At 39.4% G+C, this 72,089-nt stretch overlaps 1 protein-coding gene and 2 long non-coding RNA genes across 3 annotated transcripts; 2 read left to right on the top strand and 1 right to left on the bottom strand.

The window, feature by feature from the left end:
• Window positions 1-12,826: 12,826 nt before the first annotated feature.
• On the top strand, window positions 12,827-16,106 carry LOC131223548 (uncharacterized). The gene is made up of 2 exons (XR_009160526.1): window positions 12,827-13,152; window positions 15,722-16,106. It is a non-coding gene; the product is annotated as an uncharacterized LOC131223548 (long non-coding RNA).
• Window positions 16,107-17,491: 1,385 nt separating this feature from the next.
• Window positions 17,492-19,907, bottom strand: LOC131222266 (uncharacterized). The gene is made up of 3 exons (XR_009159963.1): window positions 19,653-19,907; window positions 19,242-19,284; window positions 17,492-17,612 (listed from the first exon to the last, which is right to left on the bottom strand). It is a non-coding gene; the product is annotated as an uncharacterized LOC131222266 (long non-coding RNA).
• A 46,559-nt stretch (window positions 19,908-66,466) lies between these two features.
• LOC131223547 (agmatine coumaroyltransferase-2-like) lies at window positions 66,467-68,249 on the top strand. Its single transcript, XM_058218989.1, has 2 exons — window positions 66,467-66,737; window positions 67,105-68,249. The coding sequence occupies exons 1-2, from the start codon at window positions 66,520-66,522 to the stop codon at window positions 68,216-68,218; spliced, it is 1,332 nt and encodes a 443-aa protein (XP_058074972.1). The 5' UTR covers window positions 66,467-66,519; the 3' UTR covers window positions 68,219-68,249.
• Window positions 68,250-72,089: the final 3,840 nt, after the last annotated feature.

Below are 72,089 nucleotides of genomic sequence, written 5' to 3'. Positions count from 1 at the left end.
AAATGGTACTACAAGGTCACCTCATGGGAACGTCCCATGAGGTTAATCTGTGTGCCCCACCATGATGTATGTAGAACATCAACACCATGCATTTGATGTGTTCCCTTTAAGTCCAAAAATCAGTCATATACGAAACTCAAGTGGGCCATAGCATCTAGAACTATGTGAAGACATCCCTAAAATATATAAAAGTATTTAGTGGGGCCCACATGAGTTTTGGATGTGTATGAAACTTGGTCTGACTCCTCATTCAAGTGGGACACACATAATGAATGGGCTGGATCTATGAACCACATCTAGGTGGGCCCAATAAATGATTATGAATGTTTTAATGGGAGGGTAACCCTCTCAACTATAGTATGTGGTGTGGCCCACCCAAGTCATGGATTGACTTTATTTTTTTAAGCTCATGGCCCACCATGAAATGATGCATTTGACTAACGGGGCAGATCCAAAGTTCAAGTGGACCCACCATAGAAAAGAGTGGGATAGTGACAGCCACTATTGAAACCTTTTTAGGGCCCGCCGCGATGTTTATTTGAGATCCAACCTATTTATAAGTTAATATAGACATAGAATAAGGGAAAACATATATATTAGCTTGGTCGAAAACTTCTATAGCCCAAAGTAAGGTTTTAATGGTAGGCATTCAATTCCCACTATTTTTTGTGATGGGGTCCACTCGAACTTTGAATCTGCCTCATACTTTGGCTCAATCACAAGAAGTTTTTAATGTTGGATATTCAATCAACACCATTTCATATGGTGTGGTCCAAATACTTGGATGAATAGGAAAAACAAATTTCATATTGATCCAAAACTTTTGTGACCCCCGAAAGGGTTTCAACGCACATTACTTCCTACCCTGCCATATCCAGTTAGCAATGACATAGTGAATGTATTTAGTTTATCCACACCGTCAATCCATTTTTCCAGATCATTTTAGTGGTTGAGCCCAAAATTAAAGCATATCCAAAGCTCAAGTGGACCATACCACAGGAAACAGTGGGAATAATGATTTCCACCGTTGAAATCTTCCTATGGCCTACAGTGATTTTTATTTGTCATCCAACCTGTTTAATAGATCACAAATACATGGATGAAGGGAAAATAAAATATCAACTTGATCCAAAACTTCATTGGCCTCCCAAAATTTTTCAATGGTAGACGTTCAGTTTATACTATTTCCTATGATGTGGTCCACTTTAGATTTTTATAGGCTTCATTTTTTAGCTTATGTAATAAAATTATATGTTAAAATGGATGGATGGAGTGGATAAAATGAATAAATCATGGAGGGCCCCACAGGATTTACTCAGTACACTTGGGAACGGATTGGCTACTTCCCTGACACGTGCTCTGTGACCCCCACCATGATGTATGTGTTTCATCCATGCCGTCCATATATTTTTAGAGATAAATTTACAATATGAGACCAAAAACGAGATATATCCAAATCTCAAGTGGACCACATTACAGGAAATAGTGTTGAATGAGCGTCGACCATTAAAAACATTTTGGTAGCCATAAAAGTTTTGGATCAAGCTGATTTTTTTTTTCCATTCATTTGGTCCTGTATGACCAAATCAACAGATTGGATGTCAAATAAACAGTACAGTGGGCCTTAGGAGGATTTTAATGGTGGATATCCAATCACTATTGTTCTCATGTGGTGTGGACCACCTGAGATTTATATCCCTCTAATTTTTGCATAAATCTCTAAAATGATCTTTAAAAATGGATGAACGGAATGGATGAAACACATACATCATGGTAGGGCCCACAAAGCACCGTCCATGGACCGCCCAAAATTGGGCGCGTGCTTAAACAGAGCTGCACCCAATCTCCCCCCATTCTCTCACTCGCCGCGTGCCCTCCATCTGCCCTCTCTCTCTCTCTCTCTCTCTCTCTCTCTCTCTCTCTCTCGCCTCGGACATGGCTGTCAGAGCTTGAGTGGAGGATTTCCACAGGTGACAGCCATGGATGATGGCGAGGAGTTCCACATTTGTCACGAGATCGAGCGAAGTTCACTCCAGGTATGATAATGGAATCCCCAATCTGATTCCAAATTGAAATCCCTAATCTGGCAATTAGATTTGGGGTTTGAATTCAAAATCCATAATTGACTTATTCGAATCCAAAAAAAAAAAAAAAATCCCTAATTTCAACTGGATTATGGGGTATATGACTGGAATCCCCAATATGGGACTTGGAATTCGAAATCCGTAATTTCTGATTTGGGGATTCAAATCAGAAAACCCTAATTGCTGGATTTGGGATTCGAAATCCCTAATTTCTGATTTGGGGATTCAAATCAGAAAACCCTAATTGCTGGATTTGGGATTCGAAATCCCTAATCAGCCTGTATGGGATTCTTTTTATTTCTATTATTATTTTATTATTTTATTTTTTACACACGCACACATAACCCCACACACTCACGCCACACGCACACAATCCACATTCACGTCTAATTTGGCCCTTGCCGACTCAGGCCCATCTAAGCTTAAGCCCACGTTCATGTCTATGGCATCCCATCTGCACATCTCCATGTTTGAGAATGTGGCTTGGATTTCATGCTTATGTGTATCATTCTCAATCATGTGATTGTCTAGATGGACTGCCATATGCATGCCTGTAAACTTATAAAACAATTCTGATCTTTATGAGAAGTCATTTCCTTTCATAATTCTTTGTCATGAATAGCAGATCAATAAACTCATTTGTTGCTGAGGAGTATGATAACATGCAATGCCTGATGAGGCTGCTAGACATGGGATGTGTTTAGTGTGGCCGTAGTAGTAGTTGTGGAGGTTGCTGGTCATAAGATGAGATGGATGTTGCTGTGGAGGGCCACTACATACCATGGCGTTGTTTCTATTTTTCTCGGTACAACTATGATGATTTATGGGTTGCTTATTTTTGGATTGCTTTTAGTCCCTGTCTAAGCTTAGATTCCTTGTAATTGTTTCTTTTTGTTAAACACAACTTGACAGATTGAAATTCTCAAGAATCCAATTACTATAGATGTAGATTCTTCAAAATTCAAGTGTCAAAACCACCTATAAATTCCTGTGAAGACATTTCTAACCTCACTTCCATCTTTTTCTACCTTTTTTCTACCTTTTTAAGATTGCTTCTTAAAGGTGCCATAGAAGAAGAAGAAGAAGAAGAAGAAGAAGATGCAAGTATGTATGTGTACGGACCCAGTACTGATTCGATAAATACCCCCATCAGTTGTGCTTTTAGTCATATAATAATTCTAATAAAATGAAGAAATTATGGCAAAACTAGTGGAACTAGTGTAGGATTACATTTATATTGCATTTTGTGAATTGTCATCGAAGGGTCCTGAGGTTTGAGAAAATTTCAAGAAAGAATGATCTTTGGGCTAAGCATTGTCTTTAGCTTGAACAAGGAAAAAAAAACAGTCATCCCTTTCATGAGAAAAGAAAATGTATGAAAGTCCACAAAAGAAAAAAAAAAAAAACTATATTCAATACCTTTAAAAGCCATGACCAATGAATTGTGATTCTTGAATCTTGATAATTTGAGTTTAAAAAATCAAGCTTTTCTAATTATTAGCTTCCTTTTTTAGAATTGATGAAACTAGAGGAAAAGTCACTTGTAATTTTGTTTAGATCTTCAAACATTTTACAATTCAAACTCGATATTCAGCTATGATGATGATGTAATTTTATTTATTTTTTTCCCATTTCTAACACCTTCAATTTTGGACTACTCACTATTTACTTTTGACCATCTACTTGATAGCCATCAATCAGATAGTAAGGATTGCTTGATTAGTGTGATTTTTGAGATGCTCCACTCATAATGAGTTATAAGACCCATAATTTCAATGATCTGGTTAAATCTACTAGATGTCTTTTCATTAGATTTTAATCGCCTGTGTATAGTTGAGCATTTAATAATAATTATTTTGCTTTTGTTTAGTTGAGCAGTTTGAAATTTTCCATTGCCAACATTTTGCATGATAACTCTAATCTATAAATGTGTGAAATTGAATTTGTAGCTTTAAGTTTATCTTTCAACCAAAACTACTGCTTGAAAGGGAAAGGGAAAAAAGAAAAAACAGAAATTTGATGTGCCTATAATGCAGCCCCTCTACCTACCAACACACATGTTAAGTTGGCACCATGTGGTAAACATCTGGGCTTATGCATCATGTGGACTTTGTCATGTAGATTTTTCTGGACCCTAGCCCAAAAATGAGGCCATCCACTCATTAGGTGAGCTACAATGTGTGAAACAAATGGATGGTTTCCATCTACTTGTCTCATACTATATGCCCTACTCATGAGTTTTTACTGTATTAACTTTTGTGCTAAGGAATCTATATGGTGGGTATTGGACCTCTCACATGTTGCAGAATGTTGTTTAAATTGCTTGTCCTAACAGGTGCACAGGTTGGGATGGATTGGACTTCTATCTTGAGAAAAGCCATGATTTCAGGTAGTTATTATTATAATGGAAAGTTAAAAAATTAAAAGAGAGAGAGAGAGAGAGAGAGAGAGAGAGAGAGAGAGAGAATGAATTCATGGAAAGAAATGTTCTTTATCATTAGGGTTGCTTTCGCCGGGTTTGATGCAGAAATCATCACCAACTTCACAGAAAAACAAATAGCATCAGTGGCCACAGATTGCAACCTGGATTTAAACAAGGTTCGAGGTGCCATCAACAATACTAATAGAATCCTCCAGGTCAGATTGTTGATTGGACCTGATTTTATTTAAATGACCTTGATAATCCATTTTATTTAAATGAGCAGACCCGGATGTGCGTCGGAGCTATCCGGATGTTGAGCGAGGGTCCCTGAAAGGTGGGAACTGCTGTTATGACCATGATGAAGCTGTCCATTTCCTATAGACAGCATTGGAGGAGCCTGGCCATTTGGACAAGCCGTGTTTATGTATTTGCTCGATATTAATGGAGCAGACCCGGATGTGTGTCGGAGCTATCCGGATGAGCGAGGGTCCTTAGAAGGTGGGAACCGCTGTTATAACCATGATGAAGCTGTCCATTTCCTATGGACAGGATTGGAGGGGCCTAGTCATTTGGACAGGCCGTATTTATATCTCTATTTGCTCGAAATTAATGGAGCAGACTCGAATGTGCGTCGAAGCTATCCGGATGAGCGAGGGTCCCTGAAAGGTGGGAACTACTGTTATAACCTATAACCTAACCTTAACCAAAACCTAAAACCTAAACCTTAACCTATAACCTAAAACCTAAACCTAAACCTAAAACCTAAATGTATTCTTAAATCCCTAAACCTAAACCTACACCTAATCCTAATCTCAACTCCCTAACCTAAACCTAAACCTAAACTTGAAAACCCAAACCTAAACCCGATCTCAAACCCGAACCCGATTTCTTAAACCCAAACCTTAACCTATTCTCAATTCCCTAAACCTATATCTTATAACCTAAACCTAAACCTTAACCTAAACCTATAACCTTAACCTAAATTAAAACCTATGACTTAAAACCTTAACCTATAACCTATAACCTAAACTTATAACCTATAACCTAACCTTAACCTAAACCTTAACCTATAACCTAAAACCTAAATGTATTCTCAAATCCCTAAACCTAAACCTACACCTAATCCTAATCTCAACTCCCTAACCTAAACACTACAAAAAAAAGGGGTAAAGAATACAGATCGCGTTAATTTTCTACTACGGATATAAACCTTAGCTATAGTTGCTACGGTTTTAATCCGTAGCTAAAGCGTTGAGACACCATTAATAATTAATGGTGTTGTAAGGGGCTCAATGAGGCCTAAAAAAAAACTATATGTTATATCTAAGCCGTCTATATATTTTTAAATATTACGTTAGAGGATAAAAGAAAAATTAGGTAGATCGAAGGCTCAAGTGGGCCACACGGTAGGAAACATGGATATTAAAATACAGTTGCTTCTTATGGTGTGGTCCACTTGGGCCTTTAATATACCTGAAATTTTGTGTCATAAACTGAAATTATTTATTAAAATTATTTATTGGAATGGATTAATCAAATACATCATGGTGGGCCCCACGGTGCCCTCGTCCGAACCGTCGTTTCTGTCTGGCCCAAATTTGGGCGCGGGCTCAAAACAGAGTCATGCCCAAAAGAGGGTATTTCACTCTCTCTCTCTCTCTCTCTCTCTCTCTCTCTCTCTCTCTCTCTCTCCGTTCCCTAATCCCCTCTCCCTCTCGATCTCTGATCCATCTCTCTCGATCTCCCTCCCCTCCTCTCCCTCCCTCTCTCGATCTCCCTGATTTCCCTCCCTCTCTATCGACGTCTCTCTCCCAGCTCATTCTCTTCGAAGCAGTCTTTTCGTCAATCTCTCTCCAACAGTTGAAGAGAATAGAAGAAATCATATGAGGAAGTCGAAGGTACTTTCTCTTTCTCTCTCATTTCCTCTTTTGATGGCTAGAAATTGGGCAGTAGCCATGGCAATGGTAGCCATATCTGCCACTGTCCATGGTCGCCTACATGTTTAAAGAAATGCTTACGAATCTGGATTGTGTTACTCTTGTAGAATGTGGATTAATTCCACAGTTGGAACCACTAGGTAGATCGTGGATGATATTCGTGGACGGATGAGGAGATCCCTTTGAATACAATATTCCCTTTGAATATAATATTTATGAAATTTATGTTGTTGAAATTTATACGCTTTCTATTTTTCCTGTAAGTGTTTTCATTTTCTTATTAGAATTGACTCTTACTGAATCAATGCCTGAGCAGTTAATGGGGATGGATTACAAATTCATTGGCAATATGTCTACATTGCCTCGAATCTAGCTAAGTGCCATTGTTGTGAAGAGAAAACTTTGATACTCATAAAGAATGTGATATTGTGATGTGGTCAAGAGGTAACCTGAATTGAACTGTGCAAATCAGGGCCCACTTTACATGGGTCGTGAACAAAAATTTGATGGAACTGATATGTTACCTAGCCAGTTGGTTACTTCTAAATAGAAGGTTGAAATCCAAATAGTCAACTTTCCAAATTTGGCAAACAAATGTGTATCAATACAAGGATGTAGTCTCTCCTTTTAAGGTCGTATTCAACTTTGTCATGGCACTGTATTTTTATAATTTTTTCAATTTTTTGTGTTGTATAACGGTTCTATATGATGATAGGTGTGGCCTGTTCCTTTTTGAGGAGCCCACCCAAATGATTATACAACATGCTTTTTTTTTGAAAAAAAAAAACAAAAAGAAAAAAAAAAAGGTGAGACTCATCTGAAAATCAGGGTGGGAGATGTTCTTCTAGTGGCCTGGTATCATCTGAAGGTTAGGCTACAAGTTTCAGTTGTGTTCCTACAAAGTGTTAGGCAACTAGTCGTTGCCACTTTCAGCAAACCAGCATGCCCATAACCATGATGTGAATGTTCTTTTATTCAGACTGTCGTTCTGTTTTGTTCCCTTGTGTAGCAGTATAGATGGTTGCAGATAGGGGTAGGCTGTTGTGGATTGATGCGCTGCTCTGATCTACTGATGTTCATAGGGATGACTATGTTATGGTAATTGAATTATATATATGTGTGTGTGTGTGTGCCTTTGCTAAATTTTATATATAGATCTATCAACCAACTCTCATCAAGAGAAGATACAATTTGACTTGATGGTGGCCGTAGTTTGAGTTGCCTAGAACTTGATCAAGTACTCATGTAAGTTACCAAGGTTTAAAGGGCTTAGATTGTGTTAGTTTTCATGATTCTTGCAGATACCCAATCAATCTCTCTTTCCTTTTTTTCTTTATTTTTTTTATTTGAGCCTAGACCAGATTATTGTTGTACTTCTTCAGGTGCTTATATTTTTCAACCACCACTTCTCTAAATTCTCACCTTATGAAATTAATGTGTTTGACTCGGTAGGAAAGACAGGAACTGAAGATTCAATAAGTTCGATATATTCCTTTGTTTAGTTTTTTGTGGAATTTTGGAGAACTTGGTCTTTTCCTAATTCTTTGTTTCTGAGTTGTCTTGCTTGGGAAGATTTGCTAACCAAAATAACTTTTTAATAGATATGAGGATTTCTCCCTGACATTATTTAAAATGTATAGACCATCATCGTTATTCTCATGCATGTCATAAGAGCACTTCTCTTTCAACATTGTCCATGATAATGACATTGTGCTCTGTGTACAGGAACTTGGTGGCTAATCATTTCGTATTCAATAGTTCTAACAATAAAAGGGTGTTAGATGAGATACAATATTGGTTCACATTCAATCGAATTCAAATGTTTTTTGTTAGATGAGAGATTCATGTGAAGACCATTGCATCAATGGTTTCTCACTTGTACAAACTGAAAAGTGGAATGTTAAGGTTCAACATTTTAGCCTAAGCACCATATGATTCCTCATGCACTTATGATTAAGCTTGTATGCATATGTTATTTAGTTGTTCATAATTTATTTTGTAGGTGCACAATGATAGTTTGATATGTGGATGCAGTTGGTCCTTTGCTTTAAGGTGCATTTGGATTGGTCAATGAGAGACATATTCATGATTTTTGGGATTTCTACTCTTGGTAGAATTTTCAACAATCATGTACTCGGGTGCTTTAAGGTGCATGTGTGTGATTGTGTGATGGTATTGAGCTCCTTTCCTTCTATGCAAACTATCTTATATATGCTAATGGACTTTGTTCAATGAATATATGTGATGTATTTTACAAGGAATTGTTGATGTTGTGATGTAGTATTTATGGCAATTTAAGGAACACAATGTCATGGAGTTCCTGGTTCTTGCTGGAGATCATTTATATCGTATGGATTATGAGAGGTTCATTCAAGCACATAAAGAAACTGACACAAATATCACTGTGGTTGCATTGCCAATGGATGAAAAACATGCAACTGCATTTGTTCTGATGAAAGAAATGTTAATTCAACTGGTGCAGGACTGGTTTTTCTTCTGAAGGGTCTGCTTACATATATTTTTTGCAGATTTGGGAGAACTATGTTGAAGGACAGGAAGTTGCAAATGGCTCATCTGTTGTTGAAAGTAAACAAAAGGAAGTGCTTTAGCTGCTTTGTCACATTTGCTTTGTCTATCATCTTTCTTGTTTGTTTTCTTAAATCATATAATTTACGTATCTTCTTGGCCTTTGCTTTCAGGTGGTGGTAGCTGAAGTACTTGGAGAAGGCAAGTTCTACATCCAAACAGTCGGCAACCAAAAAGTGGCTGCTATTCAAAAGCAGCTAGCTTTTGAATAGGGACGGGGCAGCTAGTTAAGAGATGGGGCAACTCTTCTCAGCAGTCCAGATTCATCATTTCGACATCCGACCTCCCTCTCTTCACCAAAGGGGAGCTGGTCCTAGATAAGACAGGATTAGGGATGGTTCGAATCTCTTAACTTTTCCTGATTTTTTTCTCTATTATATGATAGGAGGGCCTTTGGGTTGGGCCTCCCGAATGTGTTTTCTTGTTCAGCAGGGGGTCTTTGCTTTTATTTTGGCATGAGCCTCTGCTAAGTGTTTTTGTAAGCTCTTTTCTCCATGTCAATGAAAATTTGAGATTCTTTTTGGAAAAAAAAAAAAAGCAGCTAGCTTTGTTGAACTTTCAAGAAGCACCTGTTGTGGGTGCTTTTAATCCTAAGTAAGCATTTATCTGCTATCTGACCCAGTAACTTGGCATTTTGAACATGTCACATATGTATGAGATCCAAACTGTTCATCCATTGTACCCTACTATGCATTTTCATTTTGTTTGAATCTAAGTTCTTCATGAATGATTTTCAAACTGATATGTACGGCGTCTGATAGAGCTTTGAATTAGGTTCGGATCAAAATCTGGTTTCTTTTTTTGTCTTTTTTTCTTCCTTGCCTTTTACCCTTTGTCTCAGGTTAAGAAGTTTTTAGAGATTTTAGAGGATAATGCTTGTTGATGGTTCAACTGATGAGAGTTCACCTCAAAGAGGAACATGCTGTTTTATTTTTCACTTAAAAAATTAAAATAAAATAAAATAATTAACCAACTAGCTTTTATAATCAACAGATATGCTATATTTTCTACTCTGAACTACTGTAACTAGGTAATCAACAGATAAGCTATACAATCTGCATTCATGTTTTTATCAATCCTTCCTGGATTTGTTTCTATTGTTGATGTTTCAATGAAGGTGTTTATTTTTAAGTGAAATCCTCCTTGCTTTGATCTCTTGGTTATCCCAAAAACATTCTAATGGAAAATAAGTAAATTAGTTAAATAAATCAAGCATTAGAGAACTTGTCTTTAGTTATTAGTTTTTTCCCCTTTACATTTTGTGGTTACCCACAAGTGAAAAAAGGCCTTGTTTGGAAGTGATGGAAAAAAAATCCTCATTGAATGGGTTGCTTGTTTTCTGTCAAACCGGCATGAGATATAGATTCTGCTCAAATCAAGCTGCCATTTAGTTTTATGTGGTCTTTTTACAGCAATCAGTTCTGCCCAACTGCTAGTTTAGAACTCCCAAATGTGGTCCAAAGTGGATTTTGGGAAACGATGTCTAGATTTTGTTCAACAACAAGGCTTGAAGAATGTGTGAGTGCTCTTCTTTTAAGCATGGTTAATCTGGATCTTTTTACTAGATGTAACATATAGACTTCTCTATTACTTCTCTGTGTTTCCTTTCTAGTCCGATACACTGTACTTTCATAAAAGATGCATGTTGAGACTGAACTCAAATCCAGCCTAATGATAAAAAAAGATTGTTGGATTGGTACGCATTTTCTGGCATTGGGATTCTTAAGGCAATCGTTGATTTGCTTTGACTGAGGTGACCTTCTAGAAAATCTCTTTCTGAGCTTTGACTAAGGTGACCTTCTCTAACTCCACTCAAAATCCACCAACATCTTTAACATGTACTTCTCGTTAGTGTATATACACGTTCATTTCTTTGATACTGATGCAAGTTACGCAAGGGCTGTCGATCTTCTATTCATCTAAAGACTAAATATCTCTAGTGGATTGGAATCCTTGCCATAATAAATGACACTAACATAATTGTAATTTCAGCATTAATTCTGTCATTTGTTATAGAAGAATCATTTGAACTCTAGTCAAAGCTCATATGTATTAAAAAAATTAAGTAACATGGTATATTATCATTATTTAGTTTATTTAAGTAAATTAAGCTTAAAAATAGGATCCTTTGGCAGTTTGGAAGTTATTTTACCATGTTGTCCTTGTTGATAGATATCAACTTACGTGCGAGCCACATATCTGGTTGTCGAACCAAATTGATTGTTGGACAAGGGATCTCACAGTGGAAGAAATCTCTACTGAAGAAAATCTTCTTCTTCTTCTTTCCTTTCTTTCTTTGTTGATTGTAACCTTGTCACTGTTCTACTGTGGAGTAGGGTGTTATTAATGCAGCTTTTGTGGAGGCCATCAGGCCCTATGTGTGCAGGAGTCCTCTTTGCTGGTAGAAAATGATGAAAAGAACTCGGTTGGTAATTTCAAGAGCCCCATGGATGCTAACAAAAAGCGTAAAAGATGAAGTATTGCCAGATTGGCAAAGGTAACTTCTTTCGTTGATCTCAATTCAACTTCACCTCCTAGCAATTGTAGATTATGACTTTCAAGAAAGATTCTAGAGAACTTCTACTAGATTTCTATATGAGTTCAGGGAAAAAGAAGCCTGACTAGATAATCATTTTTTGGTATGTTCTTGTTATTATTTTTGGAAAAGTTTTTTTCTGGAGGCCCATTTCTGGATTATATTTCCATAGGTCTGCATTTAGTTGGTGTTGTAGAATGATACCATCTGACACTCAGCATTTGGTAAACTATGTGTGTGTGTGTGTACATATATAATTGTTTGCTAGACCAACCATTGCTCTCTCTCTCTACATGCACTCTTAAATGCAGCTATAGGATATTTGAGTTGTGTCCCGGCTCGAATCCTCCCATGTGTATTAGTTTTGATGTTGTTTGCATCCTGCTAAATGGAGGGTGAAAAAGGTTTTTTTTAAAAAAAACATCAAAGTTGTGCATCAGTTTGGATCTACCGTGTAGATGACCTGGACCCTAGATTGGACTATTAAAAATCAAGTGCTTGATGCATTTATGGTAATAATTACTGTTTTAAACCACCTGCTCATTTTAATCAGGTGTGGTGTTATCAGGGGTTGATCCGCCTATTGCTATGGATCTGATTATCTATATAATAAGTCCAACTTTATATATAGCTGAGATGTCCTAATGCAGGTCATGTAGATCACATGTGAAGCTCATGTTTGAATGTTGAGGCTGAATGGTTGTATGCATGTCTAGCTACCATACTCATCTGCATCAGAGCTCTTTCTAGGTTTAATGGCGTCGAGGATTGGGTTTCTAGGTCTGTTGAATTTGAGTTGTAACAAATATTGCCTTAACCTTCAAAGGGGAAAATAGAGAATTTTTTAGTCTTAAGATCTTACCTTCTGTTTTGCTTTACCATTCTTCCTCATTTTAACTAAAAGAAACTATTTGAAGTATTGCTCTGATTGACATGTTTATACATTTGATCTCTAGTTTGGCTACACAGTTACATCTTATTTTATTAATTGGATTTTATTGGGGATAGGAGAACACATTTCAATCAGATGTGGTTCATTTTTTGTTCTTTAATAGCAGCATGTCTATTGTTTTATGAAAAACAAGATCTGCATAAATGGTCCCAAATGTCACTGACTTCACAAACCATATTTTAAAAAAAGGATCTTATCCAATCTGTATCTTTGCTATCTAGATATCTCTCATGTTATGAGAGCTGAGGCTGTATGTGTCGGTTTGTGTAGGGGCCAATACTACAAAGCATGCCTTTATGCTGGAATTAACATTAGTTGGATCAATGGTGAAGTTATGTATGGCCAGGTAGTAATCTCTTGCTTGTATTCTCTCTTTTAGTTTAGCTTAAATTCTGATGCAGTCCATGTGAGCCCCACTTATCTTGAGGACCAAGATTGGGAGGAAGTGCCAAGCACTGTCATCTCTCTTCTGGTTTAGCTTAAAATCTTTATTTGTAAATTTGTGCCCATATGCATTGTCGGAGAAACTAAAAAACTTACTCATTCTCAGATTGCATTGTGGAATATGCATCCATTATTCAAAGAAAGGGCGACATTCCAAGCACTCACACTTTCTCTCCTTACTAGCTAAATTGGTGAGTCTTCTTTCCTTTATACTATATGATTCATTGATGAAGTAGATCTGGATGTGCGTTGGAGCTATCCGGATGTTGAGCGGGGGTCCCTGAAAGGTGGGAACCGCTGTTATGACCATAATAAAGCTGTCCATTTCTTATGGACAACAATATGGGTGGCCTGACCATTTGGATAGGCCCATGTTTATATATTATTTCAAAATTGATGAAGAAGATCCGGATATGCGTCGGAGCTATCCGGATGTTGAGAGGGGGTCCTTGAAAGGTGGGAACCACTGTTATGACCATGATGAAGTTGTCCATTTCTTGTGGACAACATTGAAGGGGCCTGGCCATTTGGACAAGCCGTGTTTATATCTATCGTTGCAGGGACCACACCCTTAACCTAAACCACACCCTAAACCTATAACCTAAACCTAAACCTTAACCTATAACCTAAACTTTAACCTATAACCTATAACCTATAACCTAAACCTAAACCTATAACCTATAACCTAACTTAAACCTAAACCCTAACCTGTAACCTAAACCTATAACCTATAACCTAAACCTAAACCTATAACCTAAACCCAATCCTAAACCTGATCCCGAACTCGAACCCGATTTCCTAAACTTATAGCCTATTCTCAATTCCCTAAAGCTATAACCTATAACCTAAACCTAAACCTATAACCTAAACCCTATCCTAAACCTGATCTCGAACTCAATCCCAATTTCCTAAACTTATAACCTATTCTCAATTCCCTAAAGCTATAACCTATCACCTATAACCTAAAACCTAAACCTAAACCCAACCTAAACCTAAAACCTAAACCAAAACCAAAACCAAAACCTATAACCTTAACCTAAACCAAAACCTATAACCTAAACCTAAAACCTAAACCTAAACCAAAACCAAAACCTATAACCTTAACCTAAACCAAAACCTATAACCTAAACCTTAACCTATAACCTATAACCTATAACCTAAACTTATAACCTATAACCTAACTTTAACATAAACCTAAAACCTAAACATAAACCTATAACCTAAACCTATAAACTAAAACCTAAACCAAAACCTAAAATCTAAATGTATTCTCAAATCCCTAAACCTAAACCTGCACCTAATCCTAATCTCAACTCCCTAACCTAAACCTAAACCTAAACAAGAAAACCCAAACCTAAACCCGATCTCGAACCCGAACCCGATTTCCTAAACCTAAACCTTAACCTATTCTCAATTCCTTAAAGCTATAACCTATAACCTATAACATATAACCTAAACCTAAACCTTAACCTAAACCCATAACCTAAACCTAAACCTTAACCTAAACCTAAACCTATAACCTTAACCTAAACCAAAACCTATAAACTAAACCTTAACCCATAACCTATAACCTATAACCTAAACTTATAACCGATAACCTAACCTTAACCTAAATCTAAAACCTAAACCTAAACCTATAACCTAAAACCTAAACCTAAACCTAAAACCTAAATGTATTCTCAAATCCCTAAACCTAAACATACACCTAATCCTAATCTCAACTCCCTAACCTAAACCTAAACCTAAACTTGAAAACCCAAACCTAAACCCGAACCTGATTTCCTAAACCTAAACCTTAACCTATTCTCAATTCCCTAAAGCTATAACTTATAACCTACACCTAAACCTAACCTAAACATATAACCTTATCCTAAACCTAAACCTAAAACCTAAATGTATTCTCAAATCCTTAAACCTAAACCTACACCTAATCATAATCTCAACTCCTTAACCTAAACCTAAACTTGAAAACCTAAACTAAACCCGATCTCAAACCCGAACCCGATTTCCTAAACATAAACCTTAACCTATTCTCAATTCCCTAAAGCTTTAACTTATAACCTAAACCTAAACCTAAACCTAAACTTAAACCTATAACCTAAACCTTAACCTAAACCTAAACCTATAACCTTAACCTAAACCAGAACCTGTAACCTAAACCTTGACCTATAACCTATAACCTATAACCTAAACTTATAACCGACAACCTAACCTTAACATAAACTCAAAACCTAAACCTATAACCTAAAACCTAAACCTAAAACTAAAACTAAAACCTAAATGCATTCTCAAATCCCTAAACCTAAACCCACACCTAATCCTAATCTCAACTCCCTAACTTAAACCTAAACCTACACCTAATCCTAATCTCAACTCTCTAACCTAAACCTAAACCTACACTTGAAAACCCAAACCTAAACCCGATCCCGAACCCGAACCCGATTTCCTAAACCTAAACCTTAACCTATTCTCAATTCCCTAAAGCTATAACCTATAACCTAAACCTATAACCTTAACCTAAACATAAAATCTAAACGTAAACCTAAACCTATAACCTTAACCTAAACCTAAGTTTTGAGTTTAAAAGTCCATCCTAGGTTTGAACACATTACTCATGTTGGATTTTGCCATAGTTTAGAAGATTTGTAGGTACATTTTTAATTTCTTCATATATAAGTATTTTTTTTTGTCTTTCTTCCTTTTGAGATGTGTACAAAGGCATGCTTGTTTGATTGTGTTTACAAATGTTGTTTTATACAGGCTGACAAGCTAAAGAAGTCAGTGGAGGATGAAATTCATTTTCTCAAGGGAAGGGTTTCAGAACTTGAAAGTGATCTTGTGCCGAAGTCCACAGAAGTTACATCTGTAGTTTCAAGGAAAGAAGAAGCTCTATCTTCTGCATTTGCTGAAATTGACCGTCTGAAGGAAGAAAATTCTGTAAAAACGTGAGCATTATTGAATGCATATGGAGAGTGTTTATTGTGTTGGAGTGTATTTGTTTCTTGCAAATGAGGGCACGCCTTAGTTGTAATTCTTATGATAGGTTGAGCAAAGTGAAGTATTGTTTATTTAGAAATGTGAATGTAGGATGCCTTGCATGATTTGATTGTTAATTGTAATAAATGCATCATTTTTTTTCTGATTGCATTTTATGTACTATTTTTATCAGCATTAAGCTTAGATGAGTTATCAATCACAACAGGTTCTTGCAATGGAAACAGGTCGTATTATTACAATTAAAAAATAATAATAGCTACAAATATAATCTGTAGCTATAGCTACAGCTTTTGTCTGTAGCTATTGGTATCTATTGCTACGGATATTATTGGTGCTATTAATACCTATTGCTACGGATAAAATTCCTTTTGCTAAGGATATGATTCATAGCACATCCGTCGTTATTGGTGGGGTAGCTAAAGGTATTGTTACGGATATAATCCGTAACTATTGGTATCTATTGCTACGGATTATATCCGTAGCTATTGATATCTATTGCTACGGATATCATCCGTAGCTGTACCTTTAGCTACCCCACCAATAGCGACGGACGTGATACGGATCATATCCGTAGCAAAAGGAGTTTTTCTACGGTTTTTGGCCATAGCCTTTGCCCATTTTTCTTGTAGTGAAACCTAAACCTAAACTTGAAAACCCAAACCTAAACCTGATCTCGAACCCGAACCCGATTTCCAAAACCTAAACCTTAAACTATTATCAATTCCCTAAACTTATAGCTTATAACCTAAACCTAAACCTTAACCTAAACCTAAACCTAAACCTATAACCTATAACCTAAACCTAAACCTAAAACCTAAATGTAGTCTCAAATCCCTAAACATAAACCTACACCTAATCCTAATCTCAACTCCCTAGCCTAAACCAAAACCTAAACTTGAAAACCCAAACCTAAACCCGATCCCGAACCCGAACCCGATTTCCTACACCTAAACCTTAACCTATTCTCAATTCCCTAAACCTATAGCTTATAACCTAAACCTAAACCTATAACCTTAACATAAACCAAAACCTATGACCTAACCTACAACCTATAACCTAAACTTATAACCTATAACCTAACCTTAACCTAAACCTAAAACCTAAACCTTAACCTATAACCTATAACCTAAACCTAAACCTAAAACCTAAATGTATTCCCAAATCCGTAAACCTAAACCTACACCTAATCCTAATCTCAACTCCCCAACCTAAACCTAAACCTAAACTTGAAAACCCAAACCTTAACCCGATCCTAAACCTGAACCCGATTTCTTAAACCTAAACCATAACCTATTCTCAATTCCCTAAACCTATAGCTTATAACCTAAACCTAAACCTTAACCTAAACCTATAACCTTAACCTATAACCTAAACTTATAACCTATAACCTAACCTTAACCAAAACCTAAAACCTAAACCTTAACCTAAAACCTAAAACCTAAACCTAAACCTAAAACCTAAATATATTCACAAATTCCTAAACCTAAACCTACACCTAATTCTAATCTCAACTCCCTAACCTAAACTTGAAAACCCCAACCTAAACCCGATCCCGAACCCGAACCCGATTACCTAAACCTAAACCTTAAACTATTCTCAATTCTTTAAACCTATAACTTATAACCTAAACCTAAACCTTAACCTAAACCTAAACCTAAACTTAAACCTAAACCTTAACCTAAACCTAAACCTAAAACTAAACCTATAACCTATAAACTAAACCTAAACCTAAAACCTTAATGTATTCTCAAATCCCTAAACCTAAACCTACACCTAATCCTAATCTCAACTCCCTAACCTAAACCTAAACCTAAACTTCAAAACCCAAACCTAAACCCCATCCCGAACCTGAACCCGATTTCCTAAACCTAAACCTTGACCTATTCTCAATTCCCTAAACCTATAGCTTATAACTTAAACCGAAACCTTAACCTAAACCTAAACCTAAACCTATAACCTTAACCTATACCTAAACCTAAAGCAAAACCTATGACCTAACATATAACCTATAACCTAAACTTATAACCGATAACCTAACCTTAACCTAAACCTAAAACTTAAACCTAAACCTAAACTTGAATACCCAAACCTAAACTCGATCCCGAACCCGAACCCGATTTCCTAAACCTAAACCTTAACCAATTCTCAATTCTCTAAACCTATAGCTTATAGCCTAAACCTAAACCTTAACCTAAACCCAAACCTAAAACTAAACCTATAACCTATAACCTAAACCTAAAACCTAAATGTATTCTCAAATCCCTAAACCTAAACCTACACCTAATCCTAATCTCAACTCCTTAACCTAAACCTAAACCTAAACTTGAAAACCCAAACCTAAACCCGATCTTGAACCCGAACCCGATTTCCTAAACCTAAACCTTAACCTATTCTCAATTCCCTAAGCCTATAGCTTATAATCAAAACCTAAACCTTAACCTAAACCTAAACCTAAACCTATAACCTTAACCTAAACCAAAACCTATGACCTAACCTATAACCTATAACTTATAACCTAACCTTAACCTAAACCTAAAACCTAAACCTTAACCTATAACCTAAAACCTTAACCTAAACATAAAACCTAAATGTATTCTCAAATCCCTAAACCTCAACCTGCACCTAATCCTAATCTCAACTCCCTAACCTAAACCTAAACCTAAACTTGAAAACCCAAACCTAAACCCGATCCCGAACCCGAACCCGATTTCCTAAACCTAAACCTTAACCTATTCTCAATTCCCTAAACCTATAACTTATAACCTAAACCGAAACCTTAACCTAAACCTAAACGTAAACCTTATAACCTTAACCTATACTTAAACCTAAATCTATAACCTTAACCTAAACCAAAACCTATGACCTAACTTATAACCTATAACCTAAACTTATAACCTATAACCTAACCTTAAGCTAAACCTAAAACCTAAACCTAAACCTAAACTTGAAAACCCAAACCTAAACCCGATCCCGAACTCAAACCCGATTTCCTAAACCTAAACCTTAACCTATTCTCAATTCCCTAAACCTATAGCTTATAACCTAAACCTAAACCTAAACCTAAACCTATAACCGATAACCTAAACCTAAACCTAAAACCTAAATGTATTCTCAAATCCCTAAACCTAAACCTACACCTAATCCTAATCTCAACTCCCTAACCTAAACCTAAACCTAAACTTGAAAATCCAAACCTAAACTGATCCTGAACCCGAACCTGATTTCCTAAACCTAAACCTTAACCTATTCTCAATTCCCTAAGCCTATAGCTTATAACCTAAACCTAAACCTTAACCTAAACCTATAACCTTAACCTAAACCAAAACCTATGACCTAACCTATAACCTATAACCTATAACCTAACCTTAACCTAAACCTGAAACCTAAACCTTAACTTATAACCTAAAACCTAAGCCTAAACATAAAACTTAAATGTATTCTCAAATCCCTAAACCTAAACCTACACCTAATCCTAATCTCAACTCCCTAACCTAAACCTAAACCTAAACTTGAAAACCCAAACCTAAACCTGATCCCGAACCCGAACCCGATTTCCTAAACCTAAACCTTAACCTATTCTCAATTCCCTAAACCTATAGCTTATAACCTAAACCTAAACCTTAACCTAAACCTAAACCTAAACCTATAACCTTAACCTAAATCAAAACCTATGACCTAACCTATAACCTATAACCTAAACTTATAACCTATAACCTAACCTTAACCTAAACCTAAAACCTAAACCTTAACCTAAAACCTAAAACCTAAACCTAAACCTAGAACCTAAATGTATTCTCAAATCCCTAAACCTAAACCTACACCTAATCCTAATCCCAACTCCCTAACCAAAACTAAACCTAAACTTGAAAACCCAAACCTAAACCCGATCCCAAACCCAAACCCGATTTCCTAAACCTAAACCTTAACCTATTCTCAATTCCCTAAACCTATAGCTTATAACCTAAACCTAAACCTTAACCTAAACCTAAACCTAAACCTATAACATAAAATCTAAACCTAAACCTAAAACCTAAATGTATTCTCAAATCCTTAAACCTAAACTTACACATAATCCTAATCTCAACTCCCTAACCCAAACTTAAACCTAAACTTGAAAACCCAAACCTAAACCCGATCCCGAACCCGAACCTGATTTCCTAAACCTAAACCTTAACCTATTCTCAATTCCCTAAAGCTATAACTTATATACTATAATCTATAACCTAAACCTAAACTTATAACCTAAACCTAAACCTTAACCTAAACCTAAACCAAAACCTATAACCTAAACCTTAACCTACAACCTATAACCTATAACCTAAACTTATAACCTATAACCTAACATTGACCTAAACTTAAAACCTAAATGTATTCTCAAATCCCTAGACCTACACCTAGTCCTAATCTCAACTCTCTAACCTAAACCTAAACCTAAACTTGAAAACCCAAACCTAAACCCGATCCCGAACCCGAACCCGATTGTTGTAATAATGTAGCCCAATCACATGGCAACAAACAAGAATGTATCCTTTTTAACACATGCCCCTTGTTACAAAGCTTTAATTTTTGTTGTTGTTTCTATTAACTCGAATTGAGATACTTTTTTGCATTATTTTCTTGCATTAGTTTTATTTTAATGATCAGTTTTATTTTAAAAAAGCATGCCCACTTTTTTGGAAAAAAAAAAAGCAAATGAAGTTTCTGCAATTCTTCATGATTCTGAATTATAATGTTTTGTTGGTTGAATGTTTTTTATTAGATGAAAGATAAAAAGAAAATTTTTGCTGATTTTTTCCTTTTTTTATTTATGATGTTAAACTTATATGTATTTATGCGTGGATAAATGTAATGTGGATAAGATTGTTTGTGTTTGGATGGATGTAGTTTATGTTTGGATGAATGTAGTTTATGTTTGGATGGATTTACGTAGTTTGGGTTTAGATGGATGTGAATGTAAATATGATGAAATATATTATATAACAGGTGTATATCAGGAAGAATACTATGAAATATATTATAACAAATGTATATCGACCATCTCATATTTGAAAATTTCTGACAGCTCTATGCTGTCCATATTTTTCTAAATATTCAAATATGAAACGGTCGAAGACCATCGTTTTAAGGGTCATAAGAGATGGTTCACAGCAGTCCTTTTTAATGACGGTCCATGACCATCCTTTTAAAGGACTTTTAAGGTTCATAAAAGATGGTTCACAGTAGTCCTTTTTAAGGACGGTCCATGACCGTCCTTTTAAGGCTCATAAGAGACGGTTCATAGCAGTCCTTTTAAAGGACAGTCCATGACCATCCTTTTATGGCTCATAAGAGACAGATCATAGCAGTCCTTTTGAAGGACGGTCGATGACCATCCTTATTACAGACAGTCTATGACCGTCCTTTAAATGTCAACAAGAATGACGGTTCATGACCGTCCTTTAAGTAATACGACGCCCCAAAATATGACGGCCCATGCGACGGTTCAAAATCGTCCTTTTTGATCATTTGAGATGGTTTTTGACTGTCCTTTTTTTGCTGTTTTGGCGTAGTGGTAAAGCTCTAAGAAGTAACTTCACATAACATGTGATATATGCTAAAATAGCTTTTTAAGCTAGACAGTGTGTTGGACATACGAGAAACAAGTATATTAAAGATCACTAGTAAGAAGATGTCATGCATAAGCACTCAAAGGTACTCGCATGATCACTTTGAAACATAAATTCAAAGATAAAATGATAAACAGAAATTCATAATTCATAAATGAGGTGTAGAGTCATATGCACCTTAACAGGGTTGTATTTGTAGAAGATTGGAGAAGCTGGGCAAGCTGAATGATATACTGATCAACCTTTATCAACAAGCTGGGAAAATTGCTAGGAGGGTCCATCTCATAGATTACTCTTAGTATTTAATACATCGAAACAATTAAATCTATATTTATTTGAGTGTTTCTTTTGGTTTACAAATCCATAGGAGCTCAGCAAGCAAAAATCAGAAAATATACACACACACACACACACACACACACACACACACACACACAAAATCAGTCTAGCAGTAAATGGAAATTGAAGAATCCAATGCAAATGGAGGCTTCTAATATTCAACAATCCACAGGTAAGAACCCTAGTATCAGAAAATAATTTCCTTTTTCAGATTTAGTGTGCAATACACCCTGTAAAGATTGGAATGAGCAATTTTCTATTTTGTACTGTTGCTTGGTATTTAAGGCACAACGGTTTTGCACATTAGATTTTCATAACCTTTTTCAACTAAAGAAGATTAATATAAGGTTGAGAATATAAAATGATAACTGATGTATGTTTTACTTTCCATAGGTTACAATAAAATTTCATTGAATAGGCAAAAGGAAAATGCACCAATGGACCAACACTCCCACATGCAATGTGCATCTCTCCATACCACTGATTCATGGACACTCATTGGTTAAAATAGGACCATTGGATATTTCATACTTTTAACCATCCAAATAATCTCCACCAATTTGACAATCAACTGAAACTAACTGATATTTGGAAGACTATATGGTTATTTCAAATGCAAGTTTTGCTGCATTTAAGTAGTTGTGACTTGGACGCATAGTGGTAGATGAAAGAAGATGGGGAATATTGCAAAACTATATATATCCTACGTATCATTCATCACACTCTGCCAGAGTATTAAAGCAAACTGAGAGAGAGAGAGAGAGTCTGATTTCAGACAACCAAACTTCTGCTGCATTTCATTTCTTTCAACATATAACATGCAAAATTGCATGAAAAAAAAATGCCCCCCAAAAATACAAACTGTTTAAAAAAAGCCCAATTAAATCAATCAATGGTGTCATTAAACCATGCAATGACATTGTCTGGTCATTGGTGGGCCACTAAGATGTGCCATCAACAAAACTATCCAATCAAACATCCTAATCATTTGATGATATAGCCTGCTAATGGATCAGAGGAGAAAAAACAGACTCTGGCCCATTGATATCTTTATGTGCACTTGCCAGATTGGTCTGCAATGTACATTTCTCATGTGTTTTTATATCCACAGCATCCATCTGGTGAGCCCCATCACAAACAGGCCATGCCCCGAAAATCTCCACCATTACAATCAAATGGTGAAAATCTCATCCATCACAACAGGCCATTTGGTGGATTTTTCTTTTACCAGCTGACCAATTGTAGACCACTAATCAGATGGCTGAGATTATGTGATGGGGGAGAAGTTTGCCAATCCCAATCCCAAATGAAAAACCCCAATTCTAATCCCAATCCCAAAAGAAATACCCTAATTCCAATCCAAATCCCAATCAGAAACGAAAAACCAAATTCTAATCCCAAAAGGAAAAACCCTAATTTCAATCCCAAATTGAAAACACTAATTCCAATCCCCACTACAAGCATATAAACAAGATGAAGAAAAAAAATTACCTTCCAGGGTAGAAACCCTATTCGTTAGATGCTGAAGTATGGTTAGATCTCCCTCATGATGCGGCTGATGCACTACTGGGTTGCGGTAGAATGTGGCTGGCTGATGTAAGAGGGAGGGGAAGAGGGAGAGAGATCAATCAGAGAGAAGGGGAGAGTCAATCAAGAGAGAGAGGGTTTGGGGGGGTTTTCGAAGGGTCGAAGTACAAACGCTAGCTAACGCCAGATTCGGATTAGGTGATGATCCCAACACCACCCAGCTAGCTGTTGGAAAAGGGGCGTTCGGACACAAGAGGGAGAGTGAGCGGATAGGGAGAGGGAGAGGGAGAGGGAGAGGCAGAGAGAGAGAGAGAGAGAGAGAGAGAGAGAGAGAGAGAGAGAGAGAGAGAGAGAGAGAGAGAGTCTAAAACTATTAGGGCGAGCTTTGCAAATGAAGTATTAGGGCATCCTGTGTTTTCAATTTATAAGGCCCCTTTACTGGTGGCCGGTAAAACTGGCCACCGGCAAAGGGTAACCCCAACTGACGACTAAGCCTATATTTCTTGTAGTGAAAATAAGAAACTATTGTAACCATAGTAGGTGCTTCTATACAAACAAATAATTACATGCACTAAATAAATGTTTATACTAGTAAAAAATGACTTATCTGACCCACCCAAGACAACATACCTTCTCTAAAGCAATATGTTGTTTTTTTCCTGCTGACACCTGAAATATTGATGATAGTTTCTGGAAGACATTCAAGTGTAAAATGCAAGACATCAATAACTAGAAAAATTAAATCCTAAAAATACCTGTAAAATCAATAATGGTGTGAAACCAATGGTCTAATTGCTTTCTGTCTCGAGCAGTTGGAGAGCACCAAGTCAAAGAAAATGAATAGTACCTATTTAAGGATTGCAAGAATTTCCTGGCAATCAATCCTTGCTCCATGGAGACTTCTCTTCGCATTTGTGCCTCCTTATCATGTTGTTCACGGATGGATTGCCTTCATACGCTCTCTCATTTTCATTAGAGGAATCGCTTGCATTGTTACAAAGCATATTGATCTGATAAGCTGTCACAGGTTTTTCCCCTTCTCTTGCTATAAAAAAAATATGCCATCGTGATAATGTTATGGCATCGGTGCATGTAATTGACATTTGATATGGTTTTACGATTTTCTTTTCTTATAGGAATAAATGCTTATGTCATACCATTTACAGCTTTAGCAAGTGGGACCTCTTGGCCACATTTAGTTGTAAGCAAGATTGCTGCTTAACGTCAAATGACAGTTGATTCTACCATTGCAAACATCACTTGCAGGTTCTTTTCCTCTTGCTTTTCAAAGAGTGTTGTGGTGCACTTGACTTCCTATTAAAGGAAAAACTTGTGCTCTGCGACTGGGTACATGCATGAGTGAGATGGTGAAGGGGCCTCACACCACACATGTTAATGATTTGATTCTCTTCACCATGTATTGTAATTAATTATTGTATTATTTACAATATGCCTATTTTTCTTCATGGGGCGTTTGGCATTTCAATTTTAAAATATATCAAATTCATTTTAATTGGAAATTTTAGAGAAAAGGTGGTCCAACAACCTTGACCAATAACATTTATCCAGTGGGCCCATTGTAGATAGCTCACACCATCTCATTGACTAGAAGTGGGGACTCATTCCAGCCTGTAAATGAACTGTTAGACTTGAAAGATGGCTTTTATAGATAGTTCACACCATCTCCTTTAATACAGTGGCACCCAGCCTAATCCTTTGGGAGATCTGGAAGGCCTGGAACTTGATGAAGATGGAGGGCAAGTTTAACTCGAGTGCAGATGCTATCAACAGGGTTAATTTCTGGCTGAAGATGATCCTATTGGATGGGAGGAATTCTTCAAACCACGTAAGCTTTCAGGTGGTCAGGTGGAATAGGCTGAAAGTAGGTTGGTCCAAGCTAAATGTCAACGGGTCTGCGTGCGGCAACCCCGGGCCGTCTAGAGGGGGTGGGTTATGTCGAGATTCAAATGGTAATATTAAATTCGTGTTCATAGCAAGGTTTGGTGTGGGTTCGAGCAACAAAGAAGAATTGAAGGTGATATGGCATGGGTTGTTCTTTTATCTAGCCCAGGGTCTAGATAGAGTAGAGGTTGATTCGGACTCAAGTTTTGTGATTAGTCTCCTAAATGGTGATTCAAATCCAAGTTGGGTTTGGAAACATTGGCTTAGAATAATTGCTACCCTCAGGAGCCAAGGGACATTCATTTTTTGTCACATTCCGAGGGAGGAAAATGGCCCTGCTGATGCGCTGGCCCAACTTGGCAGCTCCTCCTAGAAATCCCTATTTTTCAAGAACTCGGCTTACCTTCCTCTTCTAATTAGAGGCCTAGCAATGTTAGAAAAAACTGGCCTAGGGGCCATTAAAAAATCTTGTGAAGGGCCATCTGTTGGCTGATGTAGAGGGCTCCATAATATAGGCGCCCATCCTTGTCTTTTTGTTGGTTGGGTGCCCGAATGTTGGTCCGGTCCATGTATAACTCTCTTTTTTAAATGAATGATATTGTTTTGAAAAAAAAAAACTGTTAGACTTGAAAGGGCCAACAGTTTAGATTCTATAAACAAAAAGTCCAACAGGAAATATCGAGATATCCCACCAATGCAGTGGACAATCCACAACAGGCCAACTAGATTAAATGTTCTGATCACCAGGCATGGGACCCACATCTGTTGATGGCTCGTAGACTAGAGATTCGGGTAGTCTTGGGAACTACCAAACCAATAGTCTATTGCAAATCACTAACCCTAACCAAATCAAAAGATTGAGTAATTACAGACACCAAACCCTAATTCAAAGATCTGGATCAAATGAAATTAAAAGTCATCAATAAAACAAGTCAAGATCAAATCGCTCTCAATCTCAAGAATCAAATGGGCCTATATCGGAAAAAATAAAATCTGAGACGCAAAAATCAGGAAAAGAAGAAGAAGAAAGAAAGAAATCCATACCATGGAGTTAAAACTTGACAGAAGCACCTCGATCTTGGCTGACCTCCTTCTCGAAGTTCTCTTTGGTTAGAACAACAACATCATTGGCGAGGGTGGTTATGAAGAGCAGAGCTAGGGTTAGGGTTCCGAAAGCAAAGCAGATCGGAGATTTTACCATTTTCCTTTCTCGCTCTCTCCTCTTCTTCTTTCAAAGGAGTAGGAGAGAGATGGAGAGGGAGGGAGAGGGAGAGAGATCGGGAGGGAGCGAGATTGGTATGGGGTTGGAAATAGTTCTTTTTTTGGAATGGTTTAAAACTGTTCCAAATTTGGAACGGCCTTCAACTGTTCCAGAACCAAAGGAATAATCGTTCCAAAATTGTTATTTTGGTGTGGCGGTAGACAATTCATTTTATTATTTTTCATACATCAGTAGCATGAGTATGCTTTCAATTTGACCCATTTGGATTTTCAATGATTTCTTAGTATGACATAATTTATTAAAGTGAAGCTAAAGCTTAAAGAGTGGCTTGTCCTCGTTTTAAGTAGGGTTTCTACAAATGCCCATCTTTGACAAAGGTTACGGGCAGCCAAATGCCAAAGTAAGTAGACACCCTCACCTTCCAAATTAGATATGCACGTGTTATAGTCTACTCCCATCAGTGTCATTATCAAAAAACTCGTCTGGTTAAGGATTAATTCGAGTGTCTCTCGAGGGTTGATGAAAACATTGTAATTTGTCCCTGCACATTTTGCGACTTTATGGGACATCAAATCACAATTCTTTCACATCGTGATTGATAGTTTTCATTGAGAGTGGTTGTAAGTATGGATTTTGGGTGGTTAGTGCCCTTACACTTTTTACGGCCTTATGGGAATTTGCCTAACACATTTGATCTTGAAGAGTGGTTCTCGAAGCTGGACAATCTCCTAAGACCGCCTGTAAGACTGGTCACTGCACTTGGTAGTTGCTTATGCTTTTTGCAGCTTTACAGATCTCTTGCATTACAATGCACTAGGCTGACAAGCATCCTGGACTAGAGTTACCTTTAGTTATTTCTTCGTCATTCGATTTTTTGAGTTTGACATTGTGGTTGTGATAGTCTTTTCCCATGACTTGAAGTATGGTTATACTAATTTGGATATATTCAATTCACATTACAAGATGATCAGAGTGACACTAAAATTTTAGCCAGACAGTCCCATGTTTCCCTATGATTTCAGAGAAAATTGAAGACTCGGAGAAAACTAAAATCAATTATTTCTTTTACGTTGGTACCCATCAGGAAGTATGGAAGACTGCCCAGTGCCTCACATACCATGTGCATTGTATTTTTTATTTCTAATAAACGATCTCATCCTATAGAACATCTTTTCATGGGATTTTTATTACAAAATATTTTTTAAAAAGATTTTTTTTAGGCCATTTATTTTGAAAATATCTACTTGATCTCACAGGGAGGCATCATTGAGTAGCTTTTATTTCTACCTTTTTTTTATTTATTTAAGTCCAATCGGTCATTTCCACTAGGGATTTCCTTAGGCCTGATCGAAGTCAATTTTTATTTAAGCATGTTCTCTGCTCGGTGTCCAACTTTAAGTGTGCTTGCATTTAACACAGCAATCCTACAACTCATGGGAGATTATTGTTGAAGGAGCTTTGATGCCGGTGAAGAAAGAGAGAGTCTTAATAAGATAATCAAAGAGTTTAGTTCAAAGGGAGAGAAATTGACCTAAGTAGTAAGTAAAGGTTGTTGTCGGGGCGGGTGTTTTAGAGAAGTGCCCATGACTTGATGACGCCACCTGCAAGGTTTTTTGTGTTTCTTTTTTTCTTCTCTCTTTTTTTTTTTATAGTAACATGTATGAAAATAAAGAGTGCAATAAAAATGAAACTTTTTTTTTCAGTGACCAAACTTGTCTTATGAGCATTGTTTATGTTTTGGTGCTTTGGACAACAGGGATCAGACACTTGACTTTTTCGTCGCTCATCCCACAAGGGTTCTGAGTTAATTCCTAAAGATTTTTGAAAGTATCCTTAGGAATATGTAGTGGGAACGCATGTTCCATGGCTAAGGATGTGCTTGATAGTTCTTGAAGCATTGTAGTTTTCACATTTTTTACTTCGAATACGAATTTATTACCATGATTGAAGTGTCTTGTTTTTTCTTTTCTTTTCTTTTCTTTTCTTTATGTTCTTACCCATAACGCTCTTGCGAGTTTTCGTTACATCTGGCTTCGCCCGTCATTTTTGTCAGTGGTGCCCTTTTAGGTTTTCACCATGTCTTAGGTACTTGTTCTTGCCCGCCCCTTGGCAACTATGCCTTTTTACCCATGGCGCCCTTTCAAGTTTTCATCAGGTCCACTGTGTATCCATTGTTGTTATTTAAGGCGCCCTTACGGGTTTTCACCTTCCCCATTTTTCTTAGACATACTCTCTGTTCTTTTTTCTTTTTTTTTTTTGGTCTAAAAACTTTGTCACTGTTGGTTGATGATAATTTCTAAGGCAACAAGAGGCTTCAGAATGCATTCTAAAGTTAGAATTTTTCTTGGATATGGGGTAAGGTTGATGGAAGTTTTCCATCGATTCTCTCTAGGTCTTCATTTTTCTCTCTTTTTTTTTGTTTTTTTTAATCTTATTTCTTTATTTTTATTTTTTTTATGCTTTTTTTAAAAAGATTTAGGCAATTTAAATTGTCACATATACATGTCCTTTTTTCGTGTCATTTTTGTTGTTGTTGAGGGCAAGTGGGTAGAAAATGGTAAGATATGGTCTTAGAAAAGCTTTCCTAGCTTACTCATTATTCGTAATGCATTTTGACATAATTGGCATTGATGGTCTTAACTAAATCCTCTCCCTCCATGTTGGTTTGGCAGAGTGCACCTCTCGCATAATGAATAGGCCTTCCTAGGTGGGTTTGAATTTGCCCCTTGGGTCAGGTTAATGAGGAGGTAGAATTTTCTTTAAGACTAGAATTACTTCGATTGGACCCCATTTGACCTACTAAAAGTAAGACCATTCAATATATGATATTGGTTGTCTGCAATTTGACTAATAACCTATTTTCGATGATCTTAGGCTCATTGAAAATGTCTCATAAAAATCTTTTTTAATGCAAATGAAATCACTTCAATCAGATCATGTTTGACTAGTCCAAAGTAAGATTAGAGTTTTTATGGCTTTGTCTGCTTGGCAATGTGTGGTTTTAATAAACAGACAAATCTTCCTCGTCATAATGGAGATTGGAGGAAACTTAAGTTAGATAGGAATATCGTTTAACCACCTTTCCAATGAATCATAAATTACTTAGTTGGTCAGAATTTTCTCTCAATAATACTATGGTCACTTTATAATAAGGACAACTGTACTTTCCTTAATATTGATATGTCCTCTCATACCTTAATACAATATTATTCAGGGAGACTAAGTAGTACAGAGAGTGATCCTTGGGTAGAGAGAGTTCATTTTATCAATTTCGCACATCGGTTGCTATGTATAAAGAGCAAGTTTTGGAGTTTGGATGCACGACCATGACCAAATTACTATTGGATTTGGTGCTAGCCGATCGAGTTCATTGGTTGTCTCCGGGACATGACAAGTATGCTTCGAGTTCGATACATTTGGATTTTCAATGATTTCTAAGTCAGTGAGAGATAATTTACTGAAATTAATCTGAAGTTCAAAGAGTAGCTTGTCCTCATTTTAGGTGAGGTATCTACACTACCGCTATCTATGTTGCATCACATACCTTGCCATTGACTGCATACGAAATATATTAATATGCCACTGCGAGTACACCTCCTTCCTTGGAGTGTATAATAATCGCCTCATAGGGACATGTTATGGGGGGGCCGAGTCGAAGGATAGATCGAGTAGGGACTCTTGTAAGAAGTGTTTCTACCCTATCTGCAACTGAACTACTTCATCCACGGTCCCGAATGGGTCCATCTGAACTCGGTCCTGAATTATCAATTGTAAACCGCATATGAACCGTGCTACCTTCTATGATTCAGTCTCCAACAAGTCATTCTGCGTTGCTAACCGTTGAAATTTTTCGATGTAATCTATGATGGTTCGATTCCTCTATCGTCAAATTTGGTACTGCTAGAACAATACCTACTCGTAATCACTGGGTAGAAATCGTGATCGAAGAATGTATCTCATCCGTGGCCATGATCGGATGGGTGCCTTATTCTGTTAGGCACGTGAGAGTTGTAATTACTCCCACCATGTAGAAGAACTAAATTTTAATTTGAATACTAAGAATTTCACCTTTTTATATTCCGGCATGTTCATGTAATGAAAATATCATTCTACTTTTGTTAACTAATCAAGGAAATCTTCTATACATAATAAACCATTAAAACGAGGAAGTTCAACCTTACCTCGAGAGTCTCTTTCAGCACAATCTAATTGATCATCTCCGTGAGCCAGTCGTCAGGCAAAGCCGCCATCGATATCTTCGTCGCTAGAGCTCGACTCATCTGGGGTAGCCCTATGATTCACCATCAGAAGTTCTCTACAAAAATCGAGGTTGTGTTATACAACGATAATGGCCGGCTAAGCATCACCTTGGGCTCGGGGCAGAATTAGTGCATCCGTAATACGGTCGAGGGTTGCTTGCAATCCTTGCATGGTTAACTGACTCTTTCGGTGGAAAGCTTCCATTCTTCCCAATAAATAATGAATTTCCTAAATCACCGTCCACAGGCTTTTGGTCCATTCCGTCATTAGCTGCCATCAGCCTGAAGGGAGCCCTCGCTTTCACACCAATTGACGGAGGGGAGGATGTGATGAGGTTGATCACCGTCTTCCGTCTTCCTTAGGAACAACTACTCTAAAGCCACAGAGCTCTCTGGATTCCTCACAGAGCTTCCTCAAATTTACGAGGGATAAAAATAGAAATAATTGATGATTAAAAAAAAAGGAATTACAATCCTTTAAATGGTGAACTCAAACCTAAGAAGAAGCTATAGACTCGAACTCCCTAAAAACGTGATTTACTATAAATAGTAAATGTACTATTTATAGATGGTCATGATTCCTACTAGACTTCATGATTTTCGGCCAAAAATAATAACCGTCCAATTTTGCCTAACTATGTTCTTCTCCTAATTTTTCTAAGCCCTTTTCATTTTGGGCATGACTCCTACAACTCAAATGATCAAAAGTTATATACTATTTATAGTAAAAACAGAAATAAAATAGGCTTTTGACCGTCAATCTGACGGAATCTCACAAATCCAGTGTGGGCAATCAGGTGTAGCGGGTTGGTTGGCTAAAGTAGCTTCTCCTGCCCAAAATCATATATGATACGTCGAAAAACTCTTTCCAATTTGCGTGATACGAGTGTTTTAAGGTTTTGATGGTCCTACTCACTTCCGCTTCCAATCGAGCCTCCTCTAGTCCATCTTTGCCATGAAAGTGTTTGCGGCCCCCTCTACGTGAGGTTAAAGACAATAATAGAAAACAAATTCCCTAGCAACAAAACAAGCCCTTAAGCCATTTGGTATTCCACAAATCAACCATATCCCAATCCTCTATTACTGACTTATGGATCGGTTCGGTTGGTCCAACCTATTTATAATCGACATGGGCTAGACGAGCTAGGTAGGGTTCAAACGAAGCCCAAATAGTTTAACTTGCACTATGCCAAAATCGCGGATTTGCGATGGACCAAATCCGTAGTAAAACCAAATAAATGATGGATTTCATCCGTCGCTTCATCCGTCGCTGTTTACTGGATCGTTTTTCTTTCCCAAGGATAAAATCCGTCGTTTACTCTGAGACGAATAAGGTCTATTGTAGATTACCGACGGATAAGATCTGTCGTAAAAAATAAAAAAATACGTCGCTGAAATTCGGAAAAAACCACCTGAATCATTCATCATTTAAAATACGGATAAGGTCCGTCGGTAATATGAGGAGCGATGGATCTCAAATCCGTCGTCTATTGTCAACGTTCAGAAATTAACGACGGATTTGGCCCGTCGCTAAAATATCTGCGAATTAAAAAAATATATATCAGATTTGTTTGTATTTATTTTGAATATTACACCTAATAGTCATTCAAAAAATAATTCACACGATTGTTTAATAATATCATAATCAATCAATGATTAAACATATGCGTGCATGTTTCACCCATTTAGCAGTCATCAAGACAATAATCAACACTAATAAAATAGTTAATGGACTATTTAGTGTTTTCATACTACAAATGCACATGAATGTCCATTTTCCATGCTACAAATTTTTATAGCAATACAACTTCCCATGAAGCCACATAGCCTGATATAGCCAAACAGGCAAAATCAAAAATAGCATGGTAGAAGACATTTCACATACCTTCTCATCACCACTCAAAAGTGAGACTTCTGTCAAGCATGTTGGCTTTAAAATTACGACAACCCAAGGGCCCGCTTATATCATCTATTCTCCAGTCCTTTGCAACTTCTGCTACTATTTGAAGCACAATTTTCTCCAAATCAAGAGCTTCCGCCTGATAGAAGAGTAGAATAATCTTCATGAATTGTATATGACCTCTCAAGTAATAACAAATGGGAGCTATTTACAGTAACAAAAACTAAATGGATGTACACAATCTCTGTGGTTACCTTGTAGATCCATCTACTAGATGACAAGTCAAGGGTTTCATTGTTGAATCCTGCTATTTTGACACTGGTTAGTCCTGCTCCTATCCATTCATAAAATGGTCCTGCATTCTGGTGGAGAAAACAAAAACAGTAATCAAGGAACAAACAAGTGCATCTTCAAATAACAGGGAAACATAGCAATCCTGTTTAGGAGCTTCTATTAAAGAAACTGAGAATTAGAAGAGTGGATAAATGTTCCCAAATTGGAAGATGGGATTAAAGCAATAGAACTTTAGAGGTAGCAAATAGGATTAAAGCAATTTAAGACATTGGAATTTGACCTTCAGACTGTCCAAGACGCCAACAAAGTAAAACTGAGTTGCTTTCCACGTCTCGCACACGATTTTATCAATGTCAACATTCATCCAACCTGTTCTGGCAGAAGCCAGTGAACTGACAACCTGCAAATACCCCTCTCAACAGGTTAAAAACAAAAACACAGAACAAACACAGAAGACAGGAATTATCAAAGGACATGAGAGTACCAATAAAGGAAATGGTAAACATGTGTAACTCAAATGTCAAAGGACATTAGAGTACCAAGATAATTTTGATGCAGATCCAAGGGCCACCATAAGCTGAATTCTTGGACTTCTCATTTTTGCTGATTTCAACATTTGGAAGAGCAGCGGCTACTTTAGGGCCTGTTTGGATTTGCAGAAATGTAAATTGAGGAAATGACATTTCCACTATTGCATGTTTTCCTATTTCCTAGAAAATGACATTTCCACAACTTTCCATGGCCTTCTTTGATAGAATAATAATGAACATAAAACGCCCAAAATCATAACTCGAAATCACAGGAGAATTCCACATTTGGTGTTGTGAAAATATAGCTCCTTCCAAGTTGAATTATTTAGACGTATCTTTTTATCTAATATGACTTTCAATTAAAAACATTATTATACAGATATTAATTATACGGGGTGCATAAACACATTGGGACAAATAGAAATATGTGGAAACTACATAAATAGAACATAAATGGTAATAAAAAAAATAAGAGATAGAGATAAATTAAGGTTTTCTTTAATAATTACTAGGCATCGTGATGAGTCTTACTCAACAAGTTTCTAAGAACAAAAATGAAAATAGAATTTGCTTCTAGGAAAGGTTCTACTAGATAATTCCTAAATGAATTAAGGAAAATCAATCAATCATGAATTCATGATTTCTATGACCTTTGCATATATAGACTTGACATGCACAAGAAAAAGAAAAACATCCATGGTGACTACTTATAGAAGCTGGCGTGTTTATTCCACTTCAAAATATATACCTTCTGCACCTACATCAGCTTGCTGGTGTATTGCAGTCCTGGTGCTAGTTTCACCATGGCCCTTGCAATGGAAAAATAATTTAAATAAGTTTTCCCAAAGAATGATACTAATCACAAGAAGAAAATTAAAAAGTTGAATTTTATTACCAAGCCTCACATCCATTATTTCGTCCATTCAAGATGGGACATGAGTGGTAGAACGGATGGATTATCTAGTCCAAAAATAGTTAAGTTTTTCGCAAAAAATGCAAATAAGAAAGGAAGACATTCTTGTACTTGTGTCATTACATCATCCATTACCAACATTTGTATCTTACTCAACAATTCAACAATGTACATGTGCAAAAACAAGAGACAACGTCTAGTTAAAGGCATGACGTGTTAGTGAAATTTAAAAATAAATAAATAAATAAATTGAAAAAGGTAAATCAATATTGTTGAGAGCAAGTGTATAGAAATTAACCAGGGTTCAGTAACCTCAATCTGACTAATTTTGTGTGTTCCCTACATAACCATTTTCGCTCTATTTTTATACATCAGATCAACATGTAAAATATTTGTAACTTCCCTCCAAAATAAGCATGTAAAATAAACAATACTTTTTATGTGTTGCACAGCCAGAAACAAGAACCATGATGAACCAAAAGAAATTCAAGTCATGGCATCTCCCTCGAGCAGCTAGTAGTTCAAGAATCATTACATGCCAAAATAGAATAGTAACTCTAGGCTTCTGAGGTAAAAATTGCTAAAATCTCGAAAAGAAAAATCCTCAACAGGCTACCCATAATCATTTGCAATGTAAACCGAGACGAGCTGAAAGCTTTTGTGTATTTGAGACAACCCAAAGGGGTTGAATATATAGAGATTACAGCATCTATACAAGGAAAGAAATAAAATCAGAATCAACTATATAAGGTATGCTAGCTATACAAGGTCTATACAAGGTATGTTTCAGCCTGTCTAACATCCCCCCTCAAACTAATGCGGGTCATCGACAAGTAATAGTTTGCCAACGAGAAATGAGTGACGTGCAGAAGTTAGGGACTTGGTGAAAATGTCTGCAATCTGATCATGGGATGCAACATGTGGTAGAGAAATGAGCCCAGACTGAAATTTCTCACGGATAAAGTGACAGTCAACTTCAATATGCTTCGTCCGTTCATGAAAAACCGGGTTAGAGGCAATCTGAATGGCACTGAGATTATCAACATGGAGTGGAGTAGGATTCTGCACAGGAATGCCCAAGTCGGAAAGAAGTCCACGTAACCAAACAAGCTCACTACACGCAGCAGACATCGCTCGATACTCGGCTTCTGTGCTTGATTTGGAAACAGTGGCCTGCTTCTTACACTTCCAAGAGATGAGAGAAGTGCCGAGAAAAACACAGTAGCCAGTGGTAGATCTTCGTGTGAGAGCGCAACCAGCCCAATCGGCATCCAAATAAGCACGAAGGTCCAGAGTCGCCGTGAAGGAGAAAAACAGTGATCGATTTAGAGTTCCACGCAGGTACCGTATGATGCGTAACACCGCAGTCATATGAAGAGTCTGAGGAGCAGAAACAAACTGACTGACGACTTGGACAGCATAGGCAATATCAGGGCGAGTCATAGTTAAGTAAACCAGACTCCCAACCAAACGACGGTATAAGTCGGGCTGTGCAAGTAGATCACCATCGTCGCGGCCATAATGAATGTTAAGTTCTAAGGGAGTCTGAACTGTTTTCTGATCTGTCAATGATGTCAAAGCGAGAAGATCCTTGGCATATTTACGCTGGCTGACCAGGATCCCACGTTTAGAACGTGAGATTTCAAACCCAAGAAAGTATGTGAGATGGCCGAGGTCTTTCATCTTGAAGGAGGATTGCAGAACTTCCTTTAAAGCCGAGATGCCAGCAGTATCGCTCCCAGTCAGTAGGAGGTCATCAACATAGACCAGAACAATGACAATTCCCTGAGCAGTGATGCGTAAAAATAAGGATGGGTCATGACCACTTTGAGTAAAGCCAGCACACGTAACAACATCGTGAAAGCGTTGGAACCATGCCCGAGGTGCCTGTTTGAGGCCGTACAGGGCTTTCTTTAGGCGACATACCTTATTGTCAGGGATTAAGGAGCCAGGAGGAGGTTTCAAATACACAGTTTCTTGAAGATCTCCATGAAGAAAGGCATTTTTCACATCCATCTGAGCAAGTGGCCATGAGCGAACAGAAGATATAGCCAGAAGAGTACGAACAGTTTTCATCTTGGCCACGGGAGCGAAAGTCTCATTATAATCAATTCCGTATTCTTGTTTGTATCCTTGAGCGACAAGTCGAGCCTTGTATTGATCCAATGATCCATCAGACTTGAGTTTGACCGAATAAATCCATTTGCTACCAATTAGCTGTTGGTCAGCAGGTCGAGTGACAATGTCCCACGTATGATTATCTGCCAATGCTGCAAGTTCTTCTGTCATAGCCTTCTTCCAACAATCATGAGTGGCTGCCTGAGAGTATGAAGTAGGAATAGAAACGGTATCCAGAGTAGCATTCATGGCAGACATAGAGCATATCAACCGATCAGGCGGTCGATGTTCACGAGCGGAACGACGGATCGAGGTAAGTTCGAGATCGGCAACAGGTACAGTAGGTTCGGGTTGGGTAATAGGTGGTGGATCTACGTGGTCGACGTGAGTAAACCTGCACAGACGAGGGAGAGTACTTGAGGCAAATGGAATTTCTGGAAAGGCGGTTAGACCAGGGAGAGTTGGGAGTGTGTTGAGGAGGTAGAGATGAATGAATAGTAATGTGCTCAAGAAACACAACATGTCGTGAAACAACACGACGAGAAACCGGATCATAACATCGAAAACCCTTCGAGTTTCCCCAAATCCCAAGTACATACATTTGGTGATTTTGGAGATAGTTTGTTACGTTCACGTGAAGCCAGTGAACATAATAGATACAACCAAAAACACGAAATGTGGAATATGCAGAGGTAAGCCGGTGAGAACAGAGTAAGGAGATTTCTGTGAACTTTGGTTGGCATCCGGTTAATAAAGTAGACGAATGTAACATTGCTTCAGACCAGAAAGAACGAGGAACACTCATATCTATCATCAGGGTGTTGGCAATTTCAACAATATGACGATTTTTCTATTCAGCCACCCCATGTGGAGTATCAGAACAGGCGGTTTGATAAATAATCTCATGCCCTTGAAGAAATGTATGAAAATTAGTTGAGAGATATTCCCCCCTTGAGTCAGAGCGGAGAGTTTGAATTGAAACCCGAAATTGAGTCTCCACCATAGAGTGAAATAACTTAAATTTTTCAAAAACCTGTGACTTCGATTGCAGAAAATAAATCCAAGTGTAACGTGTGAAATCATCAATGAATATAACATGGTATCGTAACTCAGAGAGAGACATAATTGGTGAAGGACCCCAAACATCCGTATGCACAAGTTCAAACATAGAAAATGATTTTGTAGTACTTAGGAAAAATGGAACATACTTACTTTTTGAAAGACAACAGAAAGAACAAGAATAATCTAAATCATTTTTATTAAGAGAAATATTCCCTAATATGCCAGACGAAATTAACTGAAGTAACCGATCGGAATGTGGATGACCCAGGCGAAAGTGCCATAGTTTCCACAATTTATTTGTCGAAGAAATATCTGATGAAGAAGGAGAAAAGAAACAATGAGTTGGAGTGACAGATGGATCAAAACCAGCACGTACAGACAACCATGCCGCCTACCCCTCCCAAGTACCTTCCCCATCGCCAGATCCTGCACAAAACAACAGTTAGGAAGAAATATGACTAAGCAGTTATTGGATGTGAGTTGACCAACTGAAATTAAATTGGAGGAGAGGTTAGGGACATGAAACACATCACGAAGGGTGAACTGGCGATGAGCAGAAGGAGAGAAAGTCAATGATCCAACAGACTGAATAGGTAGTCTAGTGCCATCCGCAGTAGAAATAGTCTGATTGCCGGTGTAGGGACGAATGTCACGAAGATGGGATACAAATGGTCATATGATTGGAAGCACCCAAATCGAAGAACCATGTATAAGATGGGGATATACGACATCTACCGGCAGAAAGGGCACGAACTATTTCTGGAGCATCGCAAGAGTCAACGGAGATGAAAGACCTTCAGCAAAAATAGATGTAGAATCAGTAACAATCGGCTCGGAAGAAATAGTGGCGGCAGAGTGGCAGAAAGAGCACGACCACGGCCACGACCACGACCACCACGTCCATAGCCGAAATCTAGAATGCATATGCACGTGTACGGTAGTCTTGAATGCCATGACCAGTTCGTCGACAATAAGCGCACCATTCTTTGCATTGAGCAACAACATGACCCACCTTGTTGCAGCCGCGACATGTTAAAGGAGAGGAGCCACGCGTTGATGTAGTGGTGGACACAGCAAGCACCATATCAGAGGATCCCGGAGTCGAGGAAGGAAGTGATAGAACTTTCAGTCGTTGTTCCTCAGCCAATAGATCATTAATAACTGAATTCAAAGAAGGAGTGGGGCTACGGTTCAAGAGAGCAGCTCGACAATGCTCGAATTCCGGACGCAGTTTCATAAGAAATTGGCGAACTTGCGCACTCTCGCGCATAGTTTGAAAAATCCTAAAGTCATTAGGAAATATTGGATCCATCAAGGCCATCTCAGTCCAAATTGTGACAATTTTAGAATAAAATGTTTGAATACTGTCGTCACCCTGAGTAAGGTTAACGAGATCCTGTTCCAGACGATATGACCGGGCCGCATTACTTTGTTGATAAATTGTCTGAAGATGCTCCCACATTGCCTTAGCCGTGCGATGAGGTGTGAGGCCAACAACAATGGACCGATCGACTGAATCGAGAATTCAGGTAATAATCCGTCCATTGTTCATTTCCCAATCAGCACATTTATCGGCATCCGTGGAAGTGGGAATAGTAACAGATCCATCAATTAGTCCCCACAAACCACGACCCTTCAGGAAGTTCTGAAAATGGATGGCCCATAGTGAATAGTTGGTACCATCAAAACTACACCTTGGGGCCTCTGTACGTGATGAGTTCTTGTCCATTGATAAGAATTAATATAAAGTATGCAAAGAGTTACAGCAGAAAAATGTTTTAGGCGTACCATACAGCAGGAGATACCCAAAGGGTAACAGTATCTGGATCTGGCAGAATAGGAACAGCAAAGGAGCTCTGGATTTGGAAAATGTAGATCTGGATCTAGCGGAATCGCAACAACAATAGTGGATTTGGATTTGGATAAGCGAGATCTAGCGTTGGATCGGGACAATCGAGATTTGGCGACGCAGCAGCAACAACAACAGATCTGGATGGGAGCAACAACAACAGATTTTCAACAGATCTTCAACAGATCTGGATGGACAGGGGTGGCCGGACGACGCAGGGGTGGTCGGACGACGCAGGGGTGGCCGGACGACGCAACAGGGGTGGCCGGACGACGCAGGGGTGGTTGGATCTGACAGGTGGTGCCGGATTTAGATCAGTGATGCTCTGATACCATGTAAACCGAGACGAGCTGAAAGCTTTTGTGTATTTGAGACAACCCAAAAGGGTTGAATATATAGAGATTACAGCATCTATACAAGGAAAGAAATAAAATCAAAATCAACTATATAAGGTATGCTAGCTATACAAGGTCTATACAAGGTATGTTTTAGCCTGTCTAACATGCAAAGCCACCATGAAGAAACTATAAATATAATCTCTTTCGGTGTTGAGGATCGTGGAACACTTGCACTCAATTCAAGAATGTCCATTGGAAAGAACAGAAAAACATCCAAGTTTTGATGAAAGAATGGCAACGTGCAAATAAATCAAGTGTCCAATGATAGATTACATGCACATTGAGTTTTTTTTTTTTCAATAGTTATGGCACTTAAAATTATAAAATAAAAAAATTAAAATTAAAAAATAAAAAAAATAAAAATAAAAATAAAAAAATCTAACGCAAAATAAGCTTCAGCACATTCAATATTGATGAAAGTTAGAGCTGGCAAAATGAGATGGTGTAAGTACGATCATCATGCAAAAATGAGATTGAAAAAGGTACAAGAAAGAAGAGATTTCATCGACCATTGTTGGCACAAAGGTTTCGAGGAGGGCAAACGAGTCGCAGGCCATTCTCCTTTACTACATGATCAAGATCATCGTGCATATGACCTATCCACATGTCACTAAAGGAGCAAAGACTTGAGATGCAAGAGACCTTTTGGTAGGTGAAAGAGGCAGCCAATGGTTTCACTGCCAAAGACCACACATTTATAGAATTCCATAAGCCAGCACTAGCAAGTAACCCAATCAGACCACAAATTGATGTCCGGGCACACACAATAAATTACAAATTAATAAACAAATATACTGGGTAAGATCGAGAAGTAAACAATGTTACAGACATTCTGCATGGTGCATGGAAAATTTGATGGATTTGCAGTAGAACTATTTCTCCCACAGTATCATTATTGTCTTTTTACAAAGTCTTAAATTAACACATTTGAGCATTTTAATACAACATAGGAGTGGGCCCCACAATCTGTCCGATCATAGGTTTGAAGACCCCACATTCTACCTGGATGGTTTTATGGGCCCTGATAATGGTTATTAGGTCATTCCACTCTATTTGAGAAAAAGTATATAAAAACATGTAAAGTATAGAGATGTGAGATATTTACTTACATATTTTTAGATTCAATTGTCAGCCTCACTTGAGTCTTCGGACTAGCATATGAAAATTTGCAATCCTCGGGTTGTTGCATTGGGGTCTATCGAACAAAAAATAAAAAATAAATTTAAACTCAGTATACAAGACAAAAGATCAAGCTCAAATAGAAGCTGAAGACGACAAGAAAGGATAGTGTAATTGTTAGCAGGACAAGTTAAACCAAGAGGTAAAGCATTGCACCATGCACAGCTACTGGCAGTACAATGAAGCCCAGTAGTATTTCTATTAGAAAATATTATACAGGAGGTGGATGTCATCGGTTTCACAAAATTAACCATGAGAGAAACAAGATATATATACCGTCAACCATGTACAAATTAAAAAATAAAATCAAGAATGAAAAGAAAGCAACTTCTGAGACTTAGAAAACAGTCCCAAACATATGTAGTCCTTAATGCTTATGTCCAAATTAACCTCAGTGAATGAGGTGCTGCTATGGAGTACCGTGAAAATTTTTCCCGAAGCTGGTTGTAACCCACGATGATCTGTAAGCTTGATGCTACAATCGATGCTCCTTGAATTACTCTCATGGTTTGCATAAATCTCTGGATGTCAGAAATATGTGGATTAATTTTACCATGCTGTTAACTTAAGGATACGAGAATACCAGCTAAGTACAATTCCGAATGGAATAAATAGACAAGCAGCTACAATGATCTGATTTGGGAGCATTATCGAGTAGTGATAAATTAATGTTCAGCAATTAAATTCGATCAAGCATCCAAATGCATCCGAAAGTAGAATTTCTATAGGAAGAAAAAAGAGGCCTGCACAAAAATGGCCTGCTTGTTTCAGCTCTTAGATAATTAGATAATTTTTCCATTTGGAACCAGTGTGCCACTCCCAATCACCGAGTGTCCTTTTCTCTGCCTGGCAAGAACCACACCGACGTACAACTCTAGAACAAGCATGCAACAAATATTAATAAGTAAATGGAATACATCTCAAAATCAAAATGCAAAGCAGATGAATACAATTAGTATAACATTTGAAAAGCAAGGTATCAAACTCAAGACTTAACTCAGACCAACAGGTCACAAATTAAGCAGACCCAAGGAAATCAATTTTAGCTGGGCAATTCTCCTTTTAAGTCACAAAAAGACAAAAGGGATTCATAGAACTTGGCGGGAAAAAAAAAATGAAACACTTGAAGCTTACAAGTGGAGACTCAGAAAGTGTGTGCCTTCCACACCAAAACACACAACCGTTATCTCGTTGGGTAGCACGAATGGCCCATTGTTGTTATTAGATCTGCTTTACAAGTTCAAACATCTATTAGTCAAAAAGCCCATTTACAACGCGTGGAAGTATTCCTTTTTTCTGTCCATCACACTGACATACTTGGGCCCTGCTTCAACATGAGGATGTTACTAGATATCATCTGAATTGAAAGCAAAACAGTTCAAAATACACCACTATTTTTTTTTTTTTAGGATGACTCATTAAACAACCCATTCATGAATACAATTTAATCACTTCACCTCCAAGCTGTATGTCTTCCCAGCTCCAGTATGTTCCAAATGCATCATTTGAAGGTTACAATTTGTTAGTATGACATGAAAGCTTTACATTACTTGCCGAAACAAACAAAACACAACATCTATCAGTTTTGCTTTTTTGTCAATATGAACATGGAAGCTACATATTGCTCACTGGATGCATATTTTGTAGCCTGGCCTCAAACAGAACAGGCAATTCAAGGATATATCTTCGCACTTGCATACATGTGTACTACAGTGCATGCATGTTTGCAGTCATGAATTCATGCATTTACAATCTGAAAAACTACAGTTAATGACAGAAACATAAAAAGAAAATGTTGGCAACCAGAGCAAGCATCATTTCAAGTAATTTCTATCAAATTGCAGCTTACCTGTCCATAAGTAATGATTGTTCCATTTATTGCATTAACAGCATCTGTTCAGGAATAAAATTTTCAAAATTACATACGATGCAGTAGGCTCAGACTGCATAGAAATCAACCAAAATGCCAAGCAAATCACAATTGCATTTATGATTCATTATTAGCATGTCGACACTGCTACATGGCTCAAATAAACAGTGGATATCTAACTCATGCTGTAAAACACCATATAATGCATCGGAATCTCCTACCTGTGATCCACCATTTACACCCACTCACCGATTGTGCACATACTTTCTACTTTGGTAGATTTGGAGCCCAGTGAAATGTTAACAGAATCTATACTGCCCATCATATGCGTTGCCTCAAAAAGCCCAACCCACCAAAAATCAGAGGTTTGCTAAGCCTGTACGTTTGTATGGACCTGTGCATCTACACACCAATGCATGTGAGAATGTAAGAAACATGTGCAAGATCTGACTGCTTCATCAAGTGTGTTGGAACGTGTAGATAGTATGGTTCTAAATCAGCCCAATCTGCAGATGGAACACGTCATATGAAACATATGTATGGAGAAAAAACAAAATTTAATTTTGTAGCTGTGGCCAACCCGATAAGGGAGCCTGCTAGATTTAGCAGATAGAGAATCTACAGCGTGACCCATCTGTTTGACTGGTCGGGCTAGAGAATATATAGTGTGATCCACTTTAGCATGTGCATTGGCGTGGTGGACAGGGTTTTACACACATCCGAGGGAATAAAGGAAAAAACAAAAAACCCCCCGAACTGTGTATATGGTATGCTGTGCATTTTTTGCAGCAATGCTAACATTCTTCGGTGACATAAACGGTATGGTAGGAGCTATTGGGTTCATTCCATTGGACTTCTTCCTCCCCATGCTCTTATACCACATGACGCACAACCCTCCCAAAACTTCTCTAACCTTCTGGCCCAATGCTTCTATTGTTGTTGTGTTTACTGGTACTGGAATCTTGGGCGCCTTCTCTTCTTTAAGGAAATTGGTCCTCGATGCTAAAAAAATTCAAGCTTTTCAGCAGTGATGTTGTGGATTGATCAACAGACTTTTGTCTGGAGTTGTTTTTTCATGGCGGTTAATGTACGCATGCCGGTGGAATCTCTTACAGTTACACGTGGTGCAACTAAAAAATGGTGTGGCGCTGACGGTGAACAAATTGAATTTTATGAACTGAAGTTGGAGTTAAAATTCTGTTGTATTGAAGTATGCCGTTTGGTGGGCCATTCCAGTTTATTGTCATCTCGCATGTTTTTGTACACTACTTTTGTGAAACCATACATGAAAGATGAATTATTTGAAGAGAATTAAAGTTCTAGGTTGGTTGTGTGATGAAAGATCAAGATCTGGGCCATACATGAAGGGCAAGCTGTGATGTGTTCCCTTTTTGTGGTTTAAAAAATAATTAAAAAATGAAAATTTAAATTTTTAAAATTTCGGGATTTTCCCGCCAAAATACCTTTTTGAATTTTTAAATTAAAAAGTGCAGTGTGTGTGCTTTGTCTCACATCGGAAATACAGAGAAAAGTTTTGTGGTTTATATGAGATGTTGAGAAGGGTATTCTTACTTGGAGCTTTTTTGGAAGAGATGAAACCTGGTTGACACTGGAACACACGCACGCACGCGGGCTCGCACTCGCGCTCGGGCACGGGCGAGGGCGTGGGCAGTGAGGCAGTGTGGCTGTAGCGGCGCTGATGGCGCACTTTGCACTTCACACGATGTTGGTGCGATCACGGTGCGATGGGTCTGGTCAGAGCCTTAGGGTGGTGTGGATTTGAAATGTTGGAAATGAGCCTGGGTTTTATAGGTGACTGAGAACGGTCGGATCTTAAATCCGAAACGTCCAGCCGTTTCTTAAACGGATAGCTACCTTAAAAGCCACAACGGTCCGAAAACGGACGGGCCAAGATGATCCAACGGTCAAATCTACAGATCTAATGACCAGAAACGTCTGAGATTAATGGACAACGGCCAGAAACATTTTTCAAACGTTCTGGACCATTGAATACCACACAGCAACGGGTCTAAACCTGAGGCCTATATAAACTGGACCATTCCAGTCCGATTTCATCATCTCAACACACCATCTCCCCATCAAATCAGATACAGTCCATAGCTTCAAATTAGAATACTGTTGTCATCTCCATAGTCTAAGTCTGCCAGAATAAATCGACTGCGTTAAAATTGTTCCATAGTGGACCTATCGTGATTGCTGCATGGTGAATCTACATAAGACTTGTCTTATCATGGAAGCAATTCGCCTGTAACCCATCAGCAGTTGATAAGGGGGCGAATCACGCTTTAAGGATAGCATATTTTATACGTGATTCAGCCTAGTGATAATTTTATTTTATTATTTATTTTTCGGTGTATCCAAAAATAGTTTCTCTAACATGATGTAGTGACGTAAGGCAGGTTGTGAATGGATTTATGGAGGCCAAAGATTGAAGGACGAGATGCTACTATCATGAAATTTAAATAACAAAAATGACAGATTCAAATGGCATTATTTAAATACAAAGTTTACTGTTTATTCTGGTTATACATGGTAGAGATAATCGTCCGCAATTGTGCAAACAAGTGCACATGAAGCAATCAGCACCATTGATATGATGGCTGATTGTGCTTGATCCAAACCATTCATAATTCTTTCTTCAATGCAGATAGCATCTGTACCAAAAGTCCAAATTCGAAGATCGTAGCTGTACAATATGTGGCCTTTTCCTGGTTGAACGCAAACAGTTGCCCTATTGAATTTTAACCATATCTTTTTTCTCCACTAATCAAGGGTTAGGATTTCCTTTCGGGAGTATCTTTCGTGCACAGGCCATCCACAGTAGGATCCATAATACCTGAACCCTGGGCCCCATACGCTTGTAACCCTGTCTTTCACGGGAGCCGTGCGCAAGGGCTGTTAGGCAAAGTTTTGGATCAAACAAGGAACAGCTGTGATTGAACGCCTACCATTAGAAACTTCTCAAGGTCACGAAAGTTTTGGATCAAGCTGATGTTTGTGACCCCAAAGAAGATTTTAATGGTGGGGTTCAATCATCACTATTTTCCTATGGTGTGGTCGACTTGAAATTTGGATTTATTTATTTATTTTATCTCACCCTAAAACAATAGTTAAAAGAAAAATTAGATAAATGGTGTAGATAACACGTGCATCACCGTCCAATAGCCACATCGGGTGTGAGACTCAGTAAGGCCCATATGATACATGGGTTATGTCCACACCGTTCATTCATTTTTTTTTTTTCCAATCATTTTAGGGCAAGTGTGCGCATGATGGGAAATATTTGAGATAATAACATCCACTATCAAAACCTTTTCAAGCCTATCGTGATGTTTAATTGTCATCCAACCTATTCATAACATTATATAAACCTAGGTAAAAGGAGAACACAAAGAACATGCTCTTGTGAGGAGGTGATTGGCAAAGAACATGCCAATGTAGCATGGATGTGCTAGATCCAGGCCATTCATCAGGTGGGGCAACCTATGAACACCCCCTGGTGCAAAAAAAGTAACGTGAGTCACCATCTATTCATCAGATTGGGCCACATCAGTATGAAAAAAATGGACTCCAAGAGAATGATCAACGGTCTATATTCAACATACAAACATGATTCACCTGATGAGTGAACCAGCCTGATTTTTGGGCCAGGGCATGTTCTTGGTGGGCCCACCTGAGACATACACATGACATGATGGCACGAATCCCATTAAGATTTCTGTACATCTGATGTATGATGCATGCAACGGTCCATCCATTATTTACCTTTTTCTAATTCATCTTCGTCTACAGCTTTTGAGGAAAATACTTCACAAGAAGTGGGCCCAACTTTGATCTCTAAACAGGAAAAGAACACCAAAAACAGCAAAATAAAATAAAATAAAAATAAATTAAATTAAAAAACAAAAATAATCACCATCTAAGCCTTATCCCAATTAATTAGGGATAGCTACATGAAACCTATTCTACCATTCCAATCTATCAAGGGCCACACCTCTACTTAAGAATCACCCATTTGGAATAACCATGGGCGCTGGGGTTTCCCACCATGCGGGTTCCGAATCCAGGGGGTTCCAAATCATGGCACTGGGAGAGAGAGATTGGGAGAGAGATTGAGAGAGAACCACTAAAGCCTTTTGCAGATAAGTTCCTGCGCAAGGATGCTGGGTGGGCCCCAACATGATGTACGTGTTTCATCCACGCCGTCCATCTATTTTTCCAGATAATTTTATGGTATAAGACCAAAAATGAGGTATATCCCAATCTCAAATGGACCACATTACAAGAAACAGTGTTGAATGAGCGTGGACCATTAAAAATCTTTTGGGGGCCATAAAAGTTTTGGATCAAGCTAATCTTTGGTTTTTCCCTTCATATGGTCCTATATGACCTAATCAACAGATTGGATGTTAAATAAACAGTACAGTGGGCCTTAAGATGGATTTTAATGGTGGATATCCAGTCGCCATTGTTTTCATGTGGTGTGGTCCACCTAAGATTTATGTCCCGCTAATTTTTGGTATAAAACTGTAAAATAATTTAAAAAAATGGATGAACAGAATAGATGAAACACGTACATCATAGTGGGGCCCACAGAGCATTGACCACTAGCAACGAGGCTGGTGGCAAGGGGAGTAGCTAGTCCGTTTCCCGCCAAATGAAGGAGATGAATAGTTGGCTTACGTCAGCAAGTTCTGTGGGTCCCATCATGAGGTATGTATTATATCCAAACCATCCATCCAACTGGCGAGCTCGTCGTAAGGCTTGAGACAAAAAATAAGACAAATTTAACCATCAAGTGGACCACACTGAAAAAAAGCAGTGGGGGATTGAACGTTTACCATTGAAACCCTTTTGGGGGTCATAAAAGTTTTGGATCAAGCTGATCTTTGTTTTTTACCTTCATCCAGGTCTTTGTGACCTAATAGATGAAACACGTACATCATAATGGGGCCCACCTATAGAAGAGGATTTTAATGGTGGATATCCAATCAATATTGTTTTCCTATGATGTGGTCCACCTTAGGTTTATATCCCTATCATTTTTTCGATCAAGCCCTAAAATGATCGGTAAAAATGGATAAACATAATGGATGAAATACATACATCATGGTGGGGCCTACATAACACCGAATACTAGCCAACGGGCAGGTGGCAGGGGAGTAGCCAATCCGTTCCCATCCATGCTGGTATTTGTGGTGCGGTCCATTTAGTCTTTGGATATGATTCATTTTTTGAATAATTCTCTGAAATGATCTCGAAAAATGGATGACCAATGTGGGTTGATCCCAAATTTTTGGTAAATCCAAAACTCAAGTGGACCATGCCACACGAAATAATGTGGAATAATGATTTCCACCATTGATACCTTCCTTGGGCCCATAGTAACGTTTATTTGCCATCCAACCTATTCATAATATCAAATATATATGAATGAAGAGAAAACACAAACATCAGCTTGATCCAAAACTTCTATGGCCTCCAAGAATTTTTCAATGGTAGAGGTTCAATCACACTATTTCCTGTGGTGTGGTCCACTTGAGCTTTGGATATGCTTCATTTTTGTTCTTTAGACCTCAAATTATCTGTTAACATGGATAAACGGAGTGGATAAAATAAATAAATAACGGTGGACCCCACAGAGTTTACTCTGGTAAGGGTAATGACTAACGCACCTAAATGTAAAAGGGTTTCCTTAAAATATTCATAATCATATATTGGGCTTGCCTTAATGTGATTCATATATCCAACCCACTCATTATGTGTGTCCCACTTGGATGAGGGGTTAGACTAAGTTTTAGCCGTATCCAAAATTCACGTGGGCCCCACCAAGTGCTTTTATATTTTTTAAGATGTCTTGACATGGTTTTAGATGGTATGGCCCACCTGAGTTTCATTTATGGATGATTTTTGAGATATCTCATAACCTAAAGGGGACACATTAAATGCATGGTGTTGATGTTCGACACACATCATGATGAGGCCCACAAAACTTATTAACATTAATTCATAGGTTCTCACGAGGTCAATAAGTTGGGTCACAATTTTGACAATAATATTTAGCCCATTTTATATGTATAGTTCATTCACTCTATTTTATTGATCAATACCCTCAATTTGACTAGTTACTCACCCCAATCAGGCTAGCTACATGTGAGAAAGGTATTGGGAATACAAGAATGATCAACAATTTGAGTGAAATTTGATTTAAACATATGAAGCTACTAATTTGATGGTCCAAAAATGGTTAAATGTTCAATTAGTGGATGTGCCTAATAATTTATTAAAAAATATTTTTTTTCACAGATAAATATCAATTTTCATTTAAAAATTATATTTTTTTTCAAAATGTATATTTTTTTACTCTAAATTTTTCTTTGAAAACTTTTAACAAAATATCATTTTTATTATAAAATATTTCAAAAAATAAATAAAAATACAAATTCTGAATTTTTATTTTCAAAATATCCTAAATTTTCACAATTTTTAATTTTTTTCCCCAAAAATTCCAAAATGCCGATTTTTTTTTCTTCAAAAGCATCATGTTGCTTTCAACTTTTCAATTTTTTTTAATTATATATATTTTTTCAAAATCTTAATGTTTTTAAAAATAACTTTTTTCTTTTAATTTCGAATTTTGAACATTTTCAATTATTTTTCAAAATCACAAAATTTTTAAACTTATTGATTTTTCGTTTCAAAATGTTTGTTTTTAATAAAGTATCGATTTTCTAATATCATTTTCTTTTAAAATTTTCAATTCTTTTTCACTTCTCCATTTTTTTTAAAAGCATTTTATTCGAACTTGTCAATTTTTATTGAACCTCACAAATTTATTTATTTTTTTCAAATTTCAAACTCTCATTTTTAAAAAATATATATATTTTCATTTTTCAAAATTGTGAAAATTTTCACATTTTTTAAAATATTTTTAATTTTCTTTTTAAGGATATTATTTTTTCTCAAAATCAAATGCTTTTTTTTTTTTTTCAAATTTATCAACTTTATTAAATATTCTTTTTTGTTCCCACAAAATAGATTTTTATTAAATCACGATTTTTATTTTTTTCAAAATCTAATTTTTTCCTCAAACATTGTTAAATTTTTTAAACTTCTCAATATTCTTTTTCATGTGATATTACAAATCATTTAAATATTAGTTTTAAATTAAAAAATAAAAATAAAAATTCCACTCATTTGATATAAAAACAAAATAAATTTTCTTTTTGCATTCAATCAATTGTTAAAAAATAATCTTAAATACAAATATGTATAACTAAACCACTGAAATTCTATTAAAAAACAATTATTAGACTACAAAAAAACTTAATTTTTCACCATATTTTTAAAAAAATGAAAAAAAATAAAGGCAAAAGTCCTTTTACAACAGACCATGATCCATCGCAAAAGCAACTGAAAAGCACGCCATTTGGTATTTGGGTGGGAATTTGCAACTTTTCATTTTGTCGCCAAATCAAAATTTGCGACGAATTTCGTCCGTCGCCTAGTCACGACGGACAAAAATCCGTCGTAAATCAGATTTTAGCAACGGATATTGGTCCGTCGCTAAATTCCGCGACGTTCGGATTACGAATATTCGAGAAAGACGAGCTTAGCGACGGACCTTTTCCGTTAGCGACGAATTAAATCCATTGGTAAACCAAGAGATTTTTTGACGGAAAATACGTCACAAATTGGCCATTTTGGCGTAGTGTTAAATGAGCCTCATTTTTCGGTTGAGCCCAATCCACCACCTATTTAAATTGCTCTGAACTTGGCTCCAAAGTAGAACAGGCTAGTTAACCAGTGGCACAAACCTAACCCATTGCATCACTCACGAGACGTCGAAATTCCTTGATTGTAGTTTTATAAGTGCAGTAAGGCAATCATGGCCTTCCAATTCATGGGCTTACTAGCACAGCATTGACCTAGTTGGACATAACAAAGACAGGCTCAACCTATACAAGTTATCTGGGCTTGAACTTTTGTACCTTTAAGTTATATAAATAATGATTAGTTGCGTACTGTAAGTTGTCTACAACGATTTTAAGCAACACATAAAACACCGTAATTGTATTTGGCCAACATGTTGTATGTGTAAAACTTGTATATCCAGCTGGTGAGAAACCTTATTTTAATGGTACAATCAATTAGGCAAAAAAAAAAAAAAACTCCCATGCGCCACGCTGATGGGTTGGGAACAATATAAAAATGCTCCCAAAAACTCAAAGTCCATGCATTGCCCCCACACACAAAACTATGCTGCAATTCTATCCCATTGTTCACTGCTCAGTGCCCCACCTGAGTTGTGGATTTGACTAATTAATATATATATATCATGACCTAGAATTGTTTATGGAACCTGATGAGCGTAGATTTTACATATACAAAATGGTGGGCCCATAGAGCTTAGATATTTTACACAGCTTGTAAAACAGGTGTTGTAGACTATTCTGGTCCATTAGTTGCCATCCTACAAGACACATTTTTTCTTTTCAAAGGGCACATTTTTTCTTTTCAAAGGGCGCCAGGCCCTGATTTCATTTCAAAATCTCAGGATGTACATTCGGGAATGCCCAGGAAAAAGAGCTGGGCAACCCATCATAGCTCTGAAAAGGAGAGCAAAACCAAAATTATTCACAAAAACTACAAGAAGAGAAAAGCTAACTTTCTATAATAGCCCCCAGCCCCACCTTATCAAGGAATAGGAGCCCCCTAATCTCAGACAGAAGGTCAGCAAGCGAGGAGAAAGAAGAGGAGGACTGGGTGTCAGAACCTACCCGGGCCAACGCGTCAGCCGGGAAGTTAGCCTCCCTGAAAATATGCATTATACAGGACTGACCCAACTCCAATAGGCCCTGAATCCTCTTATGCCAGTAAATCCATTTCCAGCACGGGCAAGACCCACCATTTAAAATGTTCACCACTAGTTGAGAATCCAATTCAATGATAACCTGAGACAGACCCCTGCTCTTACTTATGGAGAGGCCATCATGGATGGCACGAAGCTCAGCGCAAGTATTAGTGCCAATACCATAACCAGTGGAGAAAGCAAAAAAGAAATTCCCCTTTATCATTCCTGCATACTCCTCCTCCACCAGATAGCTCAGGATTTCCTCTGGATGAACCGTCCACATTTATCTTCGCCCACCCTTGGTTCAGTCTATTCCATTTAACCACCGCAACAACAGAAGAACTAGGCCTAGCCACTGTCAGACCAACCGGCCCACCTCTGCTGCTTGGAGCTATATCTGAATGGGGATCCCATCTCTGCCAATTAATTTTCTCTAACCACCACTTTACCTTAGCCAACACAGCAGCATACGATATCGGCCTATCGTCGAATTTTGCTGAATTCCTGGCCTTCCATATCGCCTAGCAGATGATAAAAGGAGCCAGCTTATGTGAGATAGTCTTCCTCACACCAGCAGGGGAAGAGGACCACCACTGCGTCAATCCACCATTCAGCGACGTAGCTGTCATCACTGTGCTTCTAAACTAGGTCCCGACTTGGTCCAAAACAGTCCAGGACAAACTGTTGTCCAAAAAAAGGTGGTTTAGAGTCTCCACCTATAACACCCTGGTTTTCGGGACCCGAGTATACCACTTGTTTCCTGAAAACCTGAGTGTTAATTGAAAATCAAATGATAATTAAACCAAATCAAAGTGCGGTTAAAGGAACTAAGTGTAGTATAAATGTAACCCAACTAAAAGCAATATTCAGGGCCACACAGCTGGAGCTCATATACAAAACCTCAAATCTTAAAATGTTTCAAGAATTACTAACTAAAAAGGAAATAAAAGCAGCTATTGATTCAGTCCGTAAAACTCCGCTGCGTCCTAACGAGGCTCCTCTTCATAATAGTCTCCTCCCAATCCCGTCGGATCAACATCCAAATCTACCCCATTCGCACCCTCATTTATATCTGCATTATCTATACGATTATATATTCAAAGGATGAGTGGCCAGCTCAGTGGGAACTCCCTTCAAGATTACACACCACCACATTAACCGAGCATTGTTTTAAATAGTAAAACATATAAAACATTTCATGGTGATCTTGTTTAAGTGCATGGATGCATGAGTGTACATCAATTGGGGTGCATATCTAGTCGGTCAATGAGTGGACCTTTCAAACAGTCGGTCCGATAAACAAGAGAATGGTCTTTTAAACAGTCGGCGCATTTATGCATGGGGATGAGCCTTTCAAACAGTTAGCTCATCCCAACAAGGGAATGGATCTTTCAAATAGTCAGTCCATTCAGGCATGGGGATGAGCCTTTCAAACAGTCAGCTCATCCCAACAAGGGAATGGACCTTTCAAACAGTTAGTCCATTCAGGCAAGAGAATGAGTCTTTCAAACAGTCGACCTATTTAACTTATGAAGGAACGAGTCTTTCAAACAGTCGACCCGCTCGAGTAAGATAGTGGGCCTTTCAAACAGTCGGCTCATTCATGCTAGGAGGATGAGCCTTTCAAACAGTCAACTCATCCAAATAAGAGAAATATACATTTCCAACAGTTAGTTCATTTAAAAATAGGAGTGTCATGTATGCATGATTAATTTCCATCATTATTATCCGAATTTGTAAGTAGCCAATTTAAAAAGACTTTCTAACAGGTATCATAGTCCAAGGTTTATAAGCATGTATTACATAATTATCCTTCAAGCAAAATTTGGCATACTACATATATAGGTTTCCACAAAATAGATATTATGTAATTAATTTTAGTACTACCGCAAATAGCCATAAAAGCAGAGTCATTAATTATTAGGTAAAATTAGAGTTGGAATAACACATGAGTTAACATAGAAGAGAAAAGCTCAAGGGGTAGAATCCTCACCTGTAGGGTTGTGTTCGCGTACTTGGTCCAAGTTCTCTTGCGGCCCAAGGTTACTCAAGGAATCTCCTAAAATCACAGTTTATATCTGTAAGATATTCTTATGGTTTTGTCTAACTAACGTGAGGGTCCAAATGGATAATAACAAGGCCTTTTTTGCCTTCGCTAGAGGGAACGGGTCCACTATTTTCTTTTTCTCCAGCCACGGTGGCTTCATGGATGAGGTGGACTACCTACACCATTTAGCTATTTTTAAGGGATCACTTTAGAGTATTACCCCAAAAGAATGAATTTTGTTGAAAAGGGCAATGGTGATCATGATTCCCACTGTTGGAACCCCACAAGGCCTACTATGGTGTTTACTTTCCATCCAATCTGCTCATACGGTCACCAGGACCTGTCTTAAGAGGATGAGCAATATCATGTTGTTCCAGAACTTCGGTGCTCCAAAAGGATTTCCAATAGTGGACGTTCAACTCTCCACTGTTTATGGCAATGTGGTCCACTTGATAACTGGATCCGTTTTATTTTTCTTCTCTGCGTTTAGGACGAGCTCACCAAATGGGTGGATGGTGGTTCACTTGATAACTGGATCCGTTTTATTTTTCTTCTCTGCGTTTAGGACGAGCTCACCAAATGGGTGGATGGTTTGGATGAATCACATACATCAAGGTGGGGCCCCCGCTTGTTGCCAAACAGATGAACGGCTTGGATCAAACATGAGCCATGGGTTGGAATGTCAATACAGCAGCTATATAGCTGGTGTATACGTTCACCAGCTAATTACCTCACAGGTGGGCTCCACCATCAGCCCCCTGGACGGTGGAAGGTGTGAATATACATATAACGTAGGTGGGTCCACACGTGGTGCCCACCATAATATTATTTAAATATATTATTATATTATATTATATATTATATATAGATGATCACCGTCCACGTGGTGTGGCCCACCCACGACACCTACATCATATTATATACATCCCTGGCCTGCTCCAGCGTCCAAGTGCGCTGGACGGATGGTCTAGATGCTGGACGCATACATATGTCATGTGGGCCCCACTTGGGCATGGACCAGCCAAGAGGTGGGCTAGCCCCAATCTTCCACCTAAATCAGATGAATCGGGTGGAGAAAACATACAATTCCAGGTGGGCCAGCGGTCAGCATTCCTGCTGCTGGACCTGCCCTCTGGCCTGCCCATTTGGATCCAAGCCCCATAATGATCTCTCTAATGGACTGACAGTGTAGATACAACACTCATCAAGATGGGACCCTACAGTGGGCCCCACAGCGTTAGACAACACGCTAGTCATCATTGCTGTCAGGCGGGAGCTCCACATGAGATTTGAGTCTGTCTTATTTCCAGGCCCATTGCCTGGAATGATATGGAAAAATGGAGGAACGGTCTGAAAAACTCATGCATCTTGGTGTGGCCCACCGTGATTCGATGGTGCGGCCCACCCTAACATTTGGTGAGGCCCATAGTCAGTGCAGCCCACCAGACGTTGTCAACATGCACGGCCCATGCTGCAGGCCGTTTTTAGCTTCCTTTTGGCCAAGTCTCCAGCTAGTTTCAGGTTTTTGCTGCCTGATTCGGCCCTGTATCGGACCTTCTAATGGCCCAGCAGGAGGGCCGTTTTTCGACTTGGTGCAGGGTCTGTCTTAGGTCTAGGTTTGCAGTTGGTTGGAGTGCTGTGTCGGCCTCCAAACGAGGCCAGAATCTACCTAAAAAGAAGGGGGAAAAGGGAGGTGGTTAGGCCGTTACCTGGCCTGGCCTGCAAGATGGTTGGCGCCCCCACTCTCTCTCCCTCTTTCTTTTCTTTCTCACTTTCTCGCTCCCTCTCTCTTTTCTCTTTGTTTCCTTTCTCTCTCTCTCTCTTTCTTTCTGGTGTGGAAATAGAGGGCAGTGGTGTCCTATTTATAGGCAGGGAGAGGAGAAGCCGACGGTTGGCAAAAACTCTTCGCACTCAATGGTTGGGATTGAAGAGAGAGCTTTCATGGGGCCCATCCACGTTTGAGGATGCATTGGTAGCATCCAGGGTTACCTAGAAGTACAACTTCTAGGCCAGGTGGGGCCCATCTTAAGTTGGTGGTTGGGTGGGTTTTTGAGGAAGATGACCCACCCTTTAATGGTGGATTGTCCTTCAAGGGGTCTTTGGGCGATCTGGACCGTTTGATTGGTCAAGATGGGGCCCATAAGCAGTGTGGGCTCCACTTCTCGGACCCTAGGTGGTATTTGGCTCCATCTCATGAGAATGTCTCGATTTCTCCTCTCTTTCCCATGAGATGAGAGAGTTCATCATCTCAACTCGTGCCTCCCACTTGGGAGGGTTGGGATGGTGCCATGTGGCCCCATCGGACGGTCCCAGGCGTGCCAGCCTCTTATATCTAAAAACGAGAAATCCCATTTTAAAGCTTGCTCGGCCATTTCTGGTAATGAGGAGACTGCTCCTTAGCTGTCTCGTGGGTGCCTGAAATCCCCTCGATAAAGGGGTTCTGGCTTGCATCCCAAGTTACCTGATGGTCCCGGATTGTTGATCCTAGCCACATATGCAAAGAATAGACGGTCCAAGCCTAATTCCCTTATTCCTATGCATGGGCCGGAACCCCTATACTGTTTTGGTTGGGCGGGCCCCACGAGCAAAGTGGACGGTTTGGATTACTCAGAAAGTGGCTAGGGTGGCCCACTTTGGGGTTTGAAAATCTCCCAGTTTGAAATTTTAAATGGTGGGAGGATTTTTTTTGAAAACTTTCTTCTTTTAGTGTTTTTGCTCTGTCAAAATTGTTTGACCGAGCAAGCTCGGCTTGGTGCACCTCACGTATGGTGGTGCATGTTGCACATGCATCGCATGTGGGGTCTACTTGTGATGTTCGTGATAAATCTATACCGTTCATTTGTTTAGGGGTCCCTGTATAGGGGCCCTGGCAGATTGTCTCAACATTGCCCGGGACTTCTACTCTGTACATGTTAAGTCAAGTCATTCGATAAATTGATTTCGTATTTCAATAGTCACAGGTTTTTGAAAGGTAACACCCGAGTACCGAAGGTATGGAGTGTTACACCACTGATCTGGACTGATCAGCGACTCTGCCACAATAAACACAAGCCGAGGCAATATGTATTCCTCAGGCCTGGACCGCACCATCCACTGGTACAGCGTTGTTCCGCACCTTCTAGGCGAGCATGGAGATTCTCGGTGGCATCTTCACGTGCCATAACCACTAAGCCCATAAACAAGGCGGATTTGTCGCTCTGCAAAGGCCCTAGGCTGACTTAACTGTGAAGACCCCTGATGGAGAGAACGACCACATGACGCTATCTGGCCCTTCAGAAATGCAGAAACCCGCGTGAAATATGAAATCTACAACATCATGCGGTAAAAATTGGAACACTGAGGATGGAGGAAAGGGGCCGGTTGGGCCCAGGAAGTGATTAACCTTCATATTCAGCAGGGCTGCTAAAATGGGAGTCACTGCACACTTCTGAAGAGGGCCTAGCCTCGTCTAATTTTCAAACCACAGGTTGCGGCTCCCTTCCCCAATCTAACGCTGCACATGTGGCGACATGAAAGGGCGCTGAGAAAGGACTTTCGTCCACAAGGGAGACGCACTTCCACTAAACCGTGAGGGCCCGACCCCACCAATCTATCGACTATACTTGGAGGACATAAATGAGCACCACAACTGTTTGTATTGCTGAAGAAGATGCCCCACGCCATCTTCATATGAAAGGCTCTCATGACATCGCCCAAACTTCTTACGCCCAAGCCACCTTCTTCTCTTGTCGATGCGATCGCCTTCCAGCTTTTCCAGTGCAGCTTCCTCTTCCCATCCAACCATCCCCAGAAGAAATTAGAGAAACTCTTCTCCAGCCTGAGTAGGACCAGCAACGGAATATGAGCAGCTCCCATGCAGTGGACTAGAACATTACCCAGGACATGTTTCACCAGCACTGTCCTACCGGCCTGAGATAGAATTCTAGCCTGCCACCCTTTGATCCCACCCTCAATTCTGTCGACCAAAGGCTGAAAATCTGACAATTTCATCCTGCCTGTTGCTATAGGCACTTCGAGATATGTGAAAGATGAGGATGACCTAGAGATGCCAATGGTGCTCTCTATCGCTCTAATGCGGGTTGCCGGCGTTTTGTTAGAGCATAGAAAGAAGCTTTTACTGAGATTGATCCGTTGCCCCGACACTGCTTGGTAGGCATCTAAAAAGGATTTGGTGGCGTGCAACGAGGAGAGGCCCCCATTGAGGAATAGGAGAGTGTCGTCCGCATACAAAAGGTGGGAAATATTCTGGCAACCTCGCGAAGCTTGAAGGGGAGACATACCCTCTAGTCTAACAAATTTTTGAGCCCCCTACTCAATACCTCGGCCGACAATATGAATAGGGCTAGGGAGAGTGGGTCTCCCTGACGGAGTCCCCTAGAGGACTTGAAAAAACCCGCTGACGCACCATTGATAAGAACTGAAAACCAATTGTTAGCCCAACACTTCTCTACCGTGGAAACCCACTAGGGGCTAAAACCGAACCTCTGTAAAACCTGCTTGAGAAAACCCGAATCCACTCTATCATATGCCTTCTCCATATCCAACTTCAGGACCATGTTGCCCCCTCTCACTTTCCTCGGAAGATCCCTGAAGATCTCTTGGCTGAGAGCAATGTTTTCTGAAATGGATTACCCCGGGATGAATGCCCCTTGCTCCGAGGAGATCAAAAGCGGAAGAATCTGACTAAGCCTGGAGGCCAAGATTTTGGAAAAGATCTTATATAGACAATTACAGAGGCTAATAGGGCGAAAATCAGAGAACCTCTTGGGTGAAGTAGACTTTGGAACCAAGCAAATCAGAGTTGATGTGATTGCTCTAGGAAGGTCACCACCTTGGAAGAAATACATAACTGCCTTGTATAGGTCTTAATAGATTACATCCCAGCAGGCCTTAAAAAAGGCTCCGTTGAAACCATCCGAGCCTGGAGCACCGTCAGAAGGGATGGATTGAACAGCCCTGTGAACTTCATCGAGAGACAGCGGGGTCAATAGCGTATCGTTCTCCTCTTGAGGGACCAGCTGGGGAATGGCTTGGAGAATCTAGTTATTAGCAGTGACGTCCTCCGCGCTGAATTGAAGTTCGAAAAAGGTTGTTGCCGTGTCTTTAATGGCGGTCTAATCTTCTAAAGACTGCCTAGAATCCAGCAAAATACTGCTTATGACAACCCTACGCGGCTTCTCAGTGGCTGAAGCGTGGAAAAATCGAGTGTTTCTATCTCCCTCCACAGCTAATTGTTCTAGATTTTTGTTTCCAATAAACTTCCTGCATGAGCTCTAGATGATGGAGATTTGCCGAAGCAGCCAGCAATTCTACATGAAGGTCACTGCCCGGCTCAAAGGAGGAATCTAGATCCTACATCCTGGCTTCCAGATCGGCACTCACTTCTTCGGCTTAACGCACCTTCTCGAAGATATTCCCAAAAATTGCTGCATTCTAAATTTTGAGGTCCAACTTAACTACTCTTAGCTTCAGCAGGACGTTGAAAATGGGGTGAGGGGAACCTGCTTTGATCCAAACCGACTTGATGACCTGTTAGAAGGAGTCCTGCTAAATCCACATCCTTTGGAATCTGAAGGGCCGAGGGGAGGATGGGGCGGCAGTTGGAAAAGTGAGTAGAAGCTGGGCGTGATCGGAGTTGGTTCTGGGGAGGTGTTAGACTCGGAAAGAGGAGAAGAAGGCTGACCAACTTGTATTCATGAGGATCCTGTCTAGCCTAGCCCAACCCAGGCTATTCCCATTTGGTTATTGCTCCAGGGGAAGCGATTCCCTGAGAAACCAGCATCCATCAAGCCATCCCTGTTTATAGCCGCTGCGAATTCGGAGGAACTAGCTCTATCTGCTGGCCTTCGGCTTCTTCTCTCTGAGGCATCAACCGTAGCATTGAAATCACTGCAAACAGCCGAGACCCCTTTGAACGGAAGTGGACAATGCTGCTATATCGTCCAAAAGAGCCCTTCTGATATTCCTAGTATAGCTAGCATAAACAAAAGTGAGGAAAATCTGGACAGGAATATTCAGTAGACTAATTGTAACAGACAAACATTGACTAGACATGTTAAAGATAGAAAGAGAGATGGTGCTCTTAAAGAACACCCAAATTTTTCCTCCTTCCTCTCCATTTAAGTAGGATGAGTGGAAGTCGAGAGCCAGACTAACTCCCACCCGTTTCTCCTCTTGAAGCATCGGTTCAAGAATAACCACAATCCATGGATTATGAGCCCTAATAAGTCTTTTTTACTGTTCTCATACTATGTTGATTGCCTATACCCCAAGCATTCCACATGATGATTTTATCCATCGGTTATACTTCCTAAGTTCACAGCCCTATGTTTAATCCGTCGTAGCCTCGATGCCCAGTCACCCCTAGTGTAGTGGATCTTGTAACTCTTTATCATTCTAGATGTCTGTCTACCTCTGAGGGAAGAGCTATGAGATTTCTCAGCTCGCTTGAAGGGAGACAGGTTATTTGGCTGAGGGGCTGCTTCCCCATCACCAATTCTCTGGTCATCTGGGGACGTGTGAAACTGTGTAGCCCCAATGATAGCATCTGTTCCATCTCCCGCCTGACTCTGTTTGTTGATTTGCACGACTTGGATATCAGCATTTTCTCTGGCTAGCTAACGATACTCTGTTTCAACTGTAGGAGAGGAGAAAAACGGGGATAGGTTGACTTGCAGGTCGATCCTGTCCTCTCTTAAATGTAAAAGGGCTGGAGATCGACCCTCTTGATCCGAGGATTCTTCATCCAGAGTAGACGTATCTGGATTGGATGGGAAGGCCACCTTGACAAGATTTTCTGTGGTTGAAGGAGGAAGGATGAATAATTCTTGACACTCAACCATACTTTGTTCTTCCCTGATTTCCGGGTGGTGTAACGGAGAGCAAACCGCCGATCTAGATCTAAGCCGTATCAAGTTCAATTGAAGAGTCCTTTCTGTGTCAATGGAAGCCTCTTGATAGGGCATTTGTGTCTGAGGAGGGAATGACTTTTTTGAATCTGACATTCTGAGTCTGCCGCAAAGCACTGTGGATAGAGGAGGTTGAATTTGGGCTGTAGGAGGGGCATGAACTAGGGTTGGTGCTTGCCCCAAAGATTGCTGAGACTGCCTTGGGCCTGAAGGAGGGGCTGTTAGCCGAGGGAGATTCGTCACAACTACCATAGGATCTTCTAAAGCATTTGGACTAACATCTGGCATGCGAGGCTGAATGTTCTCAACACATGTGCAGATTGTAGCATCAGGGGGAGCTGTTAGACGAGGGAGATCCATCCCAGCGTCTGGTGGTGCTTCAGTGACATATTGACAAACATGTAGAGGGCGTGGCTGCATGTCATCGCTTTCGAAATCTGTGGTAGCTGGGAGGGAAATAACTCCGGAGTTGTCATGGAATTTCCTTAGAACCCAATCCTTTGTTCTCTCAGGTGCCACGGGGCCACAGGGAGCTAGCGAAGAGGGGGACCCTATGCCTTTTAGTGGTTCCATATCTGCCAAAATAGGATAGATTTTTGTAGATACCTGGAGCTTCAGTACCTGCTTGAGGTTAGCACCTGGGCAGAGGATAACTTTGACGTGGGCATTAACTTGGAACAGGCCATATCTACTATTGGGGTCAATTTGGATCACCTTGCCAAAGTACCTTCCCCGGTCCAGAATCACAGCTTCCATCCAAGCATGAGTCGGGATCCCGTGGAGTCTCAACCAAAAACCTTCACTCCCCATGACTTTGTCCGAGCTCCATGGGACTACCGACCTTAATCCCATACGCTTGTATTCTGTTTTCGACTTTAGGGTAATAAGGAACTTGAATGGAGAAATTCTGGTCAAATCTATAGCTGAGGCGTTAAACACCGATGCCCTGATGGCTGAAGAAATTCTCAGTATAGAGACTGATTGGCTAGATGTGAAACCTACCAGACTGAGGCTCAAGACCTGAAGCCGATGAGCCACGACTGTCGGGTCAACCATGGAAGTGATAGCAACATCCTCTAAGTACCTCTTCGATGAGTGCCCCTGCTTTCCTTTGATGCTCTACCCTAGTGGTGACAACGCGGCCGCTGCTACATAAGAACCTGGAGGATGGGGACCTACTTGCCTGGTTCCTTTTCATCGATTGGGGATGGATTTTCTTCCTTCAGCTAGCAGAGGCTGGAAACGCCTTGCGTTGGCCCATTTCATTGTGACAACCCTTCCGTCAACCTTGCGATTGTGTAAAACCCCCATCGCTGCTCGGGCATCCTACTCATAACGGTAATGAACAAATGCAAAAACCCCTAGATTTTGAAATGCCCGGAAAAGTTAGGATGTAAATGTCCAATAACCTACCATATCTACCGAAAATACCCCAAATGTCATCTCTATTGCAATCAAAAGGGACATTGCCAACAAATAAGGTGAACTCTGATCTTGATTTGGAAATGGGGAAAGAAGATGTAGGTGGTGGCTGACCATTTGACCGCCGATAACGGGGGCGGGAGGGGGATTTCCCCCTTCTCTTAGGCGACCTTCCCCTCATTCAGAAGCCATCATTATTTGCTCCATACCTCATCTTCCCTTTTAGTGGTGTAATGGGTCGGAAACGGATTGGCTACTCCCCCTGCCACCAGCCAATGGCTGCTGTTCGGTGGTCCGTAGGCCCTACGATGACGTATGTGTTTCATCCATGCCATCCATATATTTTTATAGTTCATTTTATGATGTTATAGATCATTTTATGATGTTATACAAAAAATGTGATATATCCAATTCTCAAGTGGACCACATTACAGAAAACAGTGTTTAATAAACGTCAACCATTAAAAAAATTTTGGGGCAATAAAGGTATTGGATCAAGCTGATCTTTGTTTTTTCTCTTCATTTGGGTCTTTATGACCTAATCAACAGATTGGATGTCAGATAAACAGTACAGTGGGCCTTAGGAGAATTTAAATGATGGATATCCAATCAATATTGTTTTCCTGTGGTGTGGTCCACTAAGATTTATATCCTTCTTATTTTTAGCATGAAGCCCTAAAATGATCTTTGAAAATGGATGAACGGAATGGATGAAACACATACATCAAGGTGGGGCTCACAGACCACCAAACACCAGCCCAGGGGAGTAGCCAATCCGTTCCCTCAAGGATCCTACAGGACACATGGCTGTACTGTCGGTTGATCCTGACCATCCAACAACTGGGCCTTCTACAGATGGCTGGACGATCCCGACTATCCAAGAACTGGGCCTTCCACAGATGGCTGTACGATTCCGACTATCCAAGAACTAGGCCTCCTATAGATGCTATAGATGCTGGAGGTGTTAAAGCCGCCCCAATTGAATAACTCTGGCATTAGATCAGTAAACTTTTCCCATCTGAATCAGGACTTTTGACATTTCTACAAAGTAGCGGTAAGGATCACCTGCCGACTGTATTTTCTCTATCATATTTAAAATATGGTCAATTAGTTAGGGCCTCCTAAATGGACAGTTCAGATTCACCAACAATAAAAACACATGGAACGCGGCGATGGGTCAGAGTAGACCTCTTGGCTCTTTGTCTTTCTTGTCTTTCAATTTTCTTTTTGACTTGTAAAACCTGTTAGATTTTCAAATTTTAGTGTAAATGTATTGGAAAATATTCATTATTCCTCGCACTTGTAAGGAAGGCTCTTATCTCAAGGTTTGGATTATGTTGACAAGTTCAGTGTTTTGGGACAAAATGGAGGTTTCAAAATAATTTAGGTGCAAAAATTGTGGGGCCCACTGTGATGTATATGTCATATCCAAGTTGTCCATTTGTTCCACCGGCCCATTTTAGAGAATGAACCTAAAAATGAGGTTGAATCTAAAGCAGAATTGAACCACACCTGTTTTTCCTCTATCCCATTTACAGGGCTTATGAATAGGTTGGATGACGAATAAACATCATCGTAGCCTTAGAAAGGTTGTGGCTTTCAACCGTTGAGGTCGAGTAGGGTCACTATTTCATGTAATGTGATCTAATTAAGATTTGGATTTAACTCAAGTGGTAGACTGAGTTAAAGATACCTTGTTTTAACACCGAGGTCGTGGTATCGATCCCTACCTAGGGGTAAAGTCTAAACTGATAGTGGGGTGTACTAACAAGCTAAACCAAAAAAATAGAATAAATAAATAAAAAGCTTTGGATTTAACTCATTTTTGCATTTATGCCCGGAAATGATCTCGTGGAATAAACGAAAGACATGGATATGACATGTTCATGATGGTGTGTCTCAGAATATTTTAAGCATATAAAAACATATAAAAACACATGGAATTCATGTAGGCAGCGATTACGCATTCCACCGACAATATCTCGGACAGTATCTGACAAGTAATGTGGCTCATTTGCAGCTATTTTAATATAATTAGGAAGATAAAACATGCGACTCGCCCAACACGTTGCAGCCCATGGGACCACATTGGTGCATCTATCGTATATTCATGCTGTCCATCCGTTTTTGCATCATATTTTATAACACTAACCCAGAAATGAAGCATATCCAATTCTCAGGTGGACTGCACCATATGAAACAGTGGTGATTGAACACCCACCGTTAAAAAATTCCTGGGGCCATCGTAATTCCCATGGTAATGTTTGTTTGCCAACCTGTTTAATGAACGAAAAATATATATATAAATTTGATCCAAAACTTTTGTAGCGCATAATAAATTTCTAATAGTTAATCACCACTGTTTCCCATGATGTGGTCAATATTTGATTTGTATCTCGTTGATTTTTGGTATCACACATTAGAATGAGTTGGAATAATAGATAGACGGCGTGGATATACAATACATACATACAGGTGGGATCCACAGTCAAGGCCGCACCAAATCTGCTTTCTTTTGGGTACGGGTTCGCCACGTCTTTTTTGACCAGCTTTTCCACTCACGCAATAACACAAACGTGCGTACGGAGACATTCAACGTTGCCATCAGGTGGGGCACATCGTTTAGATTATCTAGCCAAATACCTTACTACTAAACTATCACACCGGCCGCACATGTAAGGAAATACGCAACGGTCTCAAACCAAAGATTTAAAAATAAATAAATGAATAACAAGTACGTAATTTTATTTTTTTTCTAGATAATCTACCCGATATCTGAACAATTTCATATTTTGTCCAGATAATCTACATGGTGATCCCACCTGATGGACGGTTACGATGTTTTACAAACATTCCACGTTGGAAAGTGCGTTATTACATGGAGATGTGTGTAGGGCATCTGCTTTATGATAATAATATTGATAAGGTGCGTGGGATCCCTGACTGTGGGGCCCACCTTGATGAATATGACTGCATCCACACGGTCCATCTGTATTGAAAACGCATTTTAGGGTACGATCCAAAAAATGAAGCAGATCCAAATCTCATATGTACCATAGTACATGAAACAGTAGTAATTGACCATTAAAAAATTCTTGTGAGCCAGAAGATATTTGGATCAAGATGATATTTTTGTGGTCTCTCCACATAGGTCTTTGTGACATTATCAGCAAGTTGGATGGAAAATAAACATTCCGGAGGACTCATGAAGTTTTTAACTGTTGGGATTTAATCACAATTCTTTCTTGTGGTGCGGCTCACTTGAGACTCAAGTATGCTTGATTTGTTTTTACCATGTCCTAAAGTGAGCTTTGAAAATGGTTGGACGGTATGGATTTAAGGCACATACATTACTTTGAGCTCCACAATATAGGGTCCCACCCAAAAATGTGTTCCCGGCGTCTCACCTAATCCGCTCTTGATAGGATGACCGTACGGGTGATGTGATTATGATAATAGTTTCCGTTCAAAAGAATCCATGATATAAAAACTTTAATACTCTGGGATGGATGATGGTTGATATGCATGCCCAAAAAACTCAGACAAGTGGCAGCATACAACTCAAGGTAAACCGTCCAAATCGTAGGCCCGAATCTACATGGGTCATACATGGATTCGATTTCCTAACCAGTTTATTGTTGGACATTCGATGGATAGATGCAATGAAAACTAATCAAGGTCCCAATTCAAAAAGAAAATGTCAGTTAATCAAAGTCACGGGTGGTCCTTTACTCGTGCCTGGGTAGTAGACTCAGGCGAGTTTTAATGAGAGAACATGAGTTTGAATACCACTGTGGTGAAATTATACTGTAACGTGAGCGTGTGTGGGTGTGAGTGCGTGTGGAAAAGAACGTAGGTTACATGCACGTGTAGCAACCATTAAACTCTGCTTAGAATAATAAACAGTGCACCCTTGTTAACACAATAATAATAATAATAATAATAATAATAATAATAATATTAATATTAATATGATGATGATGATGATAACGACCACACAGCTTCGTAAAAGAGTAACCCTGGTTTTACCATTATAAATAAATAAACTATTGTATACATGAGTAGCCCTAGTTTTTCCATTATAAATAGATAAACTATTGTGTACATGTTTTGACACTTTTTTTCCGAATAAGAGCTGTATTAGTTAGTGGAGAAAGACCTTCGAAACCCTATTGTCTACGTGCATTGAACTAATGTTTCTTTTAACAGCGTCCAACACAAATCTCATTTCTCCTTCATTGGCTGCTCGACATTCAGTATTTAAGAAGCCATGCTTATGTTCTGATCATTGCAAACCGCTGGCCACTGTCCAATCTCTTCTTAGAACAATAAATCATAGCCATGAAGGTGTGTAGGCAAAGCACGAAGATTGTAAAGCCATGTTACGAAGGAAATCCTCCGCCGACTAGTCTGCGCATTTCTCTCAGTGTCTTTGATATTGTAACATTTGACACCCATATCGCTGTTATCTACGTGTTCAAGCCTCCAACACCTTCAAATGCAACGGTGGAACAAGGGCTTCGGACGGTGCTGGCAGAGTACAGAGAATGGGCGGGCAGGTTGTTTGAATGTTTTCTGAAATTTTTTATTTCGTTTGGAAAATAATGATTTATTTATTTTTAACACACGCACACACACCGCCACACACTCACGCCGTAGTGGGATTTCACCACCTATGGTTAACTCGAACCGATGACCAGGTGTTGAAACTCGTAAGAGTCTACCACAGGAGCAAGAGCAAGGAATTCATGATCAGCCCATGGTCTGGAAATTTTTTGTATTAGTAGTTTGCAGACCTAAAAAATACTATGTGCAGGCATTGCATCTTCCATAAGACCACCTGCAATATAAAAGAAACAGTAGTAGGAAAATCACTGTCTTCATTTTCTTCTTCTACGATCTGTCACTGATTTGTTTCCAATGCAGGTTGGGTAGAGATGAGGAAGGCCACCGTGTCATTTTCCTTAGCGATGAAGGCGTAAGGTTGGTTGAGGCAACAGTTGATTGCACTCTTGCTGAGGCCATGCCGTTTAAGCCATCTTCCTCATTGTTGAACCTTCATCCAAATCTAAAGGGAGTGGAGGAATTGATGCAAGTTCAGCTCACAAGGTTCACTTGCGGCTCCATGGTGTTGGGGTTCACGTCCCACCACATGGTTGCCGATGGACACTCGACTAGCAACTTCTTGATCGCTTGGGGCCGGGCGACGCGAGGACTAGAGATGGAACCACTTCCACTGCATGATCGTGCTATCTTTGCCCCTCGAGATCCACCCAGGTTCGAATTCGAGCACAGTGGGGTTGAATTCACTACTAATAGACTTGAAGAAGATGAGCTTCGGCTTCCCCTCTTCGAGCCTTTGTTAGCAAGCGGCAATGACGACAACATTATCGTGCACAAGGCTCACTTCACGCTGGAGTTCCTGTCCAAGCTCAAGGTGAAAGCTTCTTCAGCTCGTGGGACTGACAAGCCATACACCACGTTTGAGAGCCTGGTTGCTCATCTGTGGAGAACTATAACAAAGGCCCGCGGGCTCAATGGTTTTGAAACGACCCACGTGAGGATTTCAGAGAATGGCCGATCAAGATTAAGACCCCGTGTTCCCAATGAGTACTTTGGGAATCTGGTGCTGTGGGCGTTCCCGCAAGCTAGGGTGAAAGAGCTCTTGCAAGAGCCATTGCAACATGCAGCCAAGCTCATACATGATTCGATCACAAATGTTGATGACAGCTATTTCAAGTCGTTCATAGACTTTGCAAGCTCGAAAGAGGAGGACATAAGAGATCTTGTGCCCACAGCCAACATGAGCGAGTCAGTTCTGAGTCCCAACATGGAGGTTGATAGCTGGCTGAGGTTTCCATTCTATGACCTTGATTTTGGAGGGGGAAGTCCTTTCGTTTTCATGCCTTCTTACTTCCCTGTGGAGGGAATGTTGTTTCTCCTCCCTTCCTTTATAGGAGATGGGAGCATAGATGCCATTGTGCCCTTGTTCGAGCATAGCTTGGTTAGCTTCAAGAAGGCTTGCTATTGTCTAGACTAGAAGATGATAACCATGCATGCATGCTCTCTCTCTCTCTCTCTCTCTCTCTCTCTCTCTCTCTCTCTCTACTATTTCTTTATTTTGCGTTTCTGGGGACGCCTCATACTTGTAACAGCTATTTTGGTACGTAACAGCTATTTTTTTTTTTTTTTTTATTTAAAAAGAAAAAGAAGAACAAGAAGATGACTATGCATGCATCTCCCTCCCTCCGTCCTTTCTTGACTAGAGGTGGGCACGTGACGACTCGATCTTGCTAACTCGACTCGTCCCACTCGTTCAAATCCGACTCGACCCAAACCAAATAGGTGAGTCGGTTCGAACCGAGTAGGCTTCGCCCAATCCGAACTCAAACCAAGTCGAGTTTAAGTTACCCAGTAACTCGACCCGACTCGACTCGAAACTCGATCCGGTTAGACTTGACTCATTTCGAAACCCGACTCGACCCGACTCTCTAACCCTATCCGCCGTACCCTACCCCGACCCGATCCCAAACTCTCTCTCTCTCCCTCCCTCCTCCTCCTCTTCCAAGCCTGACAACCCACCACCATCACCCTCCTCCTCCTCCTCCTCCTCCTCCACTCCCTCCCTCCCTCCCTCCCTCATCTCTCAATCCGACTCGGTGCCAACTCGACCTGACTCGGTTCTTCTGACCGTATCAGACTTGATCCGGATCAATCCAGGCCAAACCGAACTCGGATCGAGTCAGGCATGCTAGACTCGGTATCGAGTCGGATCGAGTTTTAGTTAGGCATATTTCAAAATCGAATCGAGTCGAGTCAGCCCTAACTCGATCCGACTCAACTCAATGCCCAGCTCTATTCTAGACTAGAAAATGATGACCACGCAAGCCTCTCTCGCCCTCTTATAGTACTACACTATGAATTTTACACCATTTTAAAAGGCCACAGATTGCATCCTACCCCCGTTGATCTCCGGCTAGGAACAGGCAGGAGCTTTGAATGGCCACCGTGATGTATGGGTCTTATCCACACCATTTATCCACTTTTTCGTATCATTTTAGATAAAACCCCATAAATGAGGCAGATAACAGGCTCAAGTGCACCACACCAGAGGAAGCAATGGTGATAATGATTCTCACAATTGAAACTTTTATAGGGCCCACCGTAATGTTTATTTGCCATCCACCTATTCATAAAGTTAAAAAGACATGGATGAAGAGAAAACACAAATATCAACTCCATCTAAAACTTTTGTGGCCCCCAAGAAGTTTTTGGCGGTAAGAGTTTAATCCACATTATGTAGTCCACTTGAACCTTGGATCTACCTCATTTTTAGGCTTATACCCTAAAATGTTAGGAAAAAATGGATGGACAGTGTAGATAAGACCCATAAATCATAGTGGCAACTCAAAGCTCCTGCCCGTTCCTAGCTGGAGATGGGGCGGGGGTAGGATGCAATCCACGTCCACTTAAAAAATGGTAGCTGACTTCTCCACCATACACATGCCACAGTTGTACAACAATCTAAACCTTTAACATTGATAACCCAATCATAATTGAAAATTTGCAGGCATAAAAATAATTATTTAATATATCATTTTTCCCCTCGATGCCATATTTTTAAATTCAAACTAATACATCAATCTACGCTCTTTTAAAAAAAATAATAATAAATAAATTTTAAAGAAGTGAAAAATTTATTCATAAAGAAAAAGCATACAATATTCGGGTGGACATCACAAAAAAGGACGATGACCTCACCTATCTTATTACTCATACTATTTTAGCCTATCTATCCGCCCCCAAACCTGCATTATTTAGAGGGATTAAGCCCCTGATTTTTTATTTTTTTTTTATGGCTTGGGCCATCAACCAAAAGGCATAGCAGAAATCTCAATTGATGAAGTAATCTCCAGCCTCCCTGACTACCCGAAGCAGAAGATCTTGAGCTGGATGGAGGCCCATTGAAATTTTATCTGCAGAACTGAACCAACATTACCATAAGGACATCAGGGAAGCACCCACTAAACAATAAAGCAACCAACAACTAGTCCTTCATCCTCTATGACTTCAAAAGATCTTGACATCATAGAAGTAGGGTAGCAGCAGCCACAACTACATCCTCAGCAACCTCAGCAAAAGTGCGAGTCACAATTCTCTAGCAGAAACAACCGCAGCCACAAAAGATCCTTGCAGCAGAACCACCTTAATAGAGGGAGCTCAAACACAGACACCCCAGCCCAATCCCGGGTAAGGCACAAGGGAAGACAATATCACCAGCAACTCGAACATCATCCAACCTCACCACAGGTAGCAACCTAGACCTCACCGTTCAAATAAAAACACCCTGGCCTCAATGCCAATAGCAACAATCCGATCACCATCCAACCTCACATCAGGAAGCAACCTAATCTTCACCATACAAACATAAACACCCTGGCCTCAACACCAACAACAATCCAATCAATCGAACACCGCCTGTTGCCTAATCATAACATCCACATGCCATCACCTATAGAGCAACAACAACAGGCCTAAAAACTAGCCAATCCTGCCAAACCAACATCACCAACCCTTATTCCATAACCGAAATGGAGACTCTAATAGATAGGCCGAACTACAGTGGAGGGGATGGATCAAGGGAAGATCAACCCACACCCTTCTTTATTTTACTGCACCCAATCTGACTTACACCCGCTTTTCTAAAAGAATAGAGCATCTGATGTAACTGGGATGACATGACACATGAAGAAAAATTGTGCAAATCCTAAGTTGAAGAGAGAAGACTCTGAGGCTTCTTCCAAGGAGGCCAACGTTGCTACGTTTGATGAAAGTACGAGTGCATATGAAGGTGATGTCTTGTTTATGTTTGTGATCAGACACTCATACGATGATCATAGGGACGAGTGGATTCTAGAATAGGGGCATCTTATCCCATGACTCCTCATCGGAGTAGATTCGCCAGCTACAGAGAGTGCGATGGTTGACAGGTGTTCATGGGTAATGACATTGCCTATAACGTTGTGGCTATTGGTACAGTGTGCATCAAGATGTTTGATGGGACAGAGCATACTCTGACTGAGGTGAGGCACTTCCCAACATGAAGAAAAGTCTGATTTTTCTCGGTTCATTTGAGGTAATAGGATGCAAGTTCACTAGATTTAATGGTGCCCTTAAAGTATCTAAGGGGGCACTTGTAATCATGAAAACGCAGAAGCTCGAAAACTTTACAGGTTGATCGAGAGCATTTCAATAGATAAAGCTAAAGTGGATGTAGCAGATTCCACTTCTGCGCATGTATGGCATGCTCGTCTGGGCCATATGAGTGAGTAGGGCATGAAGGATGAGACAGATGCGTTGACAAAAATACAGGTGGAGGTGGAGCAGCCACCTGTGAGAAGAAACCCACCACGTGATTGCAGGTTACCGGTAAGATACAAGGATGACTCTAATATCGCATATGCCCTCATTACAGATGAGGGGGACCTGTCTACTATTCAGGAAGCTCTTGATGAGCCTAATGCGAAAAATTGGTAGGCGGCTATGGACGATAAAATGGACTCTTTGTACAAGAACCACACATGGGAGCTAGTGGAGATTTCAGTGGGCTGAAAAGTGATTGGATGCAAGTGATTATTCAAAAGGAAACATGATAGATACAAAGGAAGGTTGGTAGAGAAGGGTTATGCTCGAAGAAAATGAATCGACTTCACAGAGATATTCATGCCGGTGGTTAAGCAGGTATCTGTCAGATTCATGTTGGCGCTAGTTGCCCAATACGATCTTGAGTTAAAACAGATGGATGTTAAGACTACATTCTTACACAGAGAGTTGGAAGAGAAGATCTATATGAAGCAACTAGAGGGTTATGAAGTTAAAAGGGCAGAGAACAAAGTTTGCAGATAAATGAG

This window comes from Magnolia sinica, chromosome 13 (genome assembly GCF_029962835.1).
Source record: "Magnolia sinica isolate HGM2019 chromosome 13, MsV1, whole genome shotgun sequence".
NCBI lineage: Eukaryota > Viridiplantae > Streptophyta > Magnoliopsida > Magnoliales > Magnoliaceae > Magnolia > Magnolia sinica.
The sequence above is the reverse complement of the archived record's forward strand: the minus strand, read 5'-3'. Positions and strand labels throughout refer to the sequence as shown.

What these genes read in the sequence shown, in the direction of transcription:
- LOC131223547 (XM_058218989.1), top strand. Translation starts at nt 66,520, where the DNA reads ATGAAGGTGTGTAGGCAAAGCACGAAGATTGTAAAGCCATGTTACGAA. An exon ending in TACAGAGAATGGGCGGGCAG is followed by an intron (nt 66,738 to 67,104) that starts GTTGTTTGAATG and finishes TTTCCAATGCAG; the next exon opens with GTTGGGTAGAGATGAGGAAG.